At 34.7% G+C, this 72089-nt stretch overlaps 2 protein-coding genes and 1 pseudogene across 2 annotated transcripts; 2 read left to right on the top strand and 1 right to left on the bottom strand.

The window, feature by feature from the left end:
- Nucleotides 1-30289: 30289 nt before the first annotated feature.
- On the top strand, nt 30290-30800 carry LOC108451170 (uncharacterized). The gene is made up of 2 exons (XM_017748900.1): nt 30290-30514; nt 30684-30800. Exons 1-2 carry the CDS (start codon nt 30290-30292, stop codon nt 30798-30800), a joined length of 342 nt encoding a protein of 113 aa, XP_017604389.1.
- A 10029-nt stretch (nt 30801-40829) lies between these two features.
- On the bottom strand, nt 40830-41743 carry LOC128292666 (protein BRASSINAZOLE-RESISTANT 1-like; annotated as a pseudogene).
- A 330-nt stretch (nt 41744-42073) lies between these two features.
- On the top strand, nt 42074-51417 carry LOC108453385 (uncharacterized). Its single transcript, XM_017751456.2, has 21 exons — nt 42074-42534; nt 42630-42762; nt 43450-43586; nt 43689-43734; nt 44766-44978; nt 45154-45657; nt 45796-45930; nt 46153-46368; nt 46458-46547; nt 46626-46870; nt 47183-47271; nt 47874-47914; nt 48519-48549; nt 48635-48757; nt 48857-49077; nt 49152-49247; nt 49572-49684; nt 49869-50004; nt 50110-50214; nt 50481-50752; nt 51051-51417. The coding sequence occupies exons 1-20, from the start codon at nt 42260-42262 to the stop codon at nt 50679-50681; spliced, it is 3150 nt and encodes a 1049-aa protein (XP_017606945.1). The 5' UTR covers nt 42074-42259; the 3' UTR covers nt 50682-50752; nt 51051-51417.
- The last annotated feature ends 20672 nt before the right edge of the window (nt 51418-72089 follow it).

Below are 72089 nucleotides of genomic sequence, written 5' to 3'. Positions count from 1 at the left end.
ATATTATATTTAATATTTATGAGTTAATTGTGAGTTTAAAAAAGATTTTTGCTATTGTGATTTTTGTTTTATAAGCGATTTATTAAGCTCAAGTGGTATGACCCTAAGGTCAAGTGGGTTTAGAAAATGAGGTATCGAGACCTCATTTCTATAAACCGAGTCGTAAATATTTCTATAAATATTTACGGAGTGGCAATAAGATGATATTAAAGTTTCGTTGAAAAATTTTATTGTTTTGATAGTTAATTAAGCAAAAGGACTAAATCGCATAAGCGTAAAAGTTGTGTTCTATAAGTTAAAGATATTAAATAGCTATGGAATTAAATAGTGGGAGTCCTTAAGTGGTAATTATTCCATAATTGTTGGTAGTGGAATTCCATGGCTTGGTATAATGGAAATTATTAATGTATATTAAGGTTAAATATGGTATTTGGTAATTATAATAAAATAAAATAAAACAAAAGACAAATTACATGCTATCATCTTCATCAATAGCCGGATGTGAGAAAGAAAATAATGTTCTCAAAGCTTTGAAGGTTCGGCCATGGTTGTTCATGCAAGTAAGTTCATGTCGTCTCGGTTTTTAATAATTTTTACGTTTTTGAGATCGTTGCTTCGTAATCTAGCTAGCCCGTACCTCTAATTTTAAAATTGTTAAAGTATTTGGATGATGCCATTATTGAATGTTTGAGTATCTTGTTGTTTGATGATGAGTAATAAATCTTTGATGTTTGATTTTCATGTTTGATTAAGTGATTTTTGATAAAAATGTGTATTAAGGACTAAATTTAGAAATTTGTAAATTGAGGGGTCAAAACGTGAAATAAATAAAAGAAATGGGTTGCTAGAGACCTAAGGTAAATTCGGCCTAACATGGGTTTGATGAAATTTTGAGTAATTTGTGTTATTTTGAAATAGGGATTAAATTGTAAAAATGTGAAATGTTAGGGGATAAAATGCAAAATGCCCAAATTATGTGTCTTTAGATAAAATTTAATGAAATGTTGAATAAGTGAGTTAATTTTGATATTAATTAGATTGGAAAAAGTAGAATTGGATTTGGATGGGGAAAATCAAAATGGTCGATTAGTCGTCTCGTTAGATTATCGTCTTCCGAGGTAAGTCCTTAAGTAATTATATTTGATTTGCTCTGCGCTTAAGATTATATAATATGATAAGTAATTATTTGGCGTTTACAAGTTCGAATTGCAATAAGTATATTGAATTTGGCTATAAAGCGAATATGAAATGGATGATTTATGTATATAATGTGGCGAATGACTATTAAGTGATGATGTGAAAGTGTGTAATATGTGTATACAATTTTATTGTACTTGTTTGTATAAAGTTGAATGTGAATTGAATGGTATATATGTGGTGACAGAATAGCTATTATGAAACAAAGTCAAAGAATGGGATATTTGTATAATAGATGAATTGTGACTATTGTTCCTACTTGATCGAGGTTGTGTGTGAAATAATTTGTGAATATGGCATATAGTCGAATGGTTATTAAAAGTGAAACTAGGATAATGAAAAGATTATGTGTTCCTTGTGTATGATTATTGAACCGAAAGTTAAAAGGTAGGTGTACATTTTGTGCTTATATTCGAATGAAGCAATTAAATTGCTAATGTGAAATGTTATGTGAAATGTGTTAACATGTGAATAAATATGCAAGACACTGAAAATGTATCCGGGCTAAAGTCCTGCGAGCTTCGTCTTTGAAATGTATCCGGCCAAAGTCCCATGAGCTTCGTCTTTGAAATGTATCCGGACTAAAGTCCCGATCTTCGTCTTTGAAATGTATCAGGCCAAAGTCCCGCAGACTTCGTCTTTGAAATGTATCGGGCCAAAGTCCCATGAGCTTCGTCTTTGAAATGTATCCGGGTTAAAGTCCCATGAGCTTTGTCTTGATAATATAATTTGGGTTTTATACCTAGTGGGCCAAGTTCGATGAATTTGATAAAAGTATACAATTACAAGATCCTACACTAAGTTGACAAATTGAAAGTGCATTACATATTAAGTTGGCCAGGTATGTATCATGTACTCGTATGCGATTTTGATTTGAATTAAATTATAAATATATAAAGTGATGCATCTGTGAATAAGTGTTATGACTATAAATGTGATTGTGATATATTCGGTAAATATGTGAAGTTATGTGAAGTGATTCTATGTTTATATTCAAATATAAACACTTGGTCCTTAATGGAAAGGTTTGTGGAAGTATATGATTTTATTTTTAGGTGATTACGATCTTGGAAAATTAAGCGTGAATATGATATTGTATTTCATTCGTTTCAATTGAACTAAAGCTGATAGTGAAGCATTTTAATGCCTATGTTATATGAGTTCAATCTTGAATGACATGATATACATGTTTAGATAATTTGAATGCAAGGAATGTGTGAAAGAGCAAATTTGTAATAAATCTGCTTGGGATAGCAACTGTAGCATGATTTTGGAAAATCACCATAAATTGTGGAAATTGAATTAGAAGCTGAATAAATTATGAAATTAAATCTTAATGAGTCTAGTTTCTTATAAAAGAAACCATGTAAGCAAAAGAATTTTAGATAATGAGATATTTGAAGTGGAGTAAGACAGAGTCAAAATGACTTTGAAATCCCCTATTCTATCTTTAGAAAATCATTGTCAATTGTACAATGATGATTATAAGATAAAATTTATATTCTTAGACTCCTTAATGAGTCTAGTTTCAAATGAAGTAAACGATAACATATTTTGAATTCTGTATAATGAGAAAATTGATTTGTAGTGAAGAGTGGTCAGAATAGTCAAACAGTGAAACAAGGGAAACTTCAATAAAAATCTGGTATTGATTGGTCAAACCAAAAATTCTGAAAATTTTATGGATGGAAGATATATAAGTCTATTTTCAGGAAAAATTAACGGAACTTTATTTGGAGTTTCTTATCTCTAGTTATAAATAATTTAGTGACTGTTGCTCAGGAAAACAGCTTGTAGTGAATTTGTGATTTTGTTGCAAACATGGTTAAAACTAGTTAATGAGATACTTTTCGAGTTCTTATGATCTTATTTGTGATTTCAATATTTGGTTTTAATTGAGTTCAGATTCAAGTGAGGTGAATTTGCTAAATATGCATTATGTTCATGGATACTTGGCGAAATGGCAATTACCTAGGAATGATTTTTGAAAATTTGAAATAATCGAGCTATAAGTAAATTAATTGTTTGCATTGCTTAAAACTTACTAAGCATTGAAGCTTACTCCGTGTTCTCTTTTCCATTCCTTATAGGTTTATCCTTTAGTTCGAGTTGGAAGAGCGGAGATATCATCACACTATCAAGTCATTATGTGAGTTGAGAAGATGGTATATCATCATGATTTAAGGCATGTATAGGATAGACTATAGGTAGAATGATATTTTGTCTTTGTATACATTATAGCCATGCGAAGATGGCTCGCTTATTTTGTTTAGAGAAGCCTTATAATTGAACTAATGTGTTGAAATGTTTTAGTTATAACTTGATAGTAGTTAATTTGTTATTAGATATTTGGTTATGTTTTGATAGTTAGTCATTTTGGAAATTTATAAGAGCTCTTATGAAAAATCAATGAGACAGGTTGCATTGTTGATAATTTATGTCTGGTAAATATCTTTGACCTTATAGAAGTTTTATTTAGTCAAGTAATACCTCATAACCTTATTCCGGCAACGGATACGGGTTAGGAGTGTTACAGTTGATTACCTACCAGATTTCCACTAGGTGTTCTAGATTCTGATTCATTCATATCATATGGTTCATCCTCTTCAATATACATTTCTTGATCAGTTTCTTCAATATTTTCACCAGATGTCTTTAACTAGAAAACATAAATAACAATAATTCAGTATATATAAATCAGCATCCAATCCCGACTCAAATTTAACTCAATAATGGCATGTACCTCTAGACTCATTTTTGTACTCAATTTGATCCTAGAATTGACTAAACCTGAATAGCTCTGATACCACTAAATGTAACACCCCCTAACACTTTTCCGACATCAGAATAGAATTACGGAGTATTATCAGTCACTATAGTTTATAACACGAATCAAAAAAAAATTAAACTTTGTATAGTTAGTAATATATCTTATTAACCCTTTTTATGTACATTCAAGGCCTATGGAATATGTTAAGAACAAACCGGAACCCAATCAGAAGCTTATAAACTTTTTCGTAAGATTTCCAAAATATCTTTAAATGAACAGTATCACACGCCCATGTGGTTTAGAGACATGCCCATGTGTCTCTATGACATGCCCGTGTTGTCACCCCGTGAGACTCACATGGCTAGGACACGCCCGTGTCCTCTACCTGTATACTTCTCTGGCTTGTTGCTCATGAATAAACTAGTTTCACACGACTAAGACATACCCCCGTGTGCTTTGCTCGTGTGGATTTATTTTCAATCCGAACCTAGTGTAGTTTTCACACGGCCATGCCATACCCGTGTACTGTGGCAGTATACTTCACACGCCTGAGACCACGTCCGTATCTCTGCCCGTGTGGCCATACCTGAGCATTCTGTTTACCAAATTTTAGATGCAGGAGACACATGGTCTACTCACATGCCTGTGTAAAGACCGTGTGTCTCACACGGTCTGATCACACACCCTTGTGCCAGGCCGTGTGGACTCAAAATGAACCTTATAGACCAAGTTTACCAACCCTGCAAACTTCAATTACAAGCAATTTACAATCCAATCTTTCAACCAATTTATAACATGATTAAATGCATTCATTTCACATCAAATCATCAATATTACAATCCAACTCGAGTATTAGTAAATGTTTAACATAAAACTTCCAAACAGCATACTTTGTTACTAATTGAATCAATTCAAATTAAACTATATAAATGACCATAATATAAACATAAACTTTGCATTCATGGATTAACGATTATTAATTTTAATACTATTGACATTCTCATTCAAAATGATTTCCAAAAGATAACGTAGGTATATGCCATTTCTTAAAATAAAGTACGTCACCAAGTATTTGAGTTCGGGCTTGGCTTAGATGCTGAGTTGTTAGTCGCTTTCGTACCTAACCTGTGTACAGAACAAACCGTATGTTGAGTATTCACTCAGTGGTATTTCTATAAACCAACACTTAAAACAAATATTAACATAAAATGCAATTAAACTATTAATTTCAAATCTAATAGCATTACTAATATTCAAAGTTCTTTCTTAACGAAACATTCAGTTCAATAATATGTCAATCAATAACAGTATAATTTTCAGTACCGTAGCATAGTCATACAGTTGTCCAGTACAGTAAATTTACCCCTATTAACATAATTCAGACTTTGGCGGATATACGGATCCAACCAACACACCAGTACGGCACATTGTGCCTCATCGGCTTTGCCGAAGTAAACAGTAGCAGTACAGTACATAGTACCTCATCGGATTAAACCGAAGCATCGAAAACAGTACGACACACGGGGTACCTCACTGACACAAAGTCGAAGTAACAGTACGACACTATTAGTGCCTCATCGACCAATGGTCGAAGTATCCCAGTACACTTCCAATCCTATGGCATGCCAATTATATCCAACCTAGCCCGAGTTAATAGGGTATTCATTTCACTTAAATTTTTAGATAACAGTCAATATACATTGCAATTCAAGTATTCACAACTCAATTCGATTCAATACAATAATAGCATTACTTACCTCTATATTACTTACCATATATATATATATAATAAATGCAGTAATAATTTTTAAGTTCGGTTTATAGAAATACAAACCATAATTCTCGGTTTACTCTTCGTCAACCTTCTCTTTTCCTTTCTTTGTCGATGTCTCCGGTACTATGTTAGCTACGGAAATTAAATAATTCATACTATTAATACAACAATAATTCACAATAAATAATTAAATTTCTATTTAATTCAAACCTCAATTTTCAATTTAATCCTAATTAACACTTTTACTTCTATCACTCAATTCATACTTCATACTATTCATTTTCCTATCATATTTACCTTAAACATTAGATATCCATGGTAAAACCATAGTTTCAAGTTCCTTTCAATTTAGTCCCTCAAACATAAAACTTATAGCTTCCTTTTCAATTTAATCCCTTAATCAATTCTAACTTGAAATTTATTCAATTAAATCCCTAATTCAACAATTTTTTCAACATAACTCATGTCTAAAAATCATCTAACTTTCAAAATCAATTCCAAAAACATCAAAATTATAAAGAAAGGGACTTAATTGACTTACCAAATTAAGCTTGAGGCTTCAAAACCCTAATTTTCCCTTTTTTTTTTCTTTCTTTCTTTTCTCCCCAATTTTGTTTCTTCTTTGTTCTCTTTTCTATTGTTTCTTTATTTTATTTATTTTATTTATTTTATTATTTTATTAAATTATTATATTATTAAATTATTATATTATATTCTTAATTATTAAGTATAAATATATGTATATTATACATACACATGGAAAAATATTTTCCATACATTTGGCACTATTCCCTTTTATGGGTTATTTGCTAATTTAATCCCTTCAATTTTCTTTAGTCTATAATTAACTTTTTCACTATATTCAATCTATTCTTTACACTAAATTAACCTTAATTCAAGCTAATTCACTTAACTAAAATCTAACTAATCACTCAACTAGCTTCGTAAATATTTCTAATAAATATTTACGAACCTGATTTTCTGAAATAATAAGCCAGAAACATGATTTCTGATACCCGTAAATTTTGGGTCATTACATATCAAAAATAGGGAATTGACCCAATGGTTAGTCATTAAATATATAAGCTTGAAAGTTAGTTGGAGGTCCCAAGTTCAAGTTTCAACTTTTATAAAGTAAATTAATTTTTTTTTTGCAAATTCCTTTTTTTATGTGTTGGCATCCAAGTTTAGTAAATCTTGGTATAAATACAATTTTTTATCAAAATAATCAGCCTTTTAATCCATTTTCTTCTACCTTAGCTGTCCCTAACCCCCTTTTCTTCTCTTCATCTTTATTTTTTTTTCTTTTCCCTTTTTCCTCTATTGTTGTCTTTGCCTACACCTCCCCTTTTATCATATTCTTCTTCTTCCTTTTGCATCAAGATTGTGCACCATCTCCTTTGCTACATTACCATAATTTTCCCTCAATTAAATTAGCCCTAAATCTGAAATTTTGAACTCCAAGATCTATCCCAAACATCGCCTAGAAGTGCCATTGCCATTTCTCTCGACTGGATTGTGTAAGGCTTATTCTCTATTCAATTTCTTAATTAATCTTGTCCATTAAAAACCAAAATTTCCAGATCTAGAATTTAGGGATTTTAGATGGTTTTAAATGTATTTTTCCAGATTTTAATGAGGTTTCAAATCATTTTAAAATTCAGCCCCAATTTCAGCCACCATGGGCAGTGGTGCTTGTGCATATGTGTAGAATAGGGGGTTGTTTTGTTTCTTGAATCTTGCCCAATTAATTCCAGCCTTAATTTGAGTTCTTGAACCATCCTAATCATCTATTAAACCTAGGGAAAAAATGTTCTTGATCGTTTGGGCATTCGAACCTCACAAATCGGGTAGCATAAGTGTGGTTAAGTGTAAAATTAATTGTTGCTTCGACATAATTGTATGATAAATGTTATGGATTGATTAAATGAAAGAATTGAATAATTATTAGCCACTAATTTTCTAGTATATTATGGAATTAGGTGCTTATCCAAACGCCTCGAATCAACCGTAAAGCCGAAGAACGATCGTACTACGATTCACATCGATACGAGGTAAGGAATCGAACTAGTTGAATTCGTAAAGTAGTGTAACACCCTAAATCCAGCCTAGACGTGATGGCCGAATCTGGCGATGTCACATGAATTGGAATTTGAAATCAAATGTATCAAGTTAAAATCGTTTCTGTTTATTAGCTTTTATTCATCTTCCATTCCTCTGAAAACTACTTCTTCGTTAATTGATTCGTTTAAAAACATATTTTGTTGATGAAGCTTTTAAAATCGTGATATTTAAAGAAAATAGTTCGCATGTTAGAAAAATGCCGTTTTGAACTAAACCGAGCTTTTTTTGAGTTTGTAGTTTAAAAATCCATGAAAACAGTGAAAATTCAAAGTAAAAGCAATAGTCCAAAAGTCTAATTTACATCGAAAATAACCCAGAAGATAAATAGGAAATAAATACCATAACTGAAATTAAAATAGTTCAATAATCATGTGGCCACCGTCAAGTTCTTCGCCGCACCGATCCGTCTAAGTATAGGGATTACCTGCACAGATAAAATAGAAAGGGGTGAGTTTACGTAAACTCAGTATGTAATCCCCACAGAAAACTTGCATACATTCAAGCAACAGTTATTAGTTAAATGCAGTCTGGACCTAAGCCCGTTTGAGTTTCAGTAGCAGTTTGGGCCTTAGTCTATTTCAGTTTCGGTATCAGATATGCATTAGAGCCTAAGCCCATCACAGTAATAGTATCAGATATACATTAATCAGTAACAGAATCCTACTCAACCAGCTTTTACACACTATCTCCGTCCATCCTTGCACTCTATGTGGGGTTTAAAACACTCACCCATCCCTATACTCCAAGTAGTACAGAATGCGGCACATAATCAGTAAATTACAGTTGAGCTACCAGATAATAGGCTTGAGAGCCTTTCAGTAAACTTCCTCCAAATATAAACATCCCAACCCAATGCAATGCAACATCCAGTATATGACATGCTAATACATGAATATCAGTTATACATACATTTTAGTATTCATTCATATAATCATCATGCTCAGTACACACATCATACATACAGCTTACGTATTTAAGGGTATAAGTAGTGCTTACTGACCTTACGGTAGTTTCACAGTCGACTTGGGTGACCCGTGAAATCTTAAAACATATTTCAGTTAAATGGGTTCACACGCCTATGTGGCTTGCCCGTGTGGGTCTACACACCCGTGTGGCCCATACGGCCCAATTTGGCCTTGGCTGTGTGGAACACACAGCCTGGCCCAGAACCCCACACACCCATGTGGACTACCCATGTGGACCCACACGCCCGTGTGGCCACAGGCCCAAATCAGTTTAGCTCGTGTGTTGCATACGGCCTAACTCTCCATCACATGGCCGTGTCTTGTGCTCACAACCTAGCCTCGTCAATCACACGCCTGTGTTATGGTTCACAGTCTACCACACAGCCTACACACGACCTTCTGGCATTGATAGAAAGGTTTTCAACTTTTACTGAAAACGCGTTTTCTTGCGATTCGAGTACACACCTGGTTCATTTTTTTATGCAAAACCACTCCTAAGCCTCCAGAAACCTAAAAATTAACAACCCAACACTTAATGCCAAACTTAATTCACAACTAAATCGTAACTACAAAACCAATACTAAAATTCAACACTTACACAATTACCCCGACGATTAGATTACGATTCTGAACGAGAGAAACCATTAATCTCCTGATTTGCTACTATCAAAACACAAGTTTGTTACTAGGCAGAAAAAGAAAAATATTTTAATGGCTCTAAGAAGAACTCTCCCTACTCAAAACAAAAATACCACCCTCACTTACCAATGAGTACGACTACTATGACCAGGGAAGCAGTACTTTCGAAAAGCCAAAAAGGTGATGCCGAAAGAGGAGAAAAAAAACAATGGTTAGGAAAGAAAAAGAAAACAGCGAAGGAAGAAGGGAAGAAATTTTTGACGTCAGAATTATTTTGGGGATTTAGGAGGAAAGAGACAAGATAACAACAAACCAAAATTATGCTCTCATATCCTTAAATTTTCTCCCCCCACTAACCCACTCAGAATCTTGACTACTTTAAACTCCTACATGAAGCTAATAACAAAAATAATTCCCTTGCTTACGCAAGAACTCGAACACAAGACCTTCAGCAAACTAACCCTCCACTTAACCACCACACCAACAAGCCCATTCTGATATCAAACAATAACAAATAAACTTAAGCCTACTGAGCAAGGATAAGGCTTAAGTTAGAAAAATACCAAAATTTACCAAATGCAAGGCTTGAACTTTGGACCTTACACACACACCCAGAACACTTAACAGTTAAAGCAGATACACAAATTTGTCACATTTCAACAAAAGCCGAAATAGAAATTTTGGGGCATTACAAATAGTTATTAATTCGACAACTGGTTTGAAGCCATAAGTGGGTAATTTGGATTTGGTTAAGTGGTAAATTGATTTAATTTATACTTAATTTTGGTTTAGGATCGTATAAAGGTTTATTAAGGAAAATTGGAAGATTCACTAGGGTGCTGCAAGAAAGTGAAAAATAAGGTGTGGGTCCTAAACTCGTAAAATTTGTTTGATAATGATAAATGTTAGGTTATATTTGATAATTAGCTTGCTGATTAGTTTGGCATACTAGCCAAAATATTAGTTTCGCGAGTGGCTAAACTAGGTACATTTCGAGCCTTAAAAAATTGATGTGTTGGCAAAATTGCTAGTTTGACTATATAAATGTGTAATTGAGATTGTTATGCATAGTTGTATTATGTGGTATGAGAATGTTTGATGGAATGGTATGAACTGTTAAGATATTAATTTTATGCACGATTTAAATGCATGAAATATTTACTATGATATATATACATGAGGTTGCTATTGGTGCATAATGAAATTCGTAAAGTATGTGAATTGAACGATATTGATGGATACCATCTTAATGGTAATTTGAAAATTGGAACATTGTTTCCTTTATCTGAAAGTATGTGATTATTGAGGACATGTTGAGCATGTCAAATAAAAGTAAAAAGTATTGAAATGTGATTGTATATGAATTTGTATGACAAATTGTATGTGCATTGGGATGGGATTTTATGGTTGATGGAGGAGTTTCGTGGAGTACCAGCGGCATATTAAGTCTGCATATATTTTTAGTCAATGCACTAAATTTGAAGTACCGAGGGGATTGGCGATTATATCGCATTATATATTTGGCAGTTTCACTACATTGTTGATTATTGGTGGTTTTACCATATCTAGCATTATTCACATATGTTGGAGTTCGGCAGACGGGTTCTTGAGAACTCATGGTGTGTAGCGGATGGTATGGGTAGGATCTCACATGTGCATTTTTCACGATCATATGCATTTGAAAATTATTATTTTTAATGTTTGATTGTTCTATCGGTACCTTTATGAAATTGCCTGTATGAATGCTTAATACTCATTTAGTCTCACACTGAGCTTGTTAAGCTCACCCCATTATCTCAACCTCTCAGGTAATGATTGAACTTAGGACTGGAATTGGCATACAGACGCATGGCAGACTTCGAACTTTACTTCGTCATAGTATTTTAACTTAATTATATTTTTAGGTTATTTTATTATTATTATTTGGTTTTGGATTGTAAAGTTTCTTTAAACTGTGGTTTGGGACTGTTTGAGATTTTGGGATTTTTCATGCATGCATGACACATATATTTTGTATAGATACACATTTTTATAATATGTTTAAATGGACTATGCATGACATATGACTAAATTAATAATTTGACTAGTAATGGTACATTTCTACTACTAAAAAGATAACAAAATGATTTTTCAAAAGCAACGCCATCAGTAAGGCTTTACAAAAACTCACATAATTCGCTAATTTGATCTAAGCATGGTTGGACTAAGTAAATGGATGTTTTTCAAAGCTAACAATAGAAACCATAGTTTTATAAAATGAAGTACATAAGGTTTTTAACTATCATTAGGGTAAGTTTGACACTAAGGTGTCCAGGGTGGCCTTCCCAATTCAACCATAATGTTTAGGCCGAGTTTGGGAGGTTAATTTAGTGGTATCAGAGCCTTGGTTCAAAACCTTAGACTGAGATTTTAAATCTACTTAATTTTGTCTGCATGCATGCATACATGAAAAGGGAAAATCTTGGGGGAAAACAAACTACAATGGATTTGGAAATTGTTTTATACAGGAAATGACAAAGTTCGAAGGTCCGATGCCAAGCCCATAAAAATAATACTGAAAATCTATTAAGACTATAGAGACTATTGCATAAAACTTTTATAAAAGAATTATAAAATGTGAGTGCATAAAAGACTAAAACAAGGTACTAAAAGCTCTTACTTGTAAAATTGTAGTCCATAAAACACCAAAATGAATGCACATAGAATGATAATTCATGGTAGGAGGGGTTGTAAGGGGCGACCTTTGAGGGCTCCGGTTGAATCAGCTGCATCATTAGGGCCAGAATTGGGTAATGAACAGAATGAGGTTAACAGTGAACCCACCACTGAGGGCCGAAATATGGAAACTAAGAATGTGAATGATGACCATGTTGGGAATGATCTAGTAACTCAGGCTTTATTGATGGCTTTCAATAGGGTTGTTAGGGCTCCAATAGGATGTGTTAGTTTTTGGACGGTTACTAAAAGGCTCCGCTCTAGTGGGGCAGAATTGTTTAGGGGTATTGCTGGCATTACTCCTACTGTGGCTGAGTACTGGATGGAAACCACTAAACAAATTTTGGAGGATTTGGAATACACTCAAGAGCAGAAACTTAAGGGTGTCATGTCTCTGTTAAGGGACGAGGCATATCAATGGTGGCAATCAATGGTTAGAGGAATGCTGCCAGAGCGTATTGATTGGGCTTATTTTCAAGAGGCCTTTCAGGGTAAGTATGTGGCCCTCATTATGTGGAGACCCAACGGTTGGAATTTATTGAACTTAAACAAGGAGACAAGACAGTTTCTGAGTATGAGGCACAATTTCTAAGGTTGAGCCGTTATGCAGCTAGTATGGTCGCATCTGTGCAAGAAAAGAGTTTCTATTTTTAGGAATGTCTAAGGTATGATCTCAAGGTTCACGTAGCTCCACACCAAGAGCGTGTGTTTAAGGCTTTGGTTGAGAAAACCAAAATTATTGAGGAGATTAAACGCGTAGTGCTCGAGAGGAAAAGGAAACGGAGGGATCATCCCAAAAGAGAAACGGGCCCTAATGGCCCAAATCCACGACCTATTAAGCGGGCCAGAGAGGCTAGGCCATCGCAGAATAGGGAAGCAGTAGACCTTAGAGAAGGGCAGATTCAGGTTTTCTAGTATTGTCAGAGGCATCATCCAGGCGAGTGTTGGAGGAGGATGGGTACTTGTTTGGTATGTGGTTCAATAGAGCATAAGATTAGGGATTGTCCTTGTCATCAATATCAGGTGCAAGCTCCGGCTCAAAATCAAGCCCTAGCTGTAGGTCAAAATACGAGAGGTAATCAATGTGCTCAGAGGGGCTGTAATCAGAATCGAAATTAGAATGGTAATTGGGGCTAGAGAGCACCAGCACAAGGTGCGAACCGAGTTGAGGCAAGACAACCTACCTTGGTTTATGCAACTAGGTGCCAGGATGATAGAGATACGTCTGATGTAATAGCAGGTACCTTCACTATTTACTCGATACCCTATTTTGCTTTGATTGACATAGGATCTACCCATTCATATGTTTCTTGTAATGTGGTTATAAAATTGGTGATTATGGTAGAGGAAACCGAAAACACTGTAATTGTAGTTAGTCCTTTAGGATCCTCCACACTTGTGAATAAAGTTTATAAAAGATGTCCTTTAGAGGTTCAAGGAGAGGTATTCATTGCCTATTTTATGGAACTTCCTTTCAATGAATTTGATTTGATTTTGGGGATTGACTGGTTGGTTGAGTATCAAGTTCTATTAGATTGTGCATTGAAGAGGGTGACTTTAGTGACTGAGTCTGGGAAAGAAGTTATTATGGTAGGGGAACGTCAGAATTATTTATCTAATATAATCTGTAACAGCCCGGTATTAGCTAATCAGAACAGTAGTTTTGCAACCATAAATACGAGATCAAAAAAATATTTTAATATTATTTTTGGTGTTTATAACTTGTGATTATATATGTGTGAAAATTTTGTGAGTTAATTTTATCGTTTAATAGCTCAATTTGAGAAAAAGGACTAAATCGCGTAAAATGCAAAAGTTGCATTCTACTTGTTTAAAGTGCTTAATTTCCATGGATTTTAAATAAAAGGTCCTTATGTTGTGAATAAACCATTGATAGTGGGAATGGATGTAACACCCCGTACCCGAGTCCGTTACCGGAGTCGAACACAAGGTGCGTACAGACTTAACTTAATTATTTTCACAGTCTATTAAAAAAAAACTTTCCAGGCAAGCTGGTTACTGCATCACTGTCGCCTTAAAAATCATATCTTGAGTTTCAAAGCTCGAAAATCGGTTTCGTAATTTTTCCCTGAAACTAGACTCATATTTCCATCTACATATTTTTTTCTAGAATTTTTGGTCAGGCCAATTAGTACAGTTTATTAGTTAAAGTCTCCCCTGTTACAGGGTGCGACTACACTGACCTTCATGCATTACGACCTGGATATCTCCCTGTACAGGGCTTCAATACTGATTCCGTTTGTTTCTATAGAAACTAGACTCAAAGAGGAATCTATACATATATGGCATGACTCCTAATTATCTCTGGTTAATTTACAATGAATTTCCAAAGTCGGAACAGGGAATCCAGAAACCGTTCTGGCCCTGTTTCACAAAAACCTAAATATCTCTTAACATACAACTCATATGACCGTTTTGTTTCTTCCATATGAAAGTAGATTCACCAAGGTTCATTTACATAATTTATTCACTATTTAATTCGATTCCTACTATTTTTAGTGATTTTTCACATCCACATCACTGCAGCTGTCAACCTCTGTCTTTAAGGTAGATTTTACCTACTTCATAATTTCCTTGATTCAACTAGCCCTTTTAGCATACATGGCACAAAAGATGATCACAGTTAACCATTCCAACGGCTAATCGATTCCAAACATTTCCACATCTCTTAATGAACAACATACAAAATGATTATGATACCATGCCAAAGTGTATATAAGCCATTTTCGCATGGCTATCCAAATTTATCTGAGAATCAAAGGGTCTATGACCAACAAGCGAAAGAGTAGTCCTATACATGCCATTTCAATGTTCAACCAAAATTTGTACCAAAGGGACTTTGATAGTGTGGGAGACTTGACTTCCAAAAATCCGAGTCCGATGGTGACGAGCCAAAATCTATAAAGCAGAGAACAAAAAGCGGAGTAAGCAATTTATGCTTAGTAAGTTTTGAGCAAGGATTCAGCACAACAAAAGCATAGCATTCATATAGCTAAACGGATAATTTCATATGCACACATTCTCAATATCATACTTACTTCACATTACCAACCCTTATGTTCATACACAAAAGATCAACTTAGCCAAAGGCGGTAGCTCGTTTATCAAGCGGCGAATACTTATTTGTAAGGGCTCAACTAATTCAAAGCACATACTGAAACATACCTCATTGCTGGAATTTTGCAAGCGTATTAACTGAAATTTTACAGCAAGATTTCTCATTCCCGAATCACGTACCTTCGGATTTTATCCGGATATAGCGACCGCTCAAAAGCCTTTGGGACATAGCCGGTTATAATAGCTCGCACAAATGCCTTGGGACTTAACCCGGATTTGGGAACTCGCACAAATGCCTTGAGATCTTAGTCCGGATATGGTCACTTAGCACAAAGCCTTGAGGACTTAGCCGGACATCATTGAATAACCATGCACATTTAACACTAAATCATGACACATTCAGTATTTCATTTTCATTAGCAAAACTCAAACACAAGACACTTATCACACTTGCAAATTTTGACTCGATATCCACACACAAAGAGCATGATTTGATTTGCTTAAAACATGATCTAATCAAATCATAATTTAAGCTCTATTACTCAAGAACTTACCTCGGATGTTGTCGAGCGATTTCGATGGCTATTCGACCACTTTTTCCTTCCCTTTATCGGATTTAGATCCCCTTTGCTCTTGAGCTTAATTAAATAAATAAATCGATTTAATCATTTGAGCATCGAAAAGAGGAACACAAGGCACTTAACCCACATTTATACATTAGACATTAAAGTCACATACATGTGAAATCATGCATCAACTCAAGATATTAACCCACACTCCCTTTTTAGCCGATTGTCCTAACCAAGATAAAGGCATCAATATGCTTGCCTCTAACCGAATGCATGCACACCAATCCATCTCATGTGGCCGAATATGCATGTTGATGTTGAGGCCAATTACATATTTAATACCACACATAAATGGCATACATTTTACTAACTAATGCATTACATATTGTAGCTCAATACGCATCTATCATTTACTTCATAACCGAAACATCATCATAAGTAAATATATACCTTGAGATAGTATATATGTCATACCAATACATCATGTGCAAACATATATACATATAGGTGCAAGGGCCGAATCTCAAGTTGATTATAACCAAATATAAACATATATCCAAAACACAAATCTTACCTACCATGCAATAAGCATAAATCATAATTATGGATATACCATGGCCAAATACATCACAACACCATACCATTTCAATTTTGGTCATGGTTAAACAAAGAACTTAATGTCTCACTCAAAAATGCTAAAAAGAAAATCCAAGAGTCCTCAATCCACCATCACATGTATCATTATCAAGCTTCATATTTAGCATGCATTAACACAAAATCCACCTTGGCCGAATATCATCCCCATGACATAGCAAAGATTTGAACCATGGGCTAATTAGAACTCAAGCTAGCAACTAAAAACATGCATGAATCTCATGGCACAACCTCAAACATACCTTAATCTAGACACAAGTATGGCCAAACCTCCTCCTAATCCTCTTCCAAACCAAGCATGAAGCAAGAACTCCTTCCTTCTTCCTTAGAATTTTCGGCTCAAAGAAATGAAAAAGGATGAACAACAATTTTTTTTTTCTTTTTTCTTCAACTCACGGAAAAAATGGGGGGGTAACACTCACTCATTCTTTCTTTTTTTTTCTTTTCCATTTCTTTATTACCCATACTCATTAATTTATTTTTTTTCCTCCCATGATGCACCAACATAACATGTCTATGACATGTTTTGCCCATAATCCTTTGTCATGGCCGGCCACTATCAATTAGGGGGGAAATTTGACATGCAAGTCCTCCCTTTTGATTACATGCACTATTAGGTCCTTATAGATTAGCCTATCACATTTCAAAAGTGTCACACAAGTCCTACTAACTGAATTCACATGCAATCGACTAAATCGAAGCTTGAAATTTTCACACATTCCTAATTACATATTCTAGACAATAAATATTACGTTCAAACATTTCGGTGACTCGGTTTAGCGGTCTTGAAACCACTTCCCGACTAGGGTCAATTTTGGGCTGTCACAACTCTACCCCACTTAAGAAATTTTCGTCCCCGAAAATCTTACCGATAAATAGGTTTGGGTAATGCTCTTTCATAGAGTTCTCGGGTTCCCAAGTAGCTTCTTCCATCCCGTGTTTGAGCCATAACACTTTTACTAACGGAACCCTTTTGTTTCGCAACTCCTTCACTTCACGAGCTAGGATACGAATCGGTTCTTCTTCATAACTCATATCGGCTTGAATTTTGACCTCTGATGGACTAATTATGTGCGATGGATCATATCTATAACGTCGAAGCATCGAAACATGAAAGACGTCGTGAATCTTTTCAAGTTCAGGAGGCAAAATCAATCGATATGCAAGCTGGACCGACTCGTTCGGATACTTCATATGGCCCGATGAACCTCGGACTCAATTTGCCTTCTGCCAAATCGAGTATCTTTTCCAAAGCGAAACTTTAAGAAACACTTTATCTCCCACGATACTCAATGTCTTTTCGTTTGAGATCCGCGACGACTTCGACGATCGGAGGCTATCTTGATTTTCACGGATTACTTTTACTTTCGCTTTCGGCATCTTTAATCAAATCTACTCGAAAATTTTGCTTCCACCGAGCTCGGTCCAAAACAATGGTGTACAGCATTTACGCCGTACAAAGCCTCGTAAGGTGCCATCTTAATACTTGATTGAAAACTATTGTTGTAAGCGAATTCAATCAAAGGTAAATACCGTTCCCATGAACCACTGAACTCGAGGATGCAACATCTCAACATATCCTCAAGTATCTGAATTATCCGCTCGGATTGACCATCGGTTTGGGGGTGAAAAGCAGTGCTAAAATGCAACTTGGTGCCCAAAGCTTCTTGCAATTTCTTCCAAAATCGCGAGCTGAATCTCGGATCTCTATCCGACACAACAAAAATTGGTACCCCGTGTAATCTCACAATCTGAGAAACGTACAATTCAGCTAGTTTATCCAATGAAAAATCCGTACGCACGGGGATAAAGTGAGCCGACTTAGTCGGTCTATCAACAACAACCCATATCGCATCTTTCTTACTTGCGACAACGGCAACCCGGATACAAAATCCATCGTTACTCGATCCCATTTCCATTCGGTATCATGATCGGTTGGAGTAAACCCGTAGGCACTTGATGTTCCGCCTTCACTTGCGACATATTAAACACTTGAAACAAAATCGAAATGTCTCGTTTCATACCATGCCACCAAAAGCGGCGTCTTAGGTCGTGGTACATTTTCGTACTTCTGGGTGAATTGACATTCGGCTACAATGAGCTTCGTTCAGAATCATCGAAATAAGTTCTGAATTTCTTGGAATACACAAACGATTTCTGAACCTCAAACAATCGTCATCATCAACTTGAAACTCCGATTCCACATTCGGAGCACATTCAGCCCGTTTTGCAACCAATTCATCATCGACTTTCTGAGCCTCACGAATTTGATGAATCAATAATGGTTTGGCTTTTAATTCACTACTAACACATTGTCGGGTAGAAACGAGAAAAGTGTACATTCATCGCTCGTAAAGCGAGCAGTGATTTCGACTTAAGGCATCCGCAACCACATTAGCCTTTCCGGTGATAGTCAATGACAAGCTCATAATCCTTTAACATTTCGAGCCAACGTCTTTGTCGCATGATTTAAGTCTCTTTGAGTCATCAAATATTTGAGACTTTTGTGATCCGAATACACATGGCACTTCTCGCCAAATAAATAATGTCGCCATATTTTCAAAGCAAATACGATGGCGGCTAATTCGAGATCATGAGTCGAATAATTTTTCTCATGTGGCTTTAATTGTCTCGACGATAGGCCACAACTCGACCTTCTTGCATCAATCGCAACCTAACCCAAGTAGGGAGGTGTCACTATAGATGACAAACTCTTTGCACGATTAATTTGCACTAAAATTGAGCTTCAGTCAAATAAGTTTTCAGTTGATCAAAACTTTTCGACATTTTCCGTCCATTTGAACTTAACATCTTTTGAAGTAGCCGTCATGGGTGTGGCTATCATCGAGAAACCTTTTACAAACCGTCGGTAATGTAAGCAAGTCCCAAAAAGCTCGAACCTCGTAATATTTCTCGGAGGCTTCTAGTTAAGTATGGTGAAATTTTGCTCGGATTCGACTCGAATACCCGATCTGAGATACCACATGACCCAAGAAGCTAACCTCTCTTAACGAACTCACACTTCTTGAACTTAGCATATAAGCGCTTATCCGTAAAATTTGCAACACTAATCTCGGTGTTCAAGCATGTTCGGTCTCATCTCTTGAATAGACCAAGATGTCATCAATGAACACAACTATGAACCGGTCCAAATCATCGTCTCGAAGATCCGATTCATCAAATCCATAAATACCGAAGGGGCATTAGTGAGCCCGAGCGGCATCACTAAGAACTCGTAGTGACCGTACCTCGTTAAAGCGGTTTTGGAGTGCGTCCGAATCTCGAATCCATGAATCGATAATAACCCGATCTCAAATCTATCTTTGAAAACACCGAGGCTCCCTTTAGTTGATCAAACAAATCATCAATACTGTGATAACGGATATTTATTCTTTATCGTCACTTTATTCGGTGACGATAGTCAATGCGCAACCTCATGGTTCCGTCCTTCTTTTCACAAACAATCTTGGTGCACCCAAGGTGAGAAACTTGGTCGGCGAAACCTTTGTCCGTCAATTCTTGCAATCGAGCTTTCAACTCTTTTAACTCGGTTGGTGCCATACGATATGGAGCTATCGAAATCGGCGTAGTCTCAGGTACAAGCTCAATACCAAACTCTATCTCCCGAACAGGTGGCAAACCCGGTAATTCTTCGGGAAAAACATCCGGGTATTCACAAACTACCGGTACATATTCGGGTTTTATTTCTAACTCCTTATCATCAAGTACATACGCAAGGTATGCTTCGCACCCTTTCTTACATATTTACGGGCCAACATTGCGATATTACGGTGGCAACCCTTTAAGTCCGTAGACTCAACTCGGATTATCTCGTTATTTAGCATCTCAAATCAATAGTCTTGCCTTTGCAATTCACAACCGCATCATGCACGGTCAACCAATCTAAACCGAGGATAACATCAAATTCGTCGAGCGGCAAAAGCATCAAGTCCGCCGGAAAGCAGAACCTCGAATTACTAGGGGCATTTCTTACACTTTGTCAACTAGCGTAACGACCCAAGGGATTTGACACCGAATTACGAACTCGATGAGACTCAATAGGTAAAGTCTTCTTGGATGCTAAGGTTTCGCATATATAAGAATGAGTAGAACCAGGTCAATCAAAGCAATCACATTAGTATCAAAGAGAGTGAAAGTACCAGTAATAACATCGGCGAGGAAGCATCCTCGCGTGCGGCGTATTGCATAAGCCCTAGCAGGAGCGCGAGCCTCGGATCTGGTCGTAGCATCTCTAGATCCTCTCGACCACCACTAGCATTGCCCATATTTCTAGATGGTCTACCTCGGCGATGGTAGCGCCGGTTTCCCACTCGATTTACATTACATTCGGGCAACCTCGGGCAATCTTTAATGAAGTGGTCAAGCGATCCGCACTTATAACAGAGCGGTCATGGAATCTACAACTTCGAATGCCATTTGCCACAATCTTCGACACTCGATTCGTCTCGGCGTTCATTCCCAACCTTGGCGACCAAAGTGCCTCGTGTACCCCGGGGTCGATCACGATCTCGTCTAAAAAGGCCGAAGTGCCTCTAGACCGCCCACATCATCACGAAATTTCTTCGATGCTGTTGAAGAGACTTTCCGAGGATCTTTTACGAAACTCTCCAGTTCTCACATCAACTTTTGTTTTTCTTTTCTAAGCTCTTGACTTTACAAGCTCGCTCGACAAGTACTACGAACTCTCGTATTTCAAGAATGCCAACGAACATTTTAATATCTTTATTCAGCCCATCCTCGAAGCGTTTACACATGATAGCCTCGGACGAAATACATTCCGGCGTATCTACTAAGTCTAACAAATTTTCGCTCGTAATCGATGGCGACATAGAACCTTGCTTAAGCTCAAGAAATTCCTTCCGTTTTTATCAACAAATCTCTAAGCGATATACTTTTTCCAAACTCGGTTTGGAAAAACTCCCAAGTTACTTGCTCTCGGGGCACAACAGAAGTCAGAGTACTCCACCAATAGCAGGCAGAATCGCGTAGTAAGGAGATAGTATACTTTAGGCATTCATCGGGTGTACAAGATAGCTCATCGAGTACCCGGATAGTGTTGAGCTCATCGAGTACCCAGATAGTGTTGTCCAACCAAAATTCAGCTTGCTCGGCATTGTCGCTATCCGTAGCTTTAAATTCAGTAGCCCCATGTTTTCGGATTCTGTCAACTGGGGGCTTATTTGACCTTATTTGGTCAGTTACCGGAGGCATTGTAGGTGCAGGGGTTGTGTTTGTTGGGAATGGAGGTTGTGGAACAGCCGTATTAGTTCGAATGTATTGGTTGAACCAATCATTCATCACGCTATAGAAAGCTTGTCTAGCTTCATCATTTGGATTACTAGCATTAGGTTGAGAGTCCGCCGGCGCTGTCCCTTGTGCGGGAGCGGCGCTACACTCTCAAGATCATCAGCTACCGCTCGATCAGGATCGGGATCCATCACTATAAATAAACACATTTGCAATTGTCAGAAATCACTACACTATCAAATAATCACATAAAATGGCATGTATAGCTAGACCCAAACGCATTACGGTAGTCCTAGAATCGACTATACCGTAGCTCTGATACCAATAAAATTGTAACACCACGTACCCGAGTCCGTTACCGGAGTCGAACACAAGGTGCGTACAGACTTAACTTAATTATTTTCACAGTCTATTAAAAAAAAACTTTCCAGGCAAGCTGGTTACTGCGTCACTGTCGCCTTAAAAATCATATCTTGAGTTTCAAAGCTCGAAAATCGGTTTCGTAATTTTTCCCTGAAACTAGACTCATATTTCCATCTACATATTTTTTTCTAGAATTTTTGGTCAGGCCAATTAGTACAGTTTATTAGTTAAAGTCTCCCCTGTTACAGGGTGCGACTACACTGACCTTCATGCATTACGACCTGGATATCTCCCTGTACAGGGCTTCAATACTGATTCCGTTTGTTTCTATAGAAACTAGACTCAAATAGGAATCTATACATATATGGCATGACTCCTAATTATCTCTGGTTAATTTACAATGAATTTCCAAAGTCGGAACAGGGAATCCAGAAACCGTTCTGGACCTGTTTCACAAAAACCTAAATATCTCTTAACATACAACTCATATGACCGTTTCGTTTCTTCCATATGAAAGTAGATTCACCAAGGTTCATTTACACAATTTATTCACTATTTAATTCGATTCCTACTATTTTTAGTGATTTTTCACATCCACATCACTGCAGCTGTCAACCTCTGTCTTTAAGGTAGATTTTACCTACTTCATAATTTCCTTGATTCAACTAGCCCTTTTAGCATACATGGCACAAAAGATGATCACAGTTAACCATTCCAACGGCTAATCGATTCCAAACATTTCCACATCTCTTAATGAACAACATACAAAATGATTATGATACCATGCCAAAGTGTATATAAGCCATTTTCGCATGGCTATCAAATTTATCTGAGAATCAAAGGGTCTATGACCAACAAGCGAAAGAGTAGTCCTATACATGCCATTTCAATGTTCAACCAAAATTTGTACCAAAGGGGCTTTGATAGTGTGGGAGACTTGACTTCCAAAAATCCGAGTCCGATGGTGACGAGCCAAAATCTATAAAGCAGAGAACAAAGAAAGCGGAGTAAGTAATTTATGCTTAGTAAGTTTTGAGCAAGGATTCGGCACAACAAAAGCATAGCATTCATATAGCTAAGCGGATAATTTCATATGCACACATTCTCAATATCATACTTACTTCACATTACCAACCCTTATGTTCATACACAAAAGATCAACTTAGCCAAAGGCGGTAGCTCGTTTATCAACTGGCGAATACTTATTTGTAAGGGCTCAACTAATTCAAAGCACATCTGAAATATACCTCATTGCTGGAATTTTGCAAGCGTATTAACTGAAATTTTTACAGCAAGATTGCTCATTTCGAATCACGTACCTTGGATTTTATCCGGATATAGCGACTCGCTCAAAAGCCTTCGGGACATAGCCGGTTATAATAGCTCGCACAAATGCCTTGGGACTTAACCCGGATTTGGGAACTCGCACAAATGCCTTCGGATCTTAGTCCGGATATGGTCACTTAGCACAAAGCCTTGGGACTTTGCGGACATCATTCGAATAACCATGCACATTTAACACTAAATCATGACACATTAGTATTTCATTTTCATTAGCAAAACTCAAACACAAGACACTTATCACACTTGCAAATTTCGACTCGATATCCACACACAAAGAGCATGATTTGATTTGCTTAAAACATGATCTAATCAAATCATAATTTAAGCTCTATTACTCAAGAATTTACCTCGGATGTTGTCGAGCGATTTGATGGCTATTCGACCACTTTTTCCTTCCCTTTATCGGATTTAAATCCCTTTGCTCTTGAGCTTAATTAAATAAATAAATCGATTTAATCATTTGAGCATCGAAAAGAGGAACACAAGGCACTTAACCCACATTTATACATTAGACATTAAAGTCACATACATGTGAAATCATGCATCAACTCAAGATATTAACCCACACTCCCTTTTTAGCCGATTGTCCTAACCAAGATAAAGGCATCAATATGCTTGCCTCTAACCGAATGCATGCACACCAATCCATCTCATGTGGCGAATATGCATGTTGATGTTGAGGCCAATTACATATTTAATACCACACATAAATGGCATACATTTTACTAACTAATGCATTACATATTGTAGCTCAATACGCATCTATCATTTACTTCATAAAGAAACATCATCATAAGTAAATATATACCTTGAGATAGTATATATGTCATACCAATACATCATGTGCAAACATATATACATATAGGTGCAAGGGCGAATCTCAAGTTGATTATAACCAAATATAAACATATATCCAAAACACAAATCTTACCTACCATGCAATAAGCATAAATCATAATTATGGATATACCATGGCGAATACATCACAACACCATACCATTTCAATTTTGGTCATGGTTAAACAAAGAACTTAATGTCTCACTCAAAAATGCTAAAAAGAAAATCCAAGAGTCCTCAATCCACCATCACATGTATCATTATCAAGCTTCATATTTAGCATGCAATGGCATTAACACAAAATCCACCTTGGCGAATATCATCCCCATGACATAGCAAAGATTTGAACCATGGGCTAATTAGAACTCAAGCTAGCAACTAAAACATGCATGAATCTCATGGCACAACCTCAAACATACCTTAATCTAGACACAAGTATGGCCAAACCTCCTCCTAATCCTCTTCCAAACCAAGCATGAAGCAAGAACTCCTTCCTTCTTCCTTAGAATTTTCGGCTCAAAGAAATGAAAAAGGATGAACAACAATTTTTTTTCTTTTTTCTTCAACTCACGGCAAAAATGGGGGGTAACACTCACACATTCTTTCTTTCTTTTTTTCTTTTCCATTTCTTTATTACCCATACTCATTAATTTATTTTTTTTCCTCCCATGATGTACCAACATAACATGTCTATGACATGTTTTGCCCATAATCCTTTGTCATGGCCGGCCACTATCAATTGGGGGGGAAATTTGACATGCAAGTCCTCCCTTTTGATTACATGCACTATTAGGTCCTTATAGATTAGCCTATCACATTTCAAAAGTGTCACACGAGTCCTACTAACTGAATTCACATGCAATCGACTAAATCGAAGCTTGAAATTTTCACACATTCCTAATTACATATTCTAGACAATAAATATTACGTTCAAACATTTCGGTGACTCGATTTAGCGGTCTCGAAACCACTTCCCGACTAGGGTCAATTTTGGGCTGTCACAGTGGACATAAATGGGCATTAAATGGATGTTATTAAATGTTTTATATTAAGGTTAAAATTGTAAATTGGTTAATTAAGTTATATTAAATAAAACAAAAGCATTTTCATCTTTATTTTCCTTCATTTATAACCGAACATCAAAGAAAAGAAGCCAAAGATGATGTTTTAGGGTTCGGCCATGTTGACGCTCAATTGAAGGTTGGTTTTTCTTCCGTTTTCAATGATTTCTATGTTTTTTAATCGTTGCTTTGAGTACTAGCTAGCCCGTGCTTTAATTTTCAAATTTGTTAAAGATATTATGAGTTTCCATTGATGAATCTATGTGTTTTTGAGTGTTTGAAGATGAAAAATGAAAGGTTGGTGTTTGATATACATGTTTCGTAAAGTGATTTTTAGTAAAAATGCATATTAGGGATTAATTTGAGAAATTTGTAAATTAAGGTGTTGAAATGTGAAATAAATAAAAAATATGGGCTGCTAGGAACCTATATGAAATTCGGCTAGCTTGGTTTTAATGAAATTTCATGAATTTTGTGTATTTATGAAATAAGGACTAAATTGAATAAATGTGAAACTTTAGGGGCTAAAGTTTAAAAATGCCAAAATAGGTATTTTTGGATGAAATTGAATGAATAGGAATTAAATGATTTAATTGTGAATTCATATAGATCCTAAAAGAAAGAAAACGGGTTTTGATCGGGAGAAATCGAAAGTTGTTGAATAGTTGACTGATACATCAATCCCTAATACGAGGTAAGTTTATATGCAAATAAATGTCTTTAAATTGAATTATACATGTTTAATTGTCATTGAATTTCTATGAATGTTGGACGAGCAAATACGAGTAAGAATCGACAGAGTTATGACATCTGAAAGTTCCGTACGAACCTTAGGAATAGTATAGAATACAAATGTCATGACATTAGGTTATTGAGATGTGATTACATGTAAGAGCATGTATAGGACATTGGCATTGTATTGTGATTACGTGTAAGACCATGTCTGGGACATAGGCATCGTTATTTGATTTCGTGTAAGACCCTGTCTAGGACAGTGGCATCGATATGTGATAACATGTATGACTATATCTAGGATATGGCATTGTACAAGTTATATGCGATTGCCGAGTATCCTTAACGATTCTGAATGGTTCAACAGGCAAAGTCAAGTCGAGAAAGAATATAGAATGAGTTAAGTGACTCAAGTACGTACGAGATTGATACGAGTATTAAAAAGGAAATATCTGATGAATTCAATTATGATATTGAATATGTGTACAATGAGAAAGGTTTGTGAACTTGTATATGTTTAGTTATGCTTAGCATATTTGAATTGATATGCAATTATTCATATGATGACTTTATTTGTATATGGCTTACTAAGCTTTTATAGCTTACTTTGTGTGTTCTTTCCTTATTTTTTTTAGATTATCGAAGCTAGCTCAGACTCGGGGATCGTCAAGAAACGTCATCACACTATCGATCATCTTGTTGGTACTTTTGAAGCTTATGGTATATGGCATGTATAGGCTAGTAGTTTGATGATAAGTTTTGAGATATAATATTAGCCATGAGATTTGGCTTGTAAATGATAGTGTGTATGGCCATTTAAGTTCACTTGAATTATGTGTTTGATAAGTGATATATGTGATTTATAAATTACCTTGTGATTTGGCATGTTTACCATGGTTGTTAATATGGCTAAATGGTTGCTCATTTGGCTAGTTATAAATTGATGTATTAATGCTTGAAGAATGGTATATTTTGGTATCATTTATAGATGATGAATGGATATGTTTGAGAAGCATGATTTAGTTGATGGAAAAGTGATAAAAATGCATTTAGAAGTTACGTGAGTTTGATGATTGTGGCATATTGATTTGGTATGTTTTTTGTTATGGATTTGAGTAGTGAAATGGTTGATTATAAATTGGCATGAATTGTTATGAATTGGCATGTTTTGGCTACCTATAAATGTATTGAAATGGTACCATTTTGATTGCTAGGATTGCATGAGAAAATGGTGGCAAATTGGCTTTGCAAATAGCTTATTTTGTCCACACGGGTAGAAACACGGGCGTGTGCCTCAGCCGTGTGTGACACACGGTCATGCTATATGGCCGTGTGTCCCCTAGGGTAGCCCTTCGAATCAAGTCAGTATACCCTACAGGAATGACATAGCCTAGACACACAGGTGTGTCTACTGGCCGTGTGTGACATATAGAATGGCACATGGGCGTGTGGCCAGCCGTGTGACCCAAGTCAGTAACCTCTCCAAATTTCCTACGGCCAAGGCACACGAGTATGTCTCCGACCGTGTAGTGCAAGTCAGTATGTATGCCCTATTTTCACATGACCTAGCGGGTGTGTCTGAGGCCATGTGAGGCACACAGCTTGTTCACACGGGCGTGTGACCCTTAAATGTTTGAAATTTTTATAAGTTTCTCAAAGTTTTCAAATGGTATTGGTTTAGTGCCGAACCACTTCTAAGCATGTTTTATGGTCTTGTAGAACCTTATAAGGGACAATATGATTATGTTAGTTTGATATTTATGTGAAATTGAATATTGTATGAGAAATGTATATTATATGTTGTGCTTTGATCAGTAATGTCTCGTAACCATATTATGGTGACGGATACGAGTTAGGGGTGTTACATAATCTCTACTTTAGTAGCAGAAAAGATGGTTCGAAAAGGGTATGAAGCGTTTTTGGCTTATGTCTGATATGCAAGCTTCGTTGACCTTGTAGTTGAAGGTATCCATACTGTTAGGGAATTTCCCAATGTGTTTCCTCATGAACTGCCAGGGTTACCTCCAGAGAGGGAAGTGGAATATGGAATTGAGTTGTTGCCCGGAATGGCACCGGTGTTCATCGCTCCCTATCGCATGACACCAAAAGAGCTTAAGGAGTTGAAGGTGTAGTTGCATGAACTATTGGATAATGGTTTTTTAGACCCAGTGTTTCGCTATGGGGTACACCAGTTTTATTTGTAAAGAAAAAAGATGGAACCTTACGGTTGTGTGTTGATTATCGGCAACTGAATAAATTAACTATCAAGAATAAGTACCCTCTACCAAGGATTGATGACTTATTCGATCAGTTCAGAGGTGAAACTGTCTTTTCCAAAATTGATTTAAGATCTGGGTATTACCAACTCAAAGTGAACGAATCTGATATTCCCAAAACTGCTTTTAGGACTCGTTATGGACATTATGAGTTTCTTGTCATGCCTTTTGGGTTGACCAATGCACCAGTAGCCTTCATGGATCTTATGAATCGTGTCTTCCAACCTTTCCTTGATCTGTTCATCGTAGTTTTCATTGACGACATCCTTGTTTACTCCAAGACAGAAATCAAACATGATGAGCATTTAAGAGCTGTTTTGTAGATACTCCGTGAAAAATAACTTTTTTCCAAACTTAGTAAATGTGAATTTTGGTTGAAAGAAGTGATTTTTTAGGTCACATGGTATCAGCTAAGGGTATTCGCGTAGATCCCAGGAAGGTTGAAGCTATATTAGATTGGAAGTAACCAAAGAATGTTTTAGAAATTCGAAGTTTTCTGGGTCTTGCTGGGTATTATCGAAGGTTTTTCAAAGGTTTTTCCTTAATAGCAGTCCCATTGACTAAGTTATTGAGGAAGAATGCTCCATTTAAGTGGGAAGATGAACAATAAGCTAGTTTTGAAAAGTTAAAGTCTGTGTTGACAAAGGCTCCCGTCTTAATTCAACCGGAATCTAGTAAGGAATATGTTGTGTATAGCGATGCTTTACATGTTGGGCTTGGTTGTGTTCTAATGTAAGATGGTAAAGTTATAGCATATACCTCAAGATAACTTAGGCCACATGAATGTAATTACCCGACTCATGATTTGGAGTTGGCAGCTGTTGTTTTTGCTCTCAAAATTTGGAGACACTACTTGTATGGTGAGAAGTGTATTATTTACACTGATCACAAAAGTCTCAAATATCTACTTACCTAGAAGGAACTTAATTTGAGGCAGTGGAGGTGGATTGAGTTGTGAAAGGACTATGATTGTACGATTGAGTCTCACCCTAGAAAGGCCAATGTTGTAGTTGATGCCTTGAGCAGAAAGGCAATGTTTGATTTGAAGGCTATGTTCGCTCACTTAAGTCTTTTTGATGATGGGGGTATCTTTGCTGAATTGCAAGTAAGGCCTACGTGGGTTCAGGAAATCAAGGATAAATAGAGTTTGGATGAAACTCTAACAACTCAGTTTAAACAGGTCGAGGATGGTTCGCTGAGGACTTTGGGATTAATTCTGATGGAATTTTATGCTTTAAGGGGAGATATTGTGTACCTAATGATCAGAATTTGAGACGGTCCATACTTCAGGAAGCACATAACAGCCCTTATGCTATACATCCTGATAGTACTAAGATGTATCATGATTTAAGGGAAGTGTATTGGTGGCCGGGTCTTACACCTGAAGTGATCGAATTTGTATCCAAAAGTTTGACTTGCCAGCAGGTTAAAGCTGAACATCAGTTTCCATCAAGGTTGCTCCAACCGATTCGAATTCTACAGCGGAAATGGGAGAGAGTGATAATGGACTTTGTTAGTGGGTTGCCCTTAACGCCTACTAAGAAAGATTCAGTTTTGGTTGTGGTCGATAGATTGACTAAGTCCGCCCATTTTGTTCCTGTTCATGCCGATTACTCTTTCCAGAAGTTAGCTAAGCTTTATGTTTCTGAGATAGTGAGTTTGCATGGTATGCCAGTGTCAATTATTTCAGATCGGGATCCTAAATTCATATCTCGATTTTGGAAAAAGTTGCACGAGGCTTTGGGTACTAGATTAGATTTCAGTACGACTTTCCATCCACAATCCGATTGTCAGTCAGAAAAGGTCATTCAGATATTGGAAGATATGTTGAGGAGTTGTGTAATCATCTTCTAAGGCAATTGGGAAGAGCATTTACTGATGGCAGAATTTGCCTATAATAACAGTTTTCAGTCAAGTATCCAAATGGCACCTTACGAAGCTTTTTATGGTCGCAAATATCGCTCGCCTTTATGTTGGACTGAAGTGGGCGAAAGGAAGTTGATTGGTCTAGAATTGGTTACAGAAACTGAGGACAAAATTCGATTAATTCAAGAAAGATTGAAGGCAGGTTCTGATAGACAGAAGTCATATGCCGATTTGAAGCGCAAGGACATTGAGTTCAATGTGGGGGATTTCGTTTTCCTTAAAGTCTCTCCATGAAAGAAAGTTTTGAGATTTGGTCGAAAGGGCAAGTTAAGCCCTAGATCCATCGGTCTTTATCGAGTGCTTAAAAGGTTGGTTCTGTGGCTTATCAACTGGAGTTGCCACCTAGTTAGATTGTATTCACGATGTGTTTCATGTCTCAATGTTGAGACAGTATCAATCCGATCCCTCGCATATTGTTCCAGTTGAGGAGATTGAGGTTAGACCGGATTTATCATTTGAAGAGGAACTGGTTCAAATATTAGAACGTGAGACCAAAGTGCTAAGATGAAAGAAAATTCCATTAGTTGAAGTGCTGTGGAGAAATCATGGCATCGAAGAGGCTACTTGGGAGCCGAAGGACTCGATTCTGCTTTAGTATCCTCATCTCTTCGAAACAGGTAATTTTGAGGACGAAATTTCTTTAGGGGGTAAAACTGTAACATCCCAAATTTAGCTCCATAAAATTTAGAAATATATCAAAAATAGGGAATTGATCCAATGGTTAGTCATTAAATATTAAAGCTTAAAAGTTAGTTGGAGGTCTCAGGTTCAAGCCTCAACTTTTACAAAGTAAATTAATTTTTTTTTTTTGCAAATTCCCTTGGTTTTTTTTATGTGTTGGCATCTAAGTTTAGTAAACCTAGGTATAAATACAATTTTATTATCAAAACAATCAGCCTTTTAATCCAATTTCTTCTACCTTAGCTGTCCCTAACCCCTTCTCCCTCTCTTCATCTCTATTTTTCCCCTTTTTCCTCTATTGTTGTCTTTGCCTACACCTCCCCTTTTATCATCATCTTCTTCTTCCTTTTGCATCAAGATTGTGCACCATCTCATTTTCTATATTGCTGAAATTTTTCCTCAATTAAATTAGCCCTAAATCTAAAATTTTGAACTCCAAGATCGATCCCAAACATCGCTTAGAAGTGCCATTGCCGTTTTTCTCGACTAGCTTGTGTAAGGCCTCTTCTCTCTCCAATTTCTTAATTAATCTTGTCCATTAAAAACCTAAATTTCTAGATATGGAATTTATGAGATTTTAAATGGTTTTAAATGTATTTTTCTAGATTTTAATGAGGTTTCAAATCATTTTAAAATTTACCCCCAATTTCGACCACCATGGGCGGTGGTGCGTGCGCATATGTGTAGAATAGGGGGCTGTTTTGTTTCTTGAATCTTGCCCAATTAATTCCAGCCTTAATTTGAGTTCTTGAACCCTCCTAATCATCTATTAAACCCATGTCAATTAGGGAAAAACATTCTTGATCATTTGGGCATTCGAATTTCACAAATCGGGGAGGGTAAGTGCAGTTAAGTGTAAAATTAATTGTTGCTTTGGCATAGTTATAGGGTAAATGTTATGGATTGATTAAATGAAAGAATTGAATAGTTATTAGCTACTGATTTTCCAATATATTATGGAATAAGGTGCTGATCCAAACACCTCGAATCAACCGTAAAGCCGAAGAACGATCGTATGTACGATTTGTATCGATACAAGGTAAGGAATCGAACTAGTTGAATTCGTAAAATAGTTATTAATTTGACAATTGGTTTGAAGCCATAAGTGGGTAATCGGGAGTTAGTTAAGTGGTAATTTGATTTAATTTATACTAAATTTTGGTTTAGGATCATATAAAGGTTTATTAAAAATTGGAAGATTCACCAAGGTGCTGCGAGAAAGCGAAAAATAAGGTGTGGGTCCTAAACTTGAAAAATTTGTTTGATAATGATAAATGTTAGGTTATATTTGATAATTAGCTTGCTGATTAATTTGGCATAGTAGCCAAAATATTAGTTTTGCGAGTGGCCGAACCAGGTACGTTTCGAGCCTTAAAAGATTGATGTGTTGGCAAAATTGCTAGTTTGACTATATAAATGTGTAATTGAGATTGTTATGCATAGTTATATTATGTGGTATGGGAATGTTTGATGGAATGGTATGAACTGTTGAGATATTAGTTTTATGCATGATTTAAATGCATGAAATATTTACTATGATATATATACGTGAGGTTGCTATTGGTGCATAATGAAATTTGTAAAGTATGTGAATTGAATGATATTGATGGATACCATCTTAATGGTAATTTGAAAATTGGAACATTGTTTCCTTTCTCTAAAAGTATGTGATTATTGAGGACATGTTGAGCATGTCAAATACAAGTGAAAAAGTATTGAAATGTGATTGTGAATAAATTTGTATAACATATTGCATGTGCATTGGGATGGGATTTTGTGGTAGACGGAGGAGTTCCGTGGAGTACTGGCGACATATTAAGTCTGCATATATTTTTAGTCAGTGCACTGCATTTGGAGTACCGAGGGGATTGGCGATTATATCGCATTATATATTTGGCAGTTTCACTACATTATTGATTATTGGTGGTTTTACCACATCGAGCATTGCTCACATATGTTGGAGTTTGGCAGACGGGTTATGGAGAACTCGTGGTGTGTAGCGGATGGTATGGGTAGGATCTCACATGTGCATTTTTCACGATCATATGCATTTGAAAATTATTATTTTTAATGTTTGATTGTTCAATTGGTACCTCTATGAAATTGCCTGTATGAATGCTTAATACTCGTTTAGTCTCACACTAAGCTTGTTAAGCTCACCCCATTATCTCAACCTCTCAGATAATGATCGAACTTAGGATTGGAATTGACATGCGGACGTATGGCAGACTTCAGACTTTACTTCGTCATATTATTTTAACTTAATTATATTTTTAGGTTATAATATTATTATTATTATTATTTGGTTTTGGATTGTAAAGTTTCTTTAAACTGTGGTTTGGGACTATTCGAGATTTTGGGGTTTTTCATGCATGCATGACACACATATTTGGCATAGATACACGGTTTTTATAATATGTTTAAAAGGACTATGCATGATATATGACTAAATTAATAATTTGACTAGTAATGGTACATTTCTACTACTAAGAAGATGACAAAATGATTTTTCAAAGGCAACGCCGTCAGTAAGGCTTTACAAAAACTCACCTAATTCGCTAGTTTGATCTAAGCATGGTTGGACTAAGTAAATGGATGTTTTCCAAAACTAACAATAGAAACCACGATTTTATAAAAAGAAGTACCTAAGGGTTTTTAACTATTATTAGGGTAAGTTTGACATTAAGGTGTCCAGTGTGGCCTTCTCGATTCAACCATAATATTTAGGTCGGGTTTGGTAGGTTACATTTACCATGTAAGGTCTCGACCTCAACATTGAATGTCGCAACATCAAGTGATCGAATGCCCTTCTTGTTGAGGAAGCTGTAACATCAGCCTATGGATGGCACGACATCAAGTCCAATGGAGCACAATTGTAAAAGGTAATCTAAAGGCATTTGGGGTTAATGTTTCACTAATTAAGTTTATAATGAGGGATAATTATGTAAATGTTAGATTAATATTATTAAGATTATAAATACTACTTTTGAAGAGAGTTAGAGGGGGTTAGAAACTTAGGTCAATTTTTTTAGATTAAAAAAAACTTGATATTTTTGCTGTAGTTTTTTTCCTTAAAAATATTGTTAAGACTATTTTGTAAGTTTTTTATCTTTCAACACTTTGTTTTCAATTTCGTTTCTTTCGTTGTTTGATTAATTATTTTAGAAGTTGGGCTTTCGATTGTTCGATTGATTGAAGCACTCTTTACATCAAATCAAGTATTTCAGTGATAATCTTAAACATTTCTTAACTTTTCAATTTCAACATTTTTCTTCTTTGATTATTGCATGAAATTGAACTATTATTACAATTGCCTAATGGGTTTGCACTAAAATTCTTGAGTGATTGATTAATTGAAATGTTAGCTTGGGAATGTTAAGTTTAAAGACTAAACTATAAATTTTAAACTAAATTGAATAAAATGAAAAACTTAGAATTGACAACTTTAAAGGACAATTTAGATAGGTGAGACCGAGAGGAGACCTTATCACATAGTAATTTAGTTAGTTTGGTTTAATTGAGTAAGGCTAAGAGGTTAATTTGATTAAATTTCTTATTTGAATTAAAATTGAGACCGAAAGGTGATGTTTTATTAAATAGGAAAATTAGGAATTAAGTTCTCTAAATCCTAAAATTCACTACGAGCATGGATATTGATCAACCGCTATTGTTGCTTAGTTGTTAAAACTGTTAATTGGATAATTGCATATTTAATCCTTTACATTTAGGGAATTTTAAAAACTCTTTATTTTTGGATTGTTGCACTAATATGTTGCTTGAGTAGCTTAGTAGAGTTTCCTATACATGCGTGTTTGTTCTAATTGATTTAGTTACTCGATCTCTCTTGGATTTGATCCCTGGAATACTTTATGTTTCATTGTAACATTTATATTACAACTCGACCTGTTACACTTACAGTACACACTGCACTTCTTTATTTATTTGCATTGTGAAAAATAAAATAGAATAAAATAAATAAAAATAAAGAACACATAAATTTTACGTGGAAACCCTTTCGGGAAAAAAACCACAGGCAGAGGAGAAGAAAATTCACTATGTCGAAAAATTTTTTACACACATACAAGAGGAATAGACTATGTCTATTTATAGGCTTGCAAAGCCATATTCTAGTAGGATTGAAACCCCTTATCCTAATCAATATAAAATAGATGGAGTTTAATAAGGTTTAAAAACCTTATTCTAAAATAAAATAAAAGAAGTCTAGTTCTATATGGATTTTACTTTTATTTTATTTTCCATCGTATTTTATTTAAATAAGAATTTGGGTCACTTAATTCTAACAATCTCCACCTTGACACAAATTCTCAATGAACAAGTTCTTCATCGCGAACTTTCAATAAACAAGTTCTTCACCTCTTCCAAAAAACCCCTTAAGGGTTTAACTTCAACAATGAACACCAACCAAGTCTAAGCAATGCTCAAACTTGGTTATAGGAAGTGACTTAGTCATCATATCTGCAGGATTTTCATGAGTGCTAATTTTGCTCACAACAATATCACCACGAGCAATAATATCACGAACAAAATGATACCGAATATCAATGTGTTTTGTTCTCTCATGAAACATTTGATCTTTTGTAAGAAAGATGGCACTCTGATGTCACAAAATCTTGTCTTGATTTGAAGGTCTTCATTGAGTTCACTAAATAGTCCCTTCAACCAAATAGCTTCTTTACAAGCCTCGATGAATCGCCATGTACTCAACTTGATTGGTAGACAAAGCGATCGTAGTTTGCAAAGTGGCTTTCCAACTAATTGCACAACCTCCGATTGTAAAGACGTAACCTGTGAGAGATCTTCTTCTATCAAGGTCTCCAGCAAAATCAGCATCAACATACCCTATAACTCCATCTTTAGTTCTTCCAAACTGTAAGCAAACATTAGTAGTGCCTCGTAAGTATCTTAAAATCCATCGAGCGCTTTCCGGTGTTCTTTACCGAGATTCGCCATGTATACGCTAAGCTGACCTTGTTGCATATGATAAATCGGACGTGAACAAACCATAGCATACATGAGAGATCCTCTGCACTAGAGTATGGAACATGTGACATGTACTCAATCTCATTATCGATTGAGGAGATAAGGCCGATGAAAGTCCGAAATGGTCGCTAAAGGAGTACTAACAGCTTAGCACTCTGCATATTGAACACTGCAAAGAACTTTCTCAATGTACCCTTCCGACTTAGGTACAATTTACTTGCTTTTCTATCTCGAGAATCTCCATACCAAGTATCTTCTTTGCTGGTCCTAAATCTTTCATCTCAAATTCTTCACTTAGTTGGGCTTTAACCTTTCTTATCTCTCTTTTATCTTTTCTTTGCTATCAACATGTCATCAACATAAAGAAGTAGATACACAAAAGAACCATCAACATTTTTCTTAAAGTAGACACAATTGTCAAAACTACTTCTTTTGAAATCATGAGAAGTCATAAAGGAATCAAACCTCTTGTACCCTTTGTCTTGGTGATTGTTTCAAACCGTAAAGGGACTTTTTCAAACAAGCAAACATAGTCCTCTTTTTCGAGACTATAAAACCCTCTGGTTGTTGCATGTAAATATCTTCCTCAAGTTCTCCATGCAAAAATGCGGTTTTACATCTAACCGCTCAAGCTCCAAATCATGCATGGCAACAATACCAAGCAAAGCTCGAATCGAACTATGCTTAACAACCGGAGAGAACACATCTGTGAAGTCCACTCACGGAATTTGATCTGTAACCCTTTGCAACAAGCCTTGCTTTATATCCGGGTTCTTCAACTCCACGAGTCCCTTCTTTCTTTTAAACACCCATTTACAACGAACGACCTTTTTACCTTTAGGAAGTTTTACAAGATCCCATGTTCTATTTTTGTGGAGTGATTCCATCTCCTCTTGCATAGCAAACATCCACTTTTACGAGTCTTCACACTAATCGCCTCGAGAATAATTAAATGGCTCTTGATTCGCATCTATATCTTCACCACATTTAAAGCATAAGCAACTAGATCAACCTCGGCATACTTCTTTGGAGGTTTAATTTCTCTTCTTGTCCTGTTTTTGGCGATAGAGTATTGCGGTGAAGAAGCAACTCTATTCTCAATTTTTGTCTTGGCTTGAGGAGTTGATTACGTATTAATCGATGCTCCACCGCTTTTGGTTTTCTTTATTAGAAGAGTCTTTAAGAGATAAGTTAGGTAGCATAGCGGTTTCATCAAAAACAACATCTCGCTAATCACAACTTTTCTATTTTCAGGACACCATAACTTATAGCCTTTTACACCACTTTATAACCAAGAAAACGCATTTAATGGATCTCGGTTCCAATTTTCCATTATCAACATGAGCATACGCAGACACCCAAAATCTTTAAATCGAATAATTAGCGGGATTACGGACCATACCTCTTGTGGAGTCTTTTTCTCAATGGCAACGGATGGAGATCGGTTGATCAAAAACATGCGATGAGGTCGCTTACGCCCAAAATGACTTGGTAAGTTGGCATTTGACAACATACATCGAACCTTCTCCATGATCGTTCGTTCATTCGTTTCGCAACGCCGCTTTTTTGTGGAGTATGACGAACTGTCAAGTGTCTCATGATTCCTTCGACTTGCACAATCTATTAAACTCATCGAGCGAACTCTAAGCCATTATGCATGCGGAGGTATTTTATCTGCTTTTCCGTCTGTTTTTCAATCATAATTTTCCAAGACTTAAATGTGGAAAACACATCGCTTTTACGCTTGGGAAGAACGCCCAAACTTTTCGGAAAAATCATCAATAAAGGTTAGCATATAATTAGCTCCACCTCTCGAAGGCACTCTGGGCGGCCCCGGATCGTAATGGATATACTCCAACGTTTCCTTCGTGTTATGGATTCCTCTAGTGAATCGAACTCTCTTTGCTTCCCAAAAACACAGTGCTCACAGAAATTGGTTTGCAAATTCCTTGCCCATTAAGAAGTCCTCTTTTGCTTAATTCGCCATGCCATTCTCACTCATATGCCCTAGGCGCATATGCCAAAGTTTAGTAATATCATCATCGACAAGGAAGAGGAAGCGGCAATTGCATCACCGATATGATAGAACCACATAAAACATATAACTTGGCAATCTTTCTTTGCCCTTTCATCACAACAAGGACCCTTTGAAATCTTTAAAACCCCACTTTCATTTGTGTATCATGCCCTTTTGAATCAAGAGTACTCAACGAAATTAAATTTCTTTTCAATTCGGAACATGCCGCACGTCACTAAGTGTTCGACAACTCCATCAAACATCTTAACTTTAATTGTTCCAACACTGCGATTTTACATGAAGCATTATTTCCCATCAAAACAACACCTTGAGATCTTGTTTCATAAGTTGTAAACCAATCCCGATTGGGACTCATGTGGAAGGTGCAACTGAATCAAGTATCCACCTCGCCACTTTAGAATCATTGATGAAGCAACTAGAAGTTCACCATCGTTGTAGTCTTCTACAACATCGACTTCACCGAATTTTCGGTTGTTTTCCTTTTGATTCGCACCTCCTTTTAATCTTATTTTGTAGCTTATAGCACTTTCAGATTTAATGTGCCCTTTCTTCTTGCGAAGTTGCAAGTTTTACCTCTGTTTGAAGATTTCGATCTACCCTTAGATTTACCACGAGGATTCCGTTCTGTGTTCTACCACGATCATCATCAACATTCGGTCTTGTCTCCCACGAACAATGAGACCCTCTCCCCGAGAGTTGGGTTTAACCACAAGATGCTTCATCTTATCATACGAGGTTAAAGAATCATAAACCTCATCAACTGTGAGAGACTCATGGCTATATAAAATCGTGTCTCTAAAGGTTGAATAAGGCGGGCAACGAACAAAGTAGAATCAACCCTAGATCTTCCTTATCATCTTGAACCTCCATGGCCTCCAAGTTTGAGAGAATTTCTTTAAACACTTTGTTAAGTGTTCGTGTCTGACGCACCTTCCTCCAAACGATGAGCATAAAAGACGCTTCATATGCAACTTGCTTGTTAGAGTTTTCGACATACATATTTGTTCTAGCCTCTTCCATAATGCGTGGCGGTTTTCTCTTTCATCACATCTGCAAAATTTCGTTGGACAAATGCGAGATGTAATTGTGTTAATGCCTTTCGATCCTTACGCTTCTTCTCTTCATCTGTTAATGTCGAAGGCATCTTATCTATCCTAGCAGGGCATCCTCTAGATCCATCTGTGCAAGAAGCGCTTGCATCTTAATTTGCCACAACGCAAATCGGTGTTGCGATCCAACAATGAATTTCATACTTCAAAGACGCCATTACCGTGATCGAGATGAATAACCCTAAGCTCGATACCAATTTGTGAAAAATAAAATAGAATAAAATAAATAAAAATAAAGAACACATAAATTTTACGTGGAAACCCTTTCGGGAAAAAAACCACGGGCAGAGGAGAAGAAAATTCACTATGTCGAAAAATTTTTTACACACATAAAAGAGGAATAGACTATGTCTATTTATAGGCTTGCAAAGCCATATTCTAGTAGGATTGAAACCCCTTATCCTAATCAATATAAAATAGATGGAGTTTAATAAGGTTTAAAAACCTTATTCTAAAATAAAATAAAAGAAGTCTAGTTCTATATGGATTTTACTTTTATTTTATTTTCCATCGTATTTTATTTAAATAAGAATTTGGGTCACTTAATTCTAACATGCATATTTCCCTACTCGATGTACGTATACAGAGATGCGATCAACAGGTATTATTGATTCACTTTTACATTTTGATGTCACATTATGCATTAACTAGCTTGATTTGCTATGAGGGTTCTAGAAAAAGAGGTTTTCAAAATTTAGTGGTGTTCTTTAAGGCAACTCTAAAATGTCTACAATAATGAACTTATTACTGGAAGACATATCTTGACGCATATTGCCCTTAACTATGCAATAGGCTTACGTGCTGGCTATAAGATTCATAATCTCTTAAATTGGTTAATTCTTCCGCAACATATGAGAGAGATGCATTGATAGCCAATTGTTATGCATTGCCTTAAGGTTAATGCTGATGTTGCACTTGACTTAAACGAGCGAGTTGTTGGGTTAGAAGCCATCATGTGGAATAGAGATAGCATGGAGCTTGGAGGATACACAAGGTTTCCATGCGAGTGTGCGCAAGTTATTTAGGTTATGGCTTATGCAATTTTCATGGGCTAGGAGCTTGTTCATGAAATGGGTCTTAAAAATATTATTGTTGAATTTGATAATTATCTTATATATTTTTAAAAGTAATATCTTATAATTACTAAGTTAACTCATGAAAGCTAGGTTTATCTTTATTTGTTTAATGAGGCTCAAACTTTTGTAGGTTTTATTTTATTTTATTAATTTTGTTTATAAACCTAGATTGGCAAAGTTTGTTATCGATGTGCTTCATGTTGCATGGATCTTAGATGTAATGTTGAGCTTCGGTTTGTACTTGATTATTCAACTAAATTTTATAAACTTGTAATTGCGGATGTATGTTTTTAAAGAAAAAATTAAATATTGTCATGTTCAAAAATAAATTTGGTAAACTACCGAAATAGTCACTTTTGTTAGCTTCAAATTACTTTTTAGTCACATATGTTTGAAATGTTACGTTTTAGTCACTTACATTATCGTGTTGTAACATTTTAGTCACTTAGATATTAACTGTTATTAATGGTGTGACAGTAAGCTGACGTGGCATGTTAAATAATCATTTCAAACGAAAATTTTAGGTTAAATTATGCAATTGGTCCTTTTTCTGTTTTGAGCAATTTAATTTTTTCGTTTATGTTCTTTTAGTTTTCCTTTTTTTTTCTTTATTTTCCATTCTTTTCTACTTCTTACCTAAAATTTTTGAAGGTTGGAGAAGAAAGTGGTGGTGTCACAAGGGCACTATTAGAGATTCCGAGAGGAGGAAGAGACGAAGGAATGGTGCTTCGAAAGAACGGAATGAGACTAGACGAATTATTTGCAGCAGCCCTAGTGGGAATGGGGAAGGAAGTGGAGGAAGGACTGACTTGACATGAAGGAATTGTACTTGGAAATGCAGAAGATAAAGGACTAGGATTTTGGGAAGAATATGGGGTAATTTTAGCTAAATTGATTGCTATATCAATCGGAGGTGGCTTACATCCCTAAACAGCAAATCCAATGAAAAACCAAAACTAATCAACACATTAATGCTCAAGAGGATTATACAGGAAAAACAAAAGCTGATCAAGAAAATTTGTTCACAGTCCAATTAATAAAGTTTCAGTTCCAACAGTTATTGTCTTTAAGTGGGAACTATTGTTTTCATGTATGACTTTCTGTTGATTTTTCCAATATTCCAAGCGATCAAACAGAAGCCAAAACAAACAGAAATAAAGCAAATCAAGTAAAAAAAACCCAGAAAGCATAACCAAACTAATTAAAATTGGTATGGGAACCAGATCCAACTAAATTACAACTAAAACAAAATGAGTAGAGAAGGAAAAGAGTTGCATTTTGTTTGAACAAATCTACCCTTTTGTGAGTAGTGAAAAGAAGAAGAGAAGGGTAAATTAGGTACCTTTCGATCAACAACCCAACCAGCCTCAACACAAAGAGCTTTGAGGACCTCATTGTTATCACAGTGCTTGGGTAGATTATAATTTCATTGAGCTCTCAGCCCAGTATATATCTTGGCAGCGATAGCTCTTCTACTCCTCTCCCTCCTCATGTTGTTTTCTCTCTCCCTCTATGACGGCTTCCTCCTTTGTCTTTGGTCAGGCATTGACCTATCAGCTTATTGGTGTCCACTTTCTCTAGAAGTAGAAGTGAATAAAAATAAAGAAAAAATAATATAAAAGAAGAAAAATTAAATTGTTCAAAACAAAAAATATAACGATTAATTATATATTTTAACTTAATATTTTCATTTGAGATAATGATTTAATAAAAATTAATGATTCAATAATTAAAATGTTAAAATAAGATAATATAAGTGATTAAAACGTAACATTTCAAATATAAATGACTAAATTATAACCTGAGCAGTGATTATTTTAACAATTTACCCAAAAAATTTAAATACATTATATTCAATGTATTTAAATACGTAATAGAAAATCTGAATGACATTCCCTCGTTTTAAAGACCCAAAAACAGCTCAGCCCATCAAAGGATATAAACTTAGAAGGGAAGCAAAAACCCTTCACCATATTCGGCAGCAGCCTCCGCAGTAGGGTTTACTACCATTTCCCTCTCTACCATCTCCAATTCCTCCAACTCAAACTCAAGCTAGACAACGATGGCACAATCCCTAGAACTGTTGTTGATTCAATTCTTAATGCCAGACAACGATGCAAGGAGGCAAGCGGAGGATCAAATTAAGCGGCTGGCGAAGGATCCGCAAGTCGTTCCGGCTCTCGTTCAGCACCTTCGCACTGCCAAGACTCCCAACGTCCGTCAACTCGCCGCAGTTCTCCTAAGGAAGAAGATCACTGGACACTGGGCTAAGCTCGCTCCTCAGGTTAAGCAACTTGTCAAGCAGTCCCTCATTGAAAGCATCACAATGGAACATAGGTTTATTATTGGAATTTACTTTTTTATTATTTCTTTATTGCTTTTGATCGCCAATTGGAATTTAATTCGATTTTCGGTGGCTTGATTTTTGACAGTCCACCAGTGAGGCGAGCCAGCGCGAACGTAGTGAGTATAGTTGCGAAATACGCTGTTCCAGCTGGAGAATGGCCTGATCTGCTGCCGTTTCTGTTTCAGTGTAGTCAAAGTCCACAGGAAGATCATAGAGAAGTAATATTTTGATTTATGTTTTCGGGAAAGTTGACTCTGTTGCATTGCTAAAAAATTCACTATTAAGTAGGATCAAGAAATCCATGAATTTTGGAAGTAATCAAGAAAGTCTTATATTTATGTGTTCAATTATGCAATTTATGCCAAAATTGATATCTGAAGCGCTTCTTTACCAAATGCAATCTAGCCAAGAAATAGTAGTTAGTACAAGCTTATAGTAAATGATGTTATTTGCTCATCATACTTATCAGTAGAAAAAGAGTTAAAATGCATATTTTATGCACAATAATAGAAATATCAATTTGCTGCATTTCATAAAAGTGTAACAAAGTAGTTAGCATGAAGGGTTCTTTGACTGGTATAATGCATGTTATCTTAAGTTTAAGTTTAAATTGAATGACAGATTTTTTGGTGCTCTGATAGGCCAAGAAAACTTCTTGTGACATGAAGTCATTTGTAGGATCTTCATCTAGTTTATCATGACATATTAACTTCCCTTAATGGACATCTGTGCTTGCATGCTGTTGTAGTCAATCATGTCTTCCTATTTGTGTCATTTTGGCCTGAAACTGGACCTTGCACGGTATCAGCTTTCTTTAGATAGCAGCTCTCATTTCTCGTGTCCAGTTCATGCCATTTCCATTTTATGGACTAACAAATGTATCTGTCTGCTTCTGGTGATATAAGGTGGCTTTGATCCTTTTCAGCTCTTTGACTGAAACAATTGGGAGCACCTTTAGACCTCATTTTGCAGACCTGCAAGCACTTCTGCTCAAGTGCTTGCAGGATGAGACAAGCAATCGTGTCAGAGTTGCTGCCCTAAAGTAACCTTTTTTCCCTCGTGATACTTTATTGCTGATCTTGTTGGTTGTTAGGAAATAACTTTTGGGGGTTTGTTTACATGATTTAGACATTTGTTTTGCCAGGGCAGTGGGATCATTTCTTGAATTCACAAATGATGGGGCTGAAGTGGTGAGTTCTGTACTTTTTCTCAACTGTAAATTCTCCCTTTTTTCAGTAATGATATCATATCTTTCCATTTCATACTATTTTATAGCTAAGCACCTGGTTATCTTTTGATTATGCAGACTGTTTTAAGTGTGTGTTGCAAAGATGTTTGTTTCCACTGCTAGGTGAATTTTTTTTTGCGAATGTGTTACTTTGCTTTTGCGTTTCCAAGATGGAATAAGGGTTTCAAAAGGACTAATTTGTGTTTATGCGGGAAAGGATATTTGCTAATTAGAATCTTCTATAGGAATTAAGTTTCTAAATGGCATTGTATGAAGCTTATATATTTAAGACAAGAGATTCAGTTGATGAACTCAGGTTTATTCTATTCCTTTTACACACCTTTTGGTGAAGGACTACCATTCTTGAAAAGATTATAAAGCACCAGATTTGATATAAGTCACGAGAGAGGTGAAGGCAAAAGATAGATGGAAGTATGGATGGCTATTGCACTTTGTTTGGGATATTTTGTAATGAGAAGGGAATCGGGAAGGTGAACTTCCTTTTTGATTGGGGGAATCTGAAAGTATATGATCCCAAAATATTGAATTTGTGCATGTGCCCCTAGCCTTTTGCTAAAAAAAAATTGAAACTGAAGCCAATCAGTTTGTTTAAATTTTATTGATGAAAATTTAAGTAAATAAATTTTGGTCAAAATGCATGTAACTTCGAACAACTGATTTTTTGTTAATGCTGGGTGGACTTGAGTGCTATCCCCCTCCCCTCCCTCCCCTCCTGTTTCCCATCCATGTACCAGAAAATGATCCTTTTATATGCTTTTTCAGTGTGCAACTGTTTGGCAATGTAAGGTCTGTTTAATGGTTGGTTTTGTTTTAACTAGTTACCATTTTCATAATGGTCTTCCGGTAATCTTATTCTAAGGAATATATTACTCCTTAGCGGTTGTTTGTTTGCGCTTTAACAGTTTTTATGCAAGTTCTAGTAGAAAAGAACAAGGTCCAGCAATTGACAATGTAAGTTCTATTACCATGCAGGTCAAGTTTCGGGAATTCATTCCTAGCATTTTAAATGTATCAAGACAATGCCTTTCTGCTGGTGAGGAGGATGTTGCTATTATTGCTTTTGAAATTTTTGATGAGCTTATTGAGTCTCCTGCTCCTCTTCTTGGCGATTCTGTTAAATCCATTGTCCAGTTCTCTCTTGAAGTTAGTTCAAACCAGAATTTGGAATCTAATACTCGCCACCAGGTGCAAAAGATGGTTCCTTTCCTAATTATTTTTTACTTTGATAATTTTAAGTATTAGCTATTGTCAGTTAATCATCATGTGCAATTCTTTCATAGGCTATGCCTTTGGTCCATTATTGTGATGCCTTTGTTTTTGGTTTCATGCTCTGCATCTTTACTTTTGTTTAATTTGTCAGGCTATTCAAATAATTTCGTGGCTGGCTAAGTACAAAGCCAATTCCCTAAAAAAGCAGAAGTTGGTCACATCTATTCTGCAAGTAATGTGCCCTTTGCTAGCAGAATCATCCAATGAGGATGAAGATGATGATCTTGCTCCTGATCGAGCTGCTGCAGAAGTTATTGACACAATGGCCATGAATCTCCCTAAGCATGTATTTCCTCTTGTGTTTGAGTTTGCTTCTGTAAGCAGTCAGAATGCAAATCCGAAGTTTAGGGAGGCTTCTGTCACAGCATTAGGTATTGTTTCAGAGGGTTGTGCAGAGCTGATGAAGGATAAGTTGGAGCCTGTTCTTCAGATTGTTTTAGGAGCATTGAGGGACCCAGAGCAAATGGTTAGGGGGGCTGCCTCTTTTGCATTGGGCCAATTCGCAGAACATTTGCAGCCTGAAATTATCTCTCATTATGCCAGTGTTCTTCCATGCATTCTCGCAGCTCTGGAGGATGTCTCTGATGAAGTGAAGGTACATAAAAAAGAAAGCTTTTTAAGTTTTGGTATAACCACTCTTTAGTTGTTTGTAATTACATGCCTGCCTGCATGTTAATGTTTGTTTTTAAAATTCTGTAATATTTACAAGCAGTACATACTTCTCCTTATACAGGAAAAGTCATATTACGCTTTGGCGGCTTTTTGTGAAGATATGGGCATGGAAATTCTGCCTTTTCTTGATCCTCTAATGGGAAAGCTACTGGCTGCCCTCCAAAATAGTTCCCGCAATTTGCAAGAAACATGCATGGTAAGCAAATATACTCTACTATCTTTCTTTGAACTGAAGAGGAAAGAAAATTTGAACATACAAATGCAGAATCCTAGGCTGATATTCACAGGTCAATTTGTGACTTGATGATGAAATAGTTTTACTTATATGATTGAACTCTTCAAAGTTCTAACAGCGAGTTTGATATAATTGCAGATTTTATTTCTGTAATATATATTTATTTGTTAATACTTGGTGCAGTCTGCAATTGGTTCCGTTGCAGCTGCTGCTGAACAAGCTTTCATTCCATATGCTGAAAGGGTTCTGGAGATGATGAAAGTATTCATGGTTCTTACCAATGATGAGGATTTGCGTGCCCGGGCAAGAGCTACAGAGCTTGTTGGAATTGTTGCAATGTCTGTTGGAAGAGCAAGGATAGAGCAAATTTTACCTGCTTTTGTAGAAGCTGCAATATCTGTAATTTCACTGCCATTTTCTTCTAATCATCTTCAAATGAATATGATCTCCTAGATTTGTTTGTTGAATTATGTTTGCTATCACCTCAGGGTTTTGGTTTAGAATTCAGTGAGCTTCGGGAGTACACTCATGGGTTCTTCAGCAATGTTGCAGAAATTATGGCTGATGGCTTTGTGAAGGTGTGAATGGGTTTCAATTAAATTTCTGTTGTCCTTTGGTAGATGCCTATATTCATGTTAGTTTTATTTTGTGAGCAGTATCTTCCCCATGTTGTACCCCTAGCATTTTCATCCTGCAACCTTGACGATGGGTCTGCAGTAGACATTGATGAATCTGATGATGAGAATATTAATGGTTTTGGTGAAGTCTCATCGGATGATGAAGCTCATGATGAACCAAGAGTTAGAAATATCAGTATAAGAACAGGGGTATTGGATGAAAAGGCTGCTGCAACTCAAGCTCTTGGCTTATTTGCTCAGCATACAAAAAGCTCTTTTGCTCCGTATCCTTTATATCATTTTATTTATTTATTTATTGATCGGCCATAACATTTTATTTCTGATATTATAGGTTCTAATCCGATACTGGGCTGGATTTAGTCTTCTAAAATTTAATTTTATACTTTCAAAAAGGATTTCAGTTATGATATTAAAAGTTTGGCTTTCAAATTTTAGACCACACAACATTTTAAAAATGAATTAGAACTCACATATTGTTTAGATTCTTTAGTGGCCTGCCCCTAAGTGTGAATGTAAATGGAAATAGAAAAAAATGGTGGTTTCCTATCTACTCTGCCTTCTTTAATTATTCTAAGCTATTTGGAGGAATCACTGAAGATTTTGGAGAGACATTCTGGTTACTTTCATGAAGATGTTCGGCTTCAGGCAATCATTGCTTTGAAACGTTAGTACCATGCTTGTATCTGGATTATGTACCTCCCAACTTATATTATCAACATTTTTGGTTATCATAGATGGAAAGAAATTGATTATTGCTGTCCTTGATAGTGACTCTTATATTAAAAAAGCCACCGTCTACAGCAATTAACTTGTCTTCTGTTCTGGAAAGTAATCATTTTAGCCTTTGGTCTGCTATCATGGCTCCATCGACAAACTCTCACCTCCTCTCTTCCCCTTAAAAGATGAACATTCTAGAACCTAATGATGCCCTCACCATGATGATCTGTGAGGGAGGGAGAGAGAACTATCATCCAAAAAGAAAATGAAGTGCCACTGTGGTAGGCGTAATTCTTTTGCATGTCTCGAGAAACTCTAGACTATGTTAAAATTTGGAGTAGGATGCTGATTTGCTGAGACTGAACATTTAGTTTCTTGCTTCTGTTGAAGCAACTGTTGTTTCCATTGTATGCAATATTAAATCTTATTGCATTTGGATTGTGTGCAGGTTGACCAGCTTCATGAGTTTAATAGTTATTAACTCTTACATTGATATATTCATCATATGCAAATCTCACAGTTAACTTTTTTCCTTGATTGAAATTGCAGATATTTTAACAGCAGCACATGCTATCTTTCAGTGCCAGAATGTGAGTTATATTGGCTTTATTCGTTTTCTTTCCTTTCTCTGGTTTTTTTCATTGACATCTCTGGTGGAATATTCTCTTAGTTTCTGCCCGCTAGAATGCAGGAAAATAAGGGTCAGAACAGAGGGGTGGGTAAATGTTCTGGTTGTCAAGTTTTCCGCATAATGATTAATCCTTATGGAATATGAACGAATAAATTTACTTTCATGTGATCTGACCATTATTGTGGGTTTGATTTGTGCTGGATATTTATCCATTCCAATGAAGTTTGGAATTTTGTGTATTAAACTTGGCTGCCTTTGAGCACAAATATTTTTTTCACTGAATACACCCAACTGCCCTTCACTTAGGCTTTTAGTTATTGAAGCCCCTCTGTTAGATTGGTAAATTTGTTTTATGAGTTAATTGGTTTGAGAAACTGCACATGTACATGCAGGTACATGTGCTTTTTTCCCAGAATAGCGTGTACCTAAACTGGCATAGACTATTGACAGTCAGACAGTAGCACATGCATGCAAATATGTACATATAAATGTATTATGCATGGATACACGGTGAATAGTGACCTCAGACTGCTGATATGAGTTTAACGTTTTCTGCTGTGCAGGATGGGTCGGTGAAGGCGAAAGAAGTTCTTGGTATTAACATAAAATCTTTTATTTCTATGCTTCCCCTGGTTTGCAATTGGTAATAGAGTTCTGATTAAGCTCATTGATTTTGTAGATATGGTGATGAATATCTATATCAAGACCATGACTGAAGACGATGACAAGGAAGTTGTTGCCAATGCTTGTATGAGCATAGCTGATATTATCAAGGATTATGGTTATATGGCATTAGAACCTTGTAAGTAGTTGACTGCTCCCTGTTGGGAATCTTCAGTGCAAAAATCTTTCAGATGTGGATATTTATTGTGAATTTCATTCCCATTTATTTGGTTTTCAGATATGTCTCGGCTTGTGGATGCAACTTTGACTTTGCTTCGAGAGGAATCAGCTTGTCAGCAATTAGAGAATGGAAGTGATATTGATGATGAGGATGATACTGAACATGATGAAATTCTTATGGATGCAGTTTCGGACCTTTTACCTGCCTTTGCTAAGTCAATGGGTTATCACTTTGCTCCTATATTTGCAAAACTATTTGAACCTTTGATGAAATTTGCGGTGGGTATAATTGTCAAGTATGAAGTTATGATTTCTATAATTAGCATCTTATATTTGTTTGTTGGCAAGTGTAGAAAGCTTCACGTCCTCCACAAGATCGAACTATGGTGGTTGCTTGTCTTGCTGAAGTTGCACAGGACATGGGTGCTCCAATTGCAAGCTATATTGATGTAATTTAATCATAACGTTCAATTGTTTAGGCTTTATTTGGTTCTCACTTTTATCATGTGCTTTTTGTTGCCTAAAAGGCTGCTATAGGACAAACATGAAGCATAGGGAGAAAAATGTTGACTAAAGTCTTTTAAAATAATAACAAAATGCAATAGCAATTTTAAAATAAATGGTCTGTAGAAAAACCATGCATTTTGTTATAAAATTTACTTTTGAAGTTTTAGTTGTTGAATAGTATTTAGTTTTTTACATGAAAAGTATTTAATATCTTTGTTGGTTTTCAGATATGCTGCAGTTTACTAAAACTTTTTTGTGTGTTTCAGAGACTGATGCCCCTAGTGCTTAAAGAGTTAGCTTCGCCATCTGCAACAAATAGAAGGAATGCTGCATTTTGTGCTGGAGAGCTGGCCAAAAATGGAGGAGAGACAACTTTGAAGTATCCTTATTCTGCACTTGTCCCTCCTTGCTCTCCTCTCTTCCTTTATTTCTATGTTTCGAATGCCATGCAGACTTTGGAGACTATTTTTTACCCATCAAAACTCATTACCTATAATGTCATTGTTTTATGTATTCTCCACAATTTTCATGCCTTCAGTTTTTTCCTGTCATCAATTATATAGATATTACAATGATATATTGCGTGGGCTTTACCCATTATTTGGGGAATCAGAGCCAGATGATGCTGTTAGGGATAATGCAGCTGGTGCTGTTGCAAGGATGATAATGGTGCATCCACAATCCATCCCTTTGAACCAGGTTAATCTTGTCTGTTTCCAATTTCTCTTTGTTCTACAACATCACCCTGCCCTCTCCATATCTGATGTTCTGTTTTTATCTTCATATCTTGGTTACATTTCTCAGGTTCTTCCTGTTTTTCTGAGAGTTCTTCCATTAAAAGAAGATCACGAAGAGTCCATGGCTGTTTATAATTGTGTCTCTATGCTTGTCTTGTCATCTAACCCCCAGGTATTTTTCCACTTACCACGACTGCAAACTTGCTGAAATTAATACTAATGTGAATTTGGAGTCTGTGAACTGGAATGCATCTGTTAAGCATACCTTCAGTGTTAATCCTGAGCCAGGATCAGAGCTCTATTTCTAGAGAACTTGTGCGCTTGGCTTTCCCTGAAGATAAAAACAAACCCTCATTTTACCATGACTGCAATTTTAGGGAGACTGTTAAAAGTGCATCTTTTATTGATTTTTGTTTCCCACTTGTGCACGTGAAACAGATACTCTCTCATGTACCTGAGTTGGTAAATATTTTCGCTCAAGTTCTGGTATCTCCAGCTGAAACTCCAGAAGTTAAAGCTCAAGTAGGAGGGGCATTTTCTCACCTACTTTCAGTTTACGGACAAGAGATGCAACCCTTACTAAGCAACCTTCCACCCGCACATGCTAATGCCCTCGCTGCATTTGTCCCTAACAGCTGATTTCTGATCACTTAAGCTCTAAATGTTTCTTTGTCGAGGAGAATGATCTATCCCTATTGTTTTGCTGAGAGGTAAGATCTGAAGCACTTGGATTTGGTTCATTTTCCGCATCATGTTTGACATGTAGGAAAAAAAATACTATTCATGGAGCTGGCCTTGACATTATCATGAACAATTGCCATGCTACTGATTCTTCAAAAAAAAACCTATACATTAACCTAAACAATTTACCCGTACATATATGCATTCTTTTCTTGGGTCTTTTATGATTTTGTCCATATGGGTGACTTGAAACCTGAATGATCTAGAGAACTTGTCAGGATCTAGTATTCTATCTAGGTATTTTATCATTGCTACTTCTAATGGCAGGTATTTGTTCGTACTCTGTCCAATTCCAGCGACGCCTTCATTTTCTGGTTTGAAGCTGCTGCTTGTCTTATTTTTCTTTGATGAGCATACATGTGCGTCTGCATCTACGTCTGCCATGGCGATGTGAAAGTGTTTTTCTTGAACCATTTTTTTTTTCATGATATTAATTATTTTTTTATTCAAAGAAAAAAAGTTTGAATCCTATATAATAGGGTAGTTTGTTTTGTTCTGAGGTTGGGTGATCATGGTTGGTTTATAAGGGTTTTTCGTTCCTAAAGTTTGTGCCTTTTGTTTGTATAGGACGATAAATCTTTTGTTTTTTCAACATTATGTATAAATTATAAAAATCTACATTTTTTTTGAAAAATTTTAAATGAATTTGGTGGTTGAATCAATGATTTGTTAGATCTCATCTTTCTCTTTCCCCTTCTTTGAGAAGCGTTTTGCAATTTATGTTATTCCAATTATTCATTTTTTTTAAGTATTTGTGTTTCATGTCCATCACATATGTACGCAAGAGTATGGAAATACATCAATAATGCATGAAAAACGCTCCAAACTGAAAAAATGATTCTACTTGTGTCATAAGCATTTTTGCATCTGAAGTATTGACTTTCACATCTAAATCTGAGTGACCAAAAGTTCACATACCGAGTAAATCATTTGAAATCAATTGATTTTGGTTTTATTTGAGTTTTTTCTAGTTGTGGTATTTTGATTATTTTTAGTAGGTATTCATGTTCGTATATCTAGGCCTTAGTATATATAGGAATACAACTCTAAATAAAAAGAAAATTGATAGTATTTGTGTCATAGACATTTTCGTATCTGTTATTCATATATAAAAAATTAATCGAAATCAATCAAATTCGATTAGATTTGGTTAGATATTATGGTTTCTGGTTTGTAAGTTCTTTTATAAAAATTTAAGCCTATCTAAGCAAGAAATAAGAATAACTAGCCAGTCAAATCGATAACTATTGGTTGGATTGGCTCTATTTGGTTCTACAATTTGTTGGGTCTATTTGATTTTTGAAATTATAATCACAATGCAACCAAGATTTGGTGATAAATCTTGCACCAAATAAATTTTTGAAGAGTTAGGTTAATATCAAATAAGTTTTTATTTCTAAATTTATATGAAATTAATGTTAAATAACTTTTGTCTTGAATTAAAAGCTATTAGTTAATGAGAAATTATTTATGAGGTGAGTTACGTTATAACAAGTAATTTATTTTAATGAAAAGTAAATTTTTATTTAAAATAAAATTTTATTTGATATAATTTTCCTCACGATCTAATTATGTAAAATTTATTTGATATAATTTTCCTCATGATCTAATTATGTCTTTAATTTTGTTTTAGTCACTTAACTGTTAGTTTTTTTTGTTTTAATTACTTAATTTTTAAAAACAAATATTTCAGTCACTTTCCGTTAGTTACCGTTATATGAGTGAAACAAAGCTAACCTGAGTTTTTTATTGGTCTAGTTTATATCTTGGTGTTTACACATTTTATTAATTTGATCCTATATCTAAAAAATTCAACAAATTCAACCTTTAATATTTATAAATTGTCATTTTAATTTGAATTCTAAAAATTTAATAAATTTAGTACTCAACTTTTACAAATTTATCAATTTAGTTCTAATTCTTTTTAAAAAAAGGGAAAAATATTTAATTCTTTTTAATTTTTAAATATTTCTTAGCATACCTATAAATCTTGTTGAATAAGAAGAGCACCATTCATATTATGCTCATTTTAAACTACTGCTGACTTATATGGTAAAAACACAAGTTGCTTTAAATCAACTAAGTGCCAATTTTAAATTAATATAATATTATTTAATTAAATTCTCTAAAAATTAACAATTTTTAAACTATTACGAACAATTATTTTGGATTTTTCCTTATTTTGAAAATTTACAAAGGCTTAATATTTAAGTAGAGAAAATAATGCAATGTGAAATCTTTTATGAAATAAAAAACCTTGAAATTTTTTTTTCTTTCATATTATTTTTTCCAACTTGTCATGTCATCAATAATTTTCAAACTTGAGTAGTCTAAATACGTTGATCAAACAACCAAATTCTTAGAAAAGCTAATCTAGAAATAGAAAATACGAATTGTTTTCATTAGAAACAAGGTGAGGCATGTTCAGCCCCAGTCGTAATACGAGTTTTTTAGCTCAATCTGTATGCAAGATATATTAGACATAAGATTAATCCTAATCAAACTGAGAGTATTGACGATAAAGTCCTCTAGCAAGTGAGCTTTCCAAGATTAAAATATTAACCAGTTTAATCAATCTAATCGAATGGATGATTTGGTCCAATCTCTTATTAAATAAAAAATAAATTAAATTTAAAAAGTTAATTATTTTCCTCCTATTCTCAATCTTCACCCCCTTCCTCAGTTCTTCAACAAAACCCAGAAATCATGAGAGCAGTGCCAAGCAATTTTTGCAAGTGAGAGCAAAGGAAGTTTTACCAGTAAAATTAATGAAAAATCAAATATAAATATATAATAACCGATCTAGAAAAAATGAACCACAAATAAATCAGGCAACACTAGGGAGATGTAGAGGATATCATAAAAAAAGCCAAGAAAACAGTCTTTTTGTTCGATTAATAAGTCCTCGCTTCAAAAGAGAGATTGAGATTCTAAGATTGGATAATATAAGCATTTGAAAATTGTTATAACATGTTAGGGTATGCAAAATTTAATTTGATTCGAAAAAATTGAAAAAAATTAAACTTTAAGCTAATCAAATCGAGTTATTTGAGTCAACTCAAATAAATGATTTGAGTTTCGAGTTCGAATCGAGTTGAATTTTACAATTCGAATAACAAATTGGTGTAAATACCTCTTTGGTCACTGTCAATTTTGAAAATGAACAAATTAGTCTCTCTCAACAAAAATTTTAAAATAATCAAAATAATTTTTAAAAATTCAAAATTTTGTAAAATTTCAAAATTTATATTTTAAAAAATTATAAAGAAATTATAAAGAAGTTAAAATTTGTAAAAATTTTAAAATAATAATTTTGGAGCCTAAAAGTTAATTAATGATTTAAGTTTATTTTGTCAAAAAACTTCAAATTTATAATACTAAAGTATTTTTTTCTTTGAAAAAGTTTTGAAATGTATATGCTCCAACATGGAATTAATTATATTGTAACAAGATTTTAATTTGACACGTTTAATTTTTTAATTTAACTCGAAGAATTTCACTCAATTCTATTCGACTTGAATTTCATTTTACTCAACTTGTTTCGAAAAAATTTCAACTTGAGTTAGGATGATAAAATAGGACTCGTCAACTTGATTAACTCAAAATTTTTTCACTCAATTTGATCGAACGATCACTCCTAACTTTGATGTGTTAAGTTTTTGATGTAATAACATTTAAGATAAATTATATATATTATTTTTTCTATGTCATTTGGTAAAAATATGATTTAAAATTTTATCAAATATTTTTCAAAGACTTGCGATATACTCAAAAATATGTTTTAATTTATCTAAATATTTTTTAATTAATATCAAAGTGTTCTAATGTGTTTAAAATGTTTTTAAGGCACTTTGATAGTCCAGTCTCGAGACATGAAAGTTTGAATGCAAAATTCTGCTTCAAGGGTTGCATGTCTAGAGACATTGGCCTATATGTCTCGAGACATAAGTCTGTATGTCACGAGACATTTGCCAAGTCTTGAGACTTGGGTTGCAGGGATAATTTTTAAGTTCAAAAAATGCTTTCAACAGTTAGAATTCATCCCAAAATGTCATAAACGTTCACAAACTTGTTCCTTAGTCTAAATACACTTCAAAAAACATTTCAAGACTTAAAAAGAGATCCAGTCTTCAAATCTTCGTTCTTTCATTTGTCTTGTAAATATTCTCTAGAAACTTATTATTAGATCTTTTATCACTCTCATCTCGTTTCTTTGAGAGTTTATTTTTTGTAAACACACATCTTGTAGAGGACCTAAAGGTCTATTTGTTTACTTTCTTTCATATCACCAATTATAAGTTGGAAGGGTTTTATTTGAGCCACAAAAAACTAAAAAAGGTTCTAATTTAGCTATAAAATCTAGGGGAAAAGATTCTATGTAAGTCTTGTAAAAAAAAAAAAAGTTGTAAATGTTATACATTCTTCTTGAAAGGTGCCAGTTCTTATAGTGAATTGAGAAATCCTTGATTGAGGTATGTCAAAGTAGTGTAGGTAGGCAATTAGGATCGGACCACTATAAATCGAAATGTCCAATTATTTTCTCTTTCTCCTTTATTTTCAAGTAGTTTGGAAGATTTTTTTTAAAAACACAACTTGCTTTATTTGATTTAATTTTAATTTAACATTAAATTTAAAATTTAAATTTAAAATTAGAAAAAATATAAAAATAAATATTTTAAAAATAACTTTAACTTTGACCAATTGTTGATCCTCGTTGACCAATTCAATTTTAAATATTTTCAAATTTTAATATTTTTTCAATATATATTTTCAATTTTAAAAAGTATTCAAAATTTTTAAATTATTTATATTTTAATTTTCAATTTTTAAGTTAAACTTTTCATTTTTTTTCAATTTTTAGACTTCATATTTTCTTAGTTAAACTTTTTCTATTTTATGATATTTCTATTCATTATTTTAAATTTTTAGCATTTAGAATTTTTGAAAAAAATTTATAAAATTTCTAGAATATATATTTTAAAATTTTAAGCTTTCTTTTAGCAATTTTCTAAAATATAAATAACTTTTTCATTTTTATAAAATTTTCAACTTTTATATAATATTATGAATTTTAAAATTTTATACTTATATATTTATATATTTTATAAAATTTTTATTTTTAAATAGATTTTTGAAAATTTAAAATTTAAAATATTATATATGATTTTTTTTACTTTTTTACTCAATATAATATACATAATATTAAAAAAATAAAAGATGATTGATGGGGTATGTTCTAATAGCACCATATGTCCATCTTTTTTTTAAAAAACATTGTGGACCATTTTAAATAACAGAGAATAGTTTAAGTACTAACATAAAATAAAAAAATGAGTAGCTGAAACGATCATTAAACGTATTAAAAATTATATTCATATCCAATACAATGCAAGAGTAATATTAAAATTAATTTAAAAAAACTAGCAAAACACTCCTATATATATAAACACTTTTTTTTGGTACACATGTATGGTTTAAATTACATTTTGTCGTTGAACTTTAAAAATATTATATGGTCACTAACATAATAAATTTGTTACGCTATGGTCACTAAGTTGTTAGTTACCATTAATGTTGTATCAACAAGTTGATCTGACACATTAATATCATCATTTCAGATAAAAATAGGTTAAATTGTAAAATTAGTTTATGTATTTATTCTTTTAAGCAATTTAATTCATTTAACTTTCCTTTTCCTTTTGTTTTTATAGTTTCATTCTCTTTTTCTTCTTCTTGTTCTCATTTTATTTCTCTCTTCTCCCTTCCTCCATCAGCTATCAATCTTTTATTTTTATTTTTTAAATTTTCTTCGTTTGTATTCCATCAAACAACTATTGGTTGCATCATCTAACCCTTCAAATAAAAATCTTTTACTTTTTTCATTCCTAAAGCTGTCATTTCCCTCCACCAACCACAACATGAAGTTCAAACTCATGGGCCTTAATACAAAAAAAAAAAAGAAAAAAAAGAAAAAGAAAATCCAACTACCCAACCTGATCCACGATGATGCCTCTTCCAAAGACAACTTTCCATTTCTCACATCCACCACCGACACCCAAGATGATACCATGGGGGCTTCCATTAATGTAGGAATTGTAGCGTAGAATCGCATTTGTAATGTTGCTCCCTTTACGCATCATATTGGGGGTGACTTTTTAGGTTGTGTACTACTTGATTTGTATAATTTGTATATAGTTCTCGATCCCAATCATGAGGAAGGCAAGAGGATTATACACACTTGGGTAGGTGGAGATAAACTTTGATTTTTCACGTTTATCAATTCTTGTTGAAGATGTTACTTTTTCTTATGAAATTTTATTGGATCAATGAAACTCATTAAGATTCAACAAATTCTCAAATAGAACTTGAAGACGGAGGTATGCCCAAGTTGCCAACTTTTCTTTTTAGAATTTACTTCTTGGGCATTGATTGCATCAACATTGTTTCATGGTCCAAAATGGTACATTTAAAGAGAATTTATGAGACTTCAATTGTACAAATCTCTCAATCTTCAATGGATATTGACATAAAAGGGTGATTGCCAATTTTATTCTCAAAATTTAATTTTTGGGTGTTTAAGTTCACTATAAGGTATTCATAAGCCCATCTAGTGGTAATGACAATTGAAGGTTATTACCTAAACCAGCTAAAGCATTCACACACTTGTTCCCATCCTAGAAAACATGTCTCTGGCAACAACAACTCATAGGACGGAGGAGCATGTTACATTTATCAATCAAAGAAGGTAATAAAGGATTCTAGTTAGTAGCAGACTGCATAGTTTCAACTCTATTGTTAAATACAACCATAGTTTTGAAATCAGTTTCTACATCATTGTGTTATTCAAAATAGGGAGTAAGTATTCTGAGTTTTCCTCATTCAACATGTTTGGTTCCTTCTACTAGTGTTGATTCCTCATCCTATTTAAGTCCCACACTTTTCATCTGTCATGTGGGGAGTGCACCATCACACTAGAAGACGTTGCGATTCAACTCGGGCTTCCAGTTGACGGGGTTGTGGTCATGTGTCCAAGTAAAGTGGTTGAACCTTCAGCACTTTACTACCAGTTGCTTGGACACTTACCCGATGATGGGGAAGAAAAATTTACCACTCTTAAATTTTCATGGTTGAAAGAAATTTTCCAAACATTATTGAGCAGTGCCATTGAGTCCGAGTTGATGTGCATTGCTCGAGCGTATATACTCAAGCTAATAGGGGCTACTAATGCCGAACGTAAATAAAAATAAAGTCCACATTATGTACTTGCCTTTATTGGGCAATCTATACAATGCTTAATCCTATAGTTGGGGCTCAGTGGTATTAGCAATGTTGTATCGTGAGCTTTGTCAAGTGACAAAGCATGAGACACAAGATATTAGCGGCTACTTGATACTGCTGCAGTCCTAGGCTCTATGCAAGATGTTGTTTTTGGCATCAATGAGTCACCAACCACAAGTGTGGCCACATGTAAATAGGTAAAATAAAATATGAAAACTTATTCAATATAAAGTTTTTTTTATGTGAAGTCAGAGACACTCATGGTATACTGATAGATGATTGAGGCGTACTCCGGAAACAATGTAATATATTTTTTAAAATTAGAATAATTTTATTATATTTAATTAATTTGACCATGTTATTTGACATACGTAACAATCAAAATTCAAAATATTGTGTAGTTCATCTGGATGCCTTATTCCGGTGCAGGCGTTGTGGTTGTATTCTACCGCGGATTCAGCAGCATGCACTTATGTGGACTATCAATGCACAATGATTAACTTTTCAACAGTGGAGTGACATAATGGTGATCAGGTTTTGTGATAGTTTAGGTGCATACAACATGTGTCAGACCTTCCACATGGGAAAGGAAGGAAAGAATTAGGCAGTCAAACATAAACAATATATTACCTTGTGAAACACCCGGTACAAGAGGTGGCCTCAGTTGGAGTCTTGTATGTTTAACTTCATGCCTTTGGTCGAGTACCAACATTGGTACATGGACCACGAGTTGCCATATTTATATGGTGGGTAGTTAATGATAGTTTTGAAACACTTGCATTGACAAGGGTCTCAACAAGTACGATCGAGTGAACCACGCTGCTGCCGAGGTCACCAGTCTCGTATAGCCCAAACTGTTGTGGAGCCCGAACCACAACCTTGGGGGTCTGAAATCTACAGATATCATATGGAGATGGGTGGTTTTAGTTCTACTTATCAGCAATCGCAATCATCAATGATGGAGGATATATTTGGCTCGGCACCCTTGTATTCGCAAAACTCCATCCCCCCGGCTGATCCGACATACGATTTTACCAGTTTCTTGAATACTCCTCAATAAACAACGGATGGTGAGTGTGTTGGTTTGGGTAAGGAGGATATGGACTGCGAAGTCGTATCCTGACGTTGATAGAGGTCACCACAACGTTTCACTCTGCGTACAAGTCCTGGTTCCCAAGAATTTTGATATTTTTAAAATTTGGACGATAAAAGAATTTGTACAACATTGCAATTATATTTTTTTGTACTTGTATTTTTCTAAATTTTGTTATGATTTTTTTGCTGATTTTCCAAAACATCGAGTATTCACAATATTTTTATATAAAAATAATAATGAAAAACATAAAAATTTCATATAAAAATTTTAACTTTATCAAATTTTACATTATTTTCATAAAAATAAAAAATCATATAAATAATAATGAAAATAATAATAATTTCATATAAAAATTCACTTTATCTAGTATTACAATATTTTCATATAAATAATAATGAAAATAATAAAATTTCATATAAAAATTTCACTTTATATAATATTACAATATTCAGGAATATTTACAAAATCCAATTTTAAATAACAAATTAACCGCAAAGAATGATATAATTAAAAAATTGGTAGTACAATGGAACATCGGGTACATTATTTTAGCTTTCCCTCGATTGTGAAGATTGACCAGCATGGTAGTTATGATGTTGACAATTGTTTCAACTGTGGTGAACTGTTCTACACAGCTCGTAACGCTTTGGTTCGACCATCTCCTTAATATCCGTGTAACCAAGAATCCTAGTGATTTGCTGTCAAACTTTGGGTACCCTACATAGTCCCTGGTTTGGCAGCAACTGAAATGTAGGCGAAAGCACTTCCCAAGTCGAGATGTCTCGTAGTATGATAAACTCGTTCCCCTAAATACGCAATGTGCATTCTAACGTGTACACCTCGTCAATATATTGTTCAACATTCATATTGATGGACTCACACGCTACATGGATGTGTGCACATGGATATTATAACACCCCTTACCTGGTCTGGTTGTCGAAACCAATTAATAAAATTCTACAGACAAATACAAAACATTTACATACAAATTATAGTTCAAAATTTCAATTCAATATCAATTTTCCACATATGATCATATATAACATGTGATTCAATCAATTTCGGGTTTATATCGAGCTTACTAAAGCTTAAAATTAACTTGATATCAATCAAGGATAAATTTGAAATACATACAAAAAGTTGGTAAAATTTTGTAAACAAGGGTCACACAGTTGTTTCTCTGACTATGTGAAAGGATGAGACCATGTGAAGATGGGACACATGACCGTGTAGGCAAACCGTGCGACAGACTGAAGTCATGTGGAGCTGGAGTCACATGGCCGTGCGAACAAACTATGTAACTCATTAAGGCCATGTGGGTAAAAAGTGTAATTACTCAAAAGTTGTCACACGATTGTGTCGCCGAGTCGTGTAACAGGCTGTGGTCGTGTGCATTGATTATCATCCAAAACATATAGACCACACATCTATGTCATATGCCCGTGTATGACACATGACCATGTATACCTGAAGAAACCTTTCAAGACAAACTTTCTTGTCCTAGTTCACTTAAGCCACAAGCAAGTATTAAATCATTTCTCAACCAATTCAAAAGCATCAAAATCATGCCAAAAACATCACTTAAAAATGATCCTAAGTGCCTAACCAATATGCCACAATTGAAACCTCAATTGAACAATTCAAAATGAACCAAAACACCACATTCAAACCATTCCAATATGCCTTTCAAGGCAGTTCAATACAACCAACAAATTTGCATAAATTTAGTCATTCAATCAACTTCAAATTCAGCCTTATAAGCATGCACTAATATTACCAATTTACTTCATCTCAACATAGGCATACCATTCATCTTTCTATACCTATTTCATGGCACATCACATGATCACCATTTAAGCAAATAAACATACATTCCTAAGCTACTCATCAAGATCACCACCAAATAAGAGCCCAAAACTCGACTTAGAAGTTTGGACCGAATCTTAGAGGTTACATTGGCCACCAAAGTGGCAGAAGCAAAAACTTTAATTCAAACCAAGAAAACCTTTTTGTTTGTTATGTTTGAAACAATATTAAAGCGATGTCGAACATTTGGAAACAAAATCCAGAGTTTCTAAAGTTCAATCCATAGTTTGTATAATCTTCTTACAAACTGACTTAAAGTTTACCATATAAAACTTATGAGATTTTACTTAAACCGAATCAAACTATATCTATCTGAGACCTTCGGTATGCCTAGTCCAACTCCAAACCATGGAAAGTACTTGAAAGGAAAGACACTATAGAGATAAGCTACGCAAGCTCAATGTGAGTTTGAAACATGAATAGACGACAAAAGACGGAGTGACACAATAAATACTTCAGACAAGCATGTGCATAAAAAATATCACTTACGAAAATCTTAGTCGGTATGTCAAATACAATATCAAATCACAGAAATGATTTTCCAGTCATGTACAAAAATAGGTCATATTACATGCCATTAACTATATTGTCAATAACCAGAAGTTCACACAAACAGAAAAAATGTTCTGACAAATAGACGTATATTCAGATGTGAACAAATGCACAAGTCAAAATCCCACCCCACCGACCAAACACCACTTCGTCCATTTAGCACACCACATAAGGGATATGGTAGGCCCGTCTACCATGCACACCACGTAGAACCATAATAGGTTTATCCATCCAACACACCACAACATGGAACTATGCCACTTGAGTAACTGTACACAGCTGAGCTAATATACGCATAGGATAGTGCGGTAAACCGCTATACAAAAGTATCGCAGTTAAAACTGCTAAGTTTGTCTTCCTTCTTTTCATAACCAGATCTCAAAATTTTTATGCTATGTAACAATGCACACATTATGCAGTCATTATACAGAAATGGACATTAACAGTTCCAGTGGAATAGATTCAGATTTGATTACACTTGTATTCTAATATTCAGTTACGACAACAACAATAAACTCATACTTATTAATCACATAAACGAGCAATAAAATTAAAGCCCATAAATGCACATATATACACAAACCAAACTAAATTGAGTACCAAACACACTTACCGAGGCTTGACCGAGGGCTGGATTACACAGAAACATAAAATAGACAATTTATGAATCAAAACAAAAAATTCTGCAAAATAGGGCCACATGGCCGTGTGGAAGTGCCCAGACTGTGTGGGGGTCCATACGCCCATGTGAAGGCTATACACGCCCGTGTGAGCAGCCCATGTAACTCACTATCCAAAACTGCTAAAAATTAAGAACAGAGGAGACATGGCTGTGTAGAGATCTCATACGCCTATGTGGAACAGATGCCTGTGTGGCTAGGCCGTGTGGAACCAAAATTCACCCAAAAGCCCTAATTCTCAATTTTACACGGCCATGTGAGCCACCCTTATAGGGCACACACCCGTGTGGCCACCTATATAGTCACGAAACCACATCGATACAACCTGAAATTTGTGTTTTTGACACCGAAACAGTCCCTATCCCTTAGAAATCCAGAAATATACTCAAATATACCGAATATCATGCAATCCATCAACAACTTTAACACTTAAAAAAAACAGTTTCGGAAACAAACCTTAAATCAGAATTGCAACAACAAGGATTAACCATCCGATAACACGAAACACACATGATCAATCTTTTTTTACGGAATGATAAATAAAAATTGAAAAAAAAAAAAGAATAAGCAAGAAAAAACGTAATTAAAATTAGAGAGAACAGAAAAAGAACGATGGGAAGAAAAAAATAAAAGTAAAAGATGAAGAATGTACTTATTTTCTATTCTAAAATTAACTTCCCTTTTTTAAAAAATAAAATAAAAATAAATAATTATCAAAAACACTCACAGGAATTCAAACACGGGACCCAGAGATGCACTAACACACAACTAACCATTAGACCAACAAGCCCAGTCTAACATTAAAACGCGAAGTTGAACCCAAAGGTTCAACTCATTCATTGATCTTAACCACAAACCTCAAAACTTCTAACCCCAAATTTTGGGATGTTACAGCTTTACCAACACATATACATACACATATATATATACACAAGATTCTCAATGTCAATAAAATCCAAATAGAACATTGTATAACCAAATGGTACCTTAGGTACATGCCATGACCAAAATAAAAACATCACCAACACTTGAATTTGATATTGCTGCTGGATGTTGAAGTTGACGATTAAATTGAAAAGAATCTAGCCGTGCAAGAAAAACAAAATCGTACACCGAGTATAAATGAGGGGTATTTCTATAATCTGAATATTAAAACATAACATAATTTATTTAAATGCCTAAGTTAAAAATAAATGATGATATGCAATTAACATGTCAATTATACCAATTCACACATTTTTTGTTCAAATCTAACACAATTTACTAATTTAAAGACATGGTAAATCCATTTTACATATCATTTGTTATCTCAATTCATAAGGTAGCACTTTCCATTTCATATTCTAATTTCATGTATTCAATGAACATATATATCATTTTTCAACTCATTTCACAAATAGACATTCTGTTTCACATTTTTCTTCCATTTCTTATCCATTTGCCATCGCAATATCAAATATCGCATCTCATATTCAATTTTCCAATCTCATGAGTTCAAGGTATTATTCATTATCATAATTTCAATTATGAACATTTCATTTTTATCTTTTATCTGCCTATTAACATGACTTGGACTTAGACTCGGACAGATACACGGACCCAACCAACACACAGTTCGACACCTAGTGCCTCATCGGATAAATCTGAAGTAAATAGTTTCACCCAAAGCTTAACAATAAGTTTGACATCCAGTGTCTAATTGGTATAATCGCAGCAATTTGGCACCTAGTCCCTCGCCGACTCGTAATTGAAATAACCCTGAAATCTTCCTATCCTATAGCATGCTAACTATATTTGACTCTGTCCAACCAGTTAATAAGGTATTCATTACTCAATTATTATCAATCAACATCTCAATTCACATATATTTTCATCATGAAATCATTTATCCATACTTATGACAATTTCAATTATCTCTATATACATTCAATTACACATTTATATAAACATACACATTTTTCACATAAATTCAATTTAGTCCTCCCTAAACTTATTCAATTCAAATCAATCCCAAAGTATCACATCATAACAAAGTGTCTTACGTTATGTTCTTACCATGCACAAAAAATTCAATACGTAACAATTACAAAGTAGTTTGGATTATAGAAACACAAACTATAAACTCTGAGCTATTCGTCGACGATTTTTCTTTTCTTTTATTTTTCAAGGAATTTGGGTCGGTGTTAGCGATGGATTAAGACAAACATATAAAATTATTAATACACAAACAATTTTACATTCAATTGCTAACTTATGCAACTTTTGCATTTTATTTAATTTAATCCCTAAAATCAAGACTAACATAGCTTTCAATTCTAGCCTCCGTTTTTCATGTCAAATTCATCCTAATCCTAATTGAACCTCCTATTTCTCAATTCCACCAAAAATTTTGAAATTTTTGCAATTTAGTTCCTATTGAACAAAATCATCAATTGACTTTAGAATTTAGTCCTTTTTCAGTTTTAAACTTAAAATCTATCAAATTGACACCTAAAACTTCAACTATACAACAATGGTAACATCATCAACCTTTTACAATACCAAAAAATAAGACATGGGTCAACTAGCTTAAGCTCCATGGATTCCCCGAAAACATAAAAATGACAAGAAAATGACTAAATTGAACTTACCAAATTGAAGCTTGAAAACTTGGAACTCTAACTATTCGTCTTCTCCCCTTTTTCTTTGTTTCAAAACTTTGTAAATGTAAAGAGAAAATATGTTTTCTCTTTCATTCCACCCAAGTGAACATCTTTTTCTTTTATTTAATTAAAATTCATTTTATAATAAAATTAACTAATATTTTATGATATTTACATACATAATATTAATTACCCAACCGACCATTATATATACTAAGGGTATATTTACTATATAAGCCCCTTACATGAGTTCTAATTATAGATTCATAAGCAAATTACACTTTTACCACTTATGTGATTTAGCCCCAACACCTTAATTAATCCCTAATTCACCAAATTTACCTGATCGAAATTCAATCTACTTTTCATATAGTTCCATAAATATTATAAAATATTTACAAGTTTGATTTATAGAAACGAGGTTCCGGAACTACATTTTTAGACACCATTGACTTTCGGATCGTTACAGATATCGAAGGCTTAGAACCTTTAGCATTCGCACTGCTTATTTTAGAGATCAACTCCGCAGGACCTAGTCGGGACCCTGCGTGACCGTCGATGTACTCTTGCACCTAAAAAGTTTCTATGTTCCGAGGAATATAGTTATACATTCATTGACCTCGGCATCCGAGCATTAACTTCCATGGCCTTCTTAACCTCCTCCAAATACATGTTTCTCGCTTCCATCTGATTCACATGTCTCAATCCCAGTCTTGACATCAATGTTGCCAGCCTGTAGAATGTAGCTGAGAAAACAACTATAATTTAAAAATGATGTGTATGCTTCAGGATGGAGTTAACCATCTCTATTGGTCGTCATATGATCATATCAATTCCCATCATTGTAACTTTGAGCTTATTACCATGGCTTCATACTACTCAAGCACTCTCGTAAAGGATTCGTTACCCCCACCATATCATCCTCTAGCCTCACCAAAGTATGCCTGAACCGGTGTGGTTCCAGCTTGTACCCTACGTATGTATTCTAATATGACACATTACCATTCCTTTTAGTAAAGTGATTCAAAATATTAAAAAAAATTAAAAATGAGATTTTTTACCCATGTTCACAAGTTGTTACTCTCAGTGAAAGTTGATGGAGATGTAGTGGATGCAGTATATGGACCTCTATAGAACCCCAGAACGCCTAATCACAGCAGCTAGTCCCTTCAATCTGTTGGAGATAATGTAAATGTTGCCTTACCTGACAACATGCCTTTATAAGTTCATAAGGAAAAATTCCCAATGATTTGAAGTTCTTTGACTCTACGATGGAGAAGGCTATTGGCAGTACATTTCGGTTACCATCTTATGCAACTACAATCAGGAGTATTTGTGTATATTTACCATAAATCCAAGTGCCATCAACCTGTATTAGCGGCTTGCAATGGGAGAAGGCCCTTACACATGGATCGAACGTCCAAAACAACTAGTGGAAAATTCTTCTCTCCGGTTGTAGTTCACCATTTAGGCCCTTACAAGGCAGGGTTTGCAAATCAACAATGGTACCAGGCACATACTTCTGCATTGCGAATATCCACCATTGAAGTTTGTTGTATGGTGCATCCCAGTCATCAAACAACTTCTCCATGGCCATCTATTTAGTCCATCATACTTTCCTATGCGACATCCTATACTAGAATTGGGTTTGCATGTCAACAATAAGGAACGACATAGGAATGGTGAGAATGTCTTTTACCAACGACATGATGCAATTGCAGATTGTTTTTGCATCCAGTTTGCGGTGGTCTTGTGCATACGTGCATCTATGCATATATGGGGACCTTATAATCTTCAGATTGTCCATATTTGAGTCATATGTATTATGTAGCTTGAACCTTCCAATTGTATCCTTGTTCAACCTTCCAACATTCCCAAACATATAAAGTCGGTGTAGATGTAGCACCCTCTACCCTACCCGATTCACCAAGTTCGGGTTTTATGTATTACTTCAGAGAAAAACTTAATAAAATTTTTGAAATAGAAGACAAAAATCATTACTGAAAACATTTCTTATTAATTTGATTAAAAAATTCATATTTAGAGAACAAAAGAAGTATTTTCAAATAACATATCGTATCGGTCTTGATAAAATTTTATTATAACACATAAATTACAAAAGACAGATTCAAATGGCATAGTCCTACTAAATGCAAGTTCTTCCTATACGTCTATTGCATGCATAGTATCCCCCTTATATTATTTCTCTGGCACAATCCTGGCATTATCTCCTCAAGTATTTACATTAACATAACAATACCTAAAACATAAACATAATACTAGTAAGTTCAAAAGAACTTAGTAAGTTATGTACACAACTTACCATTTTAACTTTTCATGAAATTCTTCCTCTTGAATAATTGGACTTTCTTGTATCTATCTTTGTCGAATACCTTCCTGTTTTCAGTTATGCAACTCTTATAATTCATACCATATCTTTATTCATTTAACTATTGGCTAACTCTAGGTCTTGACATTCGAACACCACACTTTTCATTTCCCTTAAAACATTTTTCAATAGTTATTCTCAAACAGTTAATCACAAGCACTATTCTTGGCAGATATCATTTACTGATCATACTTTTGGCAAAAACCCTTACTGGTCATGCTTTTGGCAAATACCCTTACTGATCTTGATAAATCAAATCATAATCCAATTGAACCTTGATTCAACCAAACGCATAACGATACAGGTAAGAGTTTCTCCAGATCATGTAGAAAAATTATACACATCTTTGTAACGAACACTAGATATCCAATATATAGAACATCATATATTCTAACAGTTTTTAAAACAAGACATAATTTTAAACAAATATGTTAGATAGCTCAGAATTTTACCATAGTATCTGTAACTTGAATTGACAAACTCTTGTACCAAATACACTCATATACTAGGCTGGCAGATAACTATATCAAATACTCTCATTGAATATGTTGAATCATACTTTGTTTAAGACTTATTCATATTTATCACAAACTTCACAAATTAAAACTTCAGACAAAACATATTCTTGTTACATATTTACCATAGTATGCCACTAGGGCCAATCAAAATACGCCACAAAAGCGACATATAAATTACGCTACAAAGGCTAGCAGAATGCTACAAAAGTCATATTAGAATACCACAGAGGCTAATAGAATTTCACAAAGGCCATATCAGAATACACCATAAAGGCCAAATCAAAGTACGCCATAAAAGCCAGCAAAATGCCACCCAGACACCCCATAACTATCGTGTTTGCGATATGGATTTGCCTAAACTCACATCGTGTGAGGTTTTCCCATCATCAGTTTCGGACATGCAGAGAACCCTAGTCGATAAATGCGGCTCATACGTCCTTTCCAAAATGTGCCATAGCCATAGACTTTCTTCAGAATTTACATATCAGAATTCGTGTTTACTGTTCCAACAAACTTTATCGTATACCATCGCAATGACCAAACTCACAACTTAACCTCTCCAAACTCATAGACACCCCCATTTCCCAAAACAATTTCCAATCATAAATTACACATTCAAGTGGACTAACTCATCTTCTTAAGAAAAGCATACTTCATTACATACTACACACACATCATCACAATCATATCTCATTGTTCACATTCCAAACACATATAGTTCGTTGCTCCACAAAATTATATCCACTGATACACACAGTTTATTATGTTCTACACTCATAGGGACCAATATCAAAGATACATACTTATTTTTAGCAACCATTCATTTACACAATCACCGCTTCTTAGACATCAATCACAGAAGACTTATCTACAAAAACATGAAGGAATAAATATTAGGGACTGTAACACTCCTAACCCGTATCCGTTGCCGGAATAAGGTTATGAGGTATTACTTGACTGAACAAAACTTCTATAAGGTCAAAGATATTTACCAGACATAAATTATCAACAATGCAACCTGTCTCATTGATTTTTTCATAAGAGCTCTTATAAATTTCCAAAATGACTAACTATCAAAACATAACCGAATATCTAATAACAAATTAACTACTATCAAGTTATAACTAAAACATTTCAACACATTAGTTCAATTATAAGGCTTCTCTAAACAAAATAAGCGAGCCATCTTCGCATGGCTATAATGTATACAAAGTCAAAATATCATTCTACCTATAGTCTATCCTATACATGCCTTAAATCATGATGATATACCATCTTCTCAACTCACATAATGACTCGGTAGTGTGATGATATCTCTGGCTCTTCCAACTCGAACTAAAGGATAAACCTATAAGGAATGGAAAAGAGAACATGGAGTAAGCTTCAATGCTTAGTAAGTTTTAAGTAATGCAAACAATTAATTTACTTATAGATCGATTATTTCAAATTTTCAAGAAATCATTCCTAGGTAATTGCCATTTCGGCCAAGTATCCATGAACATAATGCATATTTAGCAAATTCACCTCACTTGAATCTGAACTCAATTAAAACCAAATATTGAAATCACAAATAAGATCATAAGAACTCGAAAAGTATCTCATTAACTAGTTTTAACCATGTTTGCAGCAAAATCACAAATTCACTACAAGCTGTTTTCCTGAGCAACAGTCACTAAATTATTTATAACTGGAGATAAGAAACTCCAAATAAAGTGTCGTTAATTTTTCCTGAAAATAGACTTATATATCTTCCATCCATAAAATTTTCAGAATTTTTGGTTTGACCAATCAATACCAGATTTTTATTGAAGTTTCCCATGTTTCACTGTTTGACTATTCTGACCACTCTTCACTACAAATCAATTTTCTCATTACACAGAATTCAAAATATGTTATCGTTTACTTCCTTTGAAACTAGACTCATTAAGGAGTCTAAGAATATAAATTTTATCTTATAATCATCATTGTACAATTTATAATGATTTTCTAAAGACAGAACAGGGGATTTCAAAGTCATTTTGACTCTGTCTCACTCTACTTCAAATATCTCATTATCTAAAATTCTTTTGCTTACACAGTTTCTTTTATAAGAAACTAGACTCATTAAGCTTTAATTCAATTGAAACGAATGAAATACAATATCATATTCACATTTAATTTTCCAAGATCGTAATCACCTAAAAATAAAATTATATACTTTCACAAACCTTTCCACAAGGACCAAGTGTTTATATTTGAATATAAACATAGAATCACTTCACATAACTTCACATATTTACCGAATATATCACAATCACATTTATAGTCATAACACTTATTCACAGATGCATCACTTTATATATATTTATAATTTAATTCAAATCAAAATCGCATACGAGTACATGATACATACCTGGCCAACTTAATATGTAATGCACTTTCAATTTGTCAACTTAGTGTAGGATCTTGTAATTGTATACTTTTATCAAATTCATCGGCACTTGGCCTACTAGGTATAAAACCCGAAATTATATTATCAGCACAAAGCCTGCGGGACTTTAACCCGGATACATTTCCAGCACGAAGCCTGCGGGACTTTGGCCCGGATACATTTCAAAGATGAAGCTCGGGACTTTGGCCAGATATATTTCCAAAGACGAAGCTGCGGGACTTTAGCGGATACATTTCAAAGACGAAGCTGCGGGACTTTGGCTCGGATATATTTCAAAGACGAAGCTCTGGGACTTTAGCCGGATACATTTCAAGCACGAAGCCTGCGAGAATTTAGCCCGGATACATTTCCAGTGTCTTGCATATTTATTCACATGTTAACGCATTTCACATAATATTTATTTCACATTAACAATTTAATTGCTTCATTCGAATATAAGCACAAAATGTACACCTACCTTTTAACTTCGGTTCAATAATCATACACAAGGAACACATACTCTTTTCATTATCCTGGTTTCACTTTTAATAACCATTCGACTATATGCCATATTCACAAATTATTTCACACACAACCTCGATCAAGTAGGAACAATAGTCACAATTCATCTATTATACAAATATCCCATTCTTTAACTTTGTTTCATAATAGCTATTCTGTCACCACATATATACCATTCAATTCACCTTCGACTTTATACAAACAAGTACAATAAAATTGTATACACATATTACACACTTTCACATCATCACTTAATAGTCATTCGGCCACATTATATACATAAATCATCCATTTCATATTCGGCTTTATAGCCGAAATTCAATATACTTATTGCAAATCGAACTTGTAAACGTCAAATAATTACTTACAATATTATATAATCTTAAGCGCGCAGCAAATCAAATATAATTACTTAAGGACTTACCTCGGAAGACGATAATCGGAACGAGACGACTAATCGACCATTTTGATTTTCCCCCCGGTCTAAATTCGAATTCTACTTTTGCCAATCTAATTAATATCAAAATTAACTCACTTATTCAACATTTCATTAAATTTTATCTAAAGACACATAATTTGGGCATTTTCATTTTATCCCTAACATTTCACATTTTACAATTTAATCCCTATTTCAAAATAACACAAATTACTCAAAATTTCATCAAACCCATGTTAGGCGAATTTACCTTAGGTCTCTAGCAACCCATTTCTTTTATTTATTTCACGTTTGACCCCTCAATTTACAAATTTCTAAATTTAGTCCTTAATACACATTTTATCAAAAATCACTTAATCAATCATGAAAATCAAACATCAAAGATTCATTACTCATCATCAAACAACAAGATACTCAAACATTCAATAATGGCATCATCCAAATACTTTAACAATTTTAAAATTAGAGGTGCGGCCGACTAGATTACGAAGCAACGATCTCAAAAACGTAAAAATTATTAAAACCGAGACGACATGAACTTACATGCATGAACAACCATGGCCAAACCTTCAAAGCTTTGAGAACCTTATTTTCTTTCTCACATTCGCTATTGATGAAGATGATAGCATGTAATTTGGCTTTTGTTTTATTTTATTTTATTATAATTACCAAATACCATATTTAACCTTAATATACATTAATAATTTCCATTATACCAAGCCATGGAATTCCACTATCAACAATTATGGAATAATTACCACTTAAGGACTCCACTATTTAATTCCATAGCTATTTAATATCTTTAACTTATAGAACACAACTTTTACGCTTATGCGATTTAGTCCTTTTGCTTAATTAACTATCAAAACAATAAAATTTTTCAACGAAACTTTAATATCATCTTATTGCCACTCGTA

The sequence above is a fragment of the Gossypium arboreum genome, chromosome 5, assembly GCF_025698485.1.
Source record: "Gossypium arboreum isolate Shixiya-1 chromosome 5, ASM2569848v2, whole genome shotgun sequence".
Taxonomy (NCBI): Eukaryota; Viridiplantae; Streptophyta; class Magnoliopsida; order Malvales; family Malvaceae; genus Gossypium; species Gossypium arboreum.
Note: the sequence above shows the minus strand (reverse complement) of the source record. Positions and strands in the feature narration are given on the sequence as shown.

Coding starts and splice junctions, on each gene's coding strand:
- LOC108451170 (XM_017748900.1), top strand. CDS start 30,290: ATGGCACCTTACGAAGCTTTTTATGGTCGCAAATATCGCTCGCCTTTA. Junction 30,515..30,683: donor GGGATTTCGTTTTCCTTAAA/GTCTCTCCATGA, acceptor ATGTTGAGACAG/TATCAATCCGATCCCTCGCA.
- LOC108453385 (XM_017751456.2), top strand. CDS start 42,260: ATGGCACAATCCCTAGAACTGTTGTTGATTCAATTCTTAATGCCAGAC. Junction 49,078..49,151: donor AACCTTTGATGAAATTTGCG/GTGGGTATAATT, acceptor TGGCAAGTGTAG/AAAGCTTCACGTCCTCCACA. Junction 50,215..50,480: donor TCTTGTCATCTAACCCCCAG/GTATTTTTCCAC, acceptor CACGTGAAACAG/ATACTCTCTCATGTACCTGA.